The following is a 50,736-nucleotide window of genomic DNA, read 5'->3' as shown; positions in this document are numbered from 1 at the left end:
TGTGACCTTCTTTATAACCAGAGAACAGTTCACTGTAACACTCAGTCTGTCTGATTTAGCTTTGGCATTTTCATCAATCTGCCCAAATTCAATCAGCTCTACTGCTGCTGTGCTTCCTGAACCACTGAAGAGCCAGGTAGTACTGTCACATTTATCCTGATCAGTCATCACATTTTCACAAGACATAGTGACTTCATCTCCATCTCTGACAGTGATGTAGAGGGAAGTTTGTCCAGTTACTGCTGTTGAGAATTTGAAAGAGAAATGTAATAAATGAACTGAAATAAGAATATGACTGTAGTGTTAATGTTAAAAACAAACAGCATAGTTGACTGTCTCAGTAAAATGAAAGCAATTCAATAAAGTATCGTTGGTAATAATCTCTAATAATTGTATCTTACCTGTAAACTGAAGCCCCAGTATCAGAAATAAAGACATTTTAATCCATCTGAGTTCAACCATCGTGCTTCTCTGTCTTTCTCTCTGTCTTCTTCTCTCGCTCTTAGCTCTCAAAATGTCCTTATGCTTATGCGTGCTTCATACAGAGAAATACACTGTCTACTTCCTGTCATGAGTAAAGTGTCTCTTCCTCATTGTAGTTTCAGTCTATTTTTCTCACTTGTAAGTTATCAACCTCTTGTAGGCGGAGCATATTAGCTTCTCTTCTCATTGAATTTTAACATTTTTGCATTTTTCGAGCAATGTCGCTCACATCTGCAGTATCTTATATAATCTTATAAATCTTTATAAGGAGTTAAGGCGGAACTTCTCCACTCACCACCAAGATCACAACAAACTTCCTATATTTCAAAGTTTATAATCATGACCTCATCATGTAATGCTTTTAAAATGTAAAAACATTGTTTTCTCACATCCTGTGCACAGGACCAGTATTTGCATTCAAAGACAAATGATTTCCCTTTAATAATTAGCCAACAGCACCCCAATAGTGGTTAAGAACGTACCACATAACTGCAATGTCGATAAGTAAAAAGTAGTATAAAGTATGTTTTCAAACTGAATTAGGATTCTGTCGTGACAGGATTCATGTTGATGATTGACAGCACACATGAACAGACAGGTGAAGAGTCAAACTTTGACTCTTGATGCTCAACATGGTGCAACATGGTGATACTGCAGCAGCTGGGAAAGAACAGATAAGATGATGTTTTAGTGGTCTGAGACCTGTTAGTTCCTCTTTGTATCTGTGAAGTAAATGTTCCTGAGAACTGAGGGGGAAGTGTTTTGTTGAGAATGTGGGTACAACAGCAGCAGAGCTCTGGAGGTTTTAGCCTCAACACACCACAACCACAAGAGGCTCACAGTAATAGACAGGTCAAACTTTATCAAGGCAGCAGACAAAGAGACTACTTTCATCTCTGAAAATCATCACTGAGACCCCAGCAGTACGTTTCTGATGATAACTGGTGTGCTTACTGGTCTGTGCTTGTCCCAGAAGTGTGTATGTGATTCAGTCATCACTAATAACCTACTTAGTGGTTACTTATTTTGTCTCCAGTCTCCAGAGAGTAGTTCTCAAGGCACTGAGCATGTGCAGGAACGCGGTTTTGTTGACTGAGCTTCACTAGCTTGTCATGCTACATATCACAACCACATTCTCACACATGCTCAGTGGCCTTACACACAAAACAACAGCAACAAGAAGAGTGTGTGATGTATGTGTGTGTATTTGTCTTTATCTTTCACTCTATAATAATACATCAAACACAAATGTTAATTTCTAAAATAGTCTGAAAGAAGCATGAAACATAAATGGAATTTCAACTGTAAAACTGTACAATAGATCTACAACCCTTTTAGATTTATTACATTTTCTACTCATTTGGATGTTTAATATGAGACTCTCAAGGGTGACACCATTTATTCAGTCCAAGTAAGTGATGTCACATGATCACATCTCTGCTCAGTTTGCCTTTTGACACTTTTGTACCACAACAAAGCAAACTGAACAGAGACATACATTATACACTAAAAAATATCAGATACATACTTAAAGAGAAAGAAACAATCAGAAGAAATATAATAGCAGTGAAAATTAAGATTATAACTTTCACTCAACACTAGTACAACCATCACTGAGCTCAATAAAGAGCCTGATGGTGAGTTCATTAAGGATATCTTAATTTACTACATCCCTTTCTGGACAAAAAGTCCAGAACAACAGTCCAAAAGTGAATCATTATTATACTGAAAACACCTAAAATGCTTTTTTTGTCTTTCCCTTCATGTGTCAAGCACAGTCAGTTCTGCTTAAATGTAATGACATGAACACTGTGATCTGTTATTTGTTGGGTTAGTTGATGGTAGCGTAGAGGTTGCTGGGATCAGTGGAAGCTCCAGCAGAAGAAGAGGAAGCTTTCACAGTGCTGTAGGTCACTGCATCACCTTCATCATCACCATCACCACGAACCTGGGAAACAAAAGGGAAACTGCATCACACATAAATTACACATAATGACATGAAAAAGCATAACAACATAACTCAACAGGAGCTGAGAGATCTGAAAGTCATCACTTTGCTTCTATTTAATAACTTAAATAAAATAAATATTCTTTTCTTTTCTCCTTCCTGACAAAACTTTTTCCTTCATTCAGCAACAACACCAGTGTAACCAAACACTCAGCTTACCCGCGCTTTACTGTTGGTCTTCTTGGTGAAGCTGATGGAGACGTAGGAAACGCCATCTTCAGGATCAGCCTACACAGTGATGACAACATGATGGCTGCTCAGTAACATGTGGATTTATAATGACTCTCTCTTCTAATCTTATTTTATTCTCTCTCAAAGGAGGAAATTAGGCCCAAAAGTCACCATGTCATATTTTGGAGAACAAATACATACAAAACTGAGTATATACTATTTTAATGTCAGACGTCTATGTTTAATATAATCAAAGTTTCAAAGCATGAGGTGAACATATGCAGAAATATTCCCTGAAATTCAAAAGTCAGCCTGTAATGAATGCTCCATTTGCAGAGTTACTTCTACTTCCCCATCAAACTGACGTCACATCATTCACATATTCACACAAACAGCCGTCCGTTCCGTAATCTTTCTGATACTTTGGATCAGATTTAAGCTCAAACATGTAGGGATGTATTTGTAAAGTTTGTATTTCAAGTAAAGAACAAGAAAAAGATTTGAAATCTAACCACTACCGTTTGTTTGAATAGTGGAGCCGCATGTAGCTTCCTGAAGGTGGCCTATCAGAACAGAGTGGTCTCATCAGGAGGCGGGTCTTAAAGAGACAGGAGCTAAAACTGCCTGTTTTGGACTGAGGCTGAACTGAGGGGCTACATAAAGGGCCAGTATAAGATAAATAAGGAGTTTTTAACTGTAAATCATGCAAAGATATTCCAGTAGAGCCCCAGAATAAAAATATCGACCTGGAAATGTGCATGATATGTCCTCTTTAAAGCAAAATACCACAACCAATGGTTTTCACTGAAAAGTCATAACTGTGTAAACATTTAATAATTCAGTTTGTGAACTCACAATGTTTTCATCCATCTGTGTTTTCTTCCCTGAAAAGACAAAAGAATCGACTTTAGCTTCCACAGTGAAAATCCAGGTTTATCAAAATGTCTTGTTTATGAAAGTTTCATCTGTCAGTGTTCTCACCTTTAGTTTTCTTCCATCTGATGATCACCAAAACAATTATTAAGAGTGATGCTAAACCCACAGCCACAATGATGAACTTTGCCCAATCTGGAAAATCTGAAAATATTAAAAACATTTTTACTGCATAGTTCAGTTCTGATCAAAATCCTGATCAAAAGAGAGAAAGAGAGAGATACATGTTATTAAGTCTCTACCTTGTTGAGTATCACTGGTTGTAGGTGAAAAAAGACATATGAAAAAAGAACAAGAGACAGACAGAGAGATGAACTGGAACAAAAGAACGTTGTTTGTGTGTTGTATTTTCATGCAGATGCTGTTACGTTTGCTTCAAATTATTTGCTTTTTTCCTTTATTCCTATTGGTGTTGATGTTTTGGGTTTTATTTCTTTTCTTTTCTTGCATCCTCAGCTGGACAAATTAAATCTCAAAAAACCAACAAACTGTGGCGAAAAAATACCACATAATTATCATCTACACACAAAAAAGAGAAACTAAATGAGGCAGATTTCTCACCTGAAGACTGAGGGCTGAAGGCAAACAGCTGCACTTTGTTTTTATCTGTCACGTTACACTTGAATGACTCAGAATACTTCGACATCTCAGCAAGATGGGAAGTTGTAAACATCACAGTGGCAAAGCAAGAAGACTGTGACTCCTTCATGTGATGAGTGTTCACATCCCAATCATTACCCTCATACACCCACTTCACTGTCTGTCTACACTGTTCATATGTCGACACAGAGCAGTTTAACGTCACCTTATCAGTGTCCTTATGTTCAGTCACTGGTGAAGATGGAGATATTGTGAGAGAAAGACAACAAGAGTAAAATTAACTTCATCACTGTAATCATAATAATTGTAATGTTTCAGTATATTGTTCTAACAAGACAGTTTGAGCTGAAAACATTATGATGTAAATACTCACTGGTAACAACAGACAGATCAACCTGAGCGTCTTGACCTTGTTGTTGTCCTGATTTGAACTGTCTGCAGGTGTAACGACCAACATCCTCAACTGTGACCTTCTTTATAACCAGAGAACAGTTCGCTGTAACACTCAGTCTGTCTGATTTAGCTTTGGCATTTTTTATCTGCCCAAGGTTAATCAGCTCTACTGCTGCTGTGTTTCTTAAACCACTGAAGAGCCAGGTAGTACTGTCACATTTATCCTGATCAGTCATCACATTTTCACAAGACAAAGTGACTTCATCTCCATCTCTGACAGTGATGTAGAGGGAAGTTTGTCCAGTTACTGCTGTTGAGAATTTGAGAGAGAAATGTGATAAATGAACTGAAATAAGAATATGACTGTAGTGTGAATGTTAAAAACAAACAGCATATTTGTCTGTCTCAGTAAAATGAAAGTTATTCAATAAAGTAGTATTGGTAATAATGCAGATTTTTGTATCTTACCTGTAAACTGAAGCCCCAGTATCAGAAATAAAGACATTTTAATCCATCTGAGTTCAACCATCATGCTTCTCTGTCTTTCTCTCTGTCTTCTTCTCTTGCTCTTAACTCTCAAAATGTCCTTATTAGTGCTTCATACAGAGAAATACACTGTCTACTTCCTATCATGAGTAAAGTGTCTCCTCCTCATTGTGGTTTCAGTCTATTTTTCTCACTTCTAAGTTATTGAGCTATTGTAGGCGGAGCATATTAGCTTCTCTTCTGTTTCATTTTTAACATTTTTGTATTTTACGAGCAAACTGGCATTCACATCTGCAGTATCTTATATAATCTTATAAATCTTTATAAAATCTTATATTATAATCGGCCAAGAGTAAATACATAAAGGATTAGATATTGTAGGAGTTAAGGCTGAACTTCTCCACCCACCACCAAGACCACAACACACTTCCTGTATTTCAAAGTGTACAATCATGACCTCATCATATAATGCTTTTAAAATTTAAAAACATTGTTTTCTCACATCCTGTGCACAGGACCAGTATTTGCATTCAAAGACGAATCATTTCCCTTTAATAATTAGCCAACAGCACCTCAATATTGTACAATTTTACAATTGTACAATACATTGTACAAAATTAAGATTTTAACTTTCACTCAACACTAGTTCAATATAGTGCCTGATAGTGACTTTGTTAAGGATATCTTAACATACTATATCCCTTTCTGGACAAAAAGTCCAGAACAACAGTCCAACAGTGAATCATTATTATACTGAAAAAACCTAAAATGCTTTTTTTGTCTTTCTCTTCATGTGTCAAGCACATAATTATTATATTATTTATATTTATTTATATATTATATAGTGTGAATGTTAAAAACAAACAGCATATTTGACTGTCTCAGTAAAATGAAAGTAATTCAATAAAGTACCATTGGTAATAATGCAGATTTTTGTGTTTGACCTGTAAACTGAAGCCCCAGTATCAGAAATAAAGACATTTTAATCCATCTGAGTTCAACCATTGTGCTTCCCTGTCTTTCTCTCTGTCTTCTTCTCTCACTCTTAGCTCTCAAATGTCCTTATTAGTGCTTCATACAGAGAAATACACTGTCTACTTCCTGTCATGAGTAAAGTGTCTCCTCCTCATTGTGGCTTCAATCTGTTTTTCTCACTTGTAAGTCATCAACTTCTTGTGGGCGGAGCATATTAGCTTCTCTTCTCTTTAAATTTGAATGATTTTGCTTTTTATGAGCAAATTGGTGCTCACATCTGCTGTATCTTATATAATCTTATAAATCTATAAAATATCATATAGGCACACAGGAGTAAATACATAACTGATTAGATAGTGTAGAAGTTGAGGGTGAATGTCTCCACCACTCACCACCAAAACCACAGTGCACTTCCTTTTCACTGCTGTATTTCAAAGTTCATGTTTGTAATCATGGCCTCACCATATGATGCTTTTAAAATGTGAAAACATTATTTTTTCAAATCCTGTCTGCAGTAGCAGTATTTGTATTTTAATACAAATAATTTGCCTTCAAAAAATGACATTTTCTGTCATTTTTCTCCCCAATATTGGTTAACCACATAACTGAAATGTCCACCTCTCTCCTCTTTTCATGGTCAAATAAATGTTTGCGATAAATAACTCTTAAAAAAATCACATTTTCTGGAGACCAGGTTTAGTCAAGTTTGTAGGAGGAGCAATAATTAAACAAACTTTATCATAGTTAACTTTCTGACTTTCCTTCAAGAACCAGCCCAAAACTGAGGCTCATAGGAACAGACAGGCCACACTTTATCAAGGTACAAGATAAAAAGACGCTCATTTCAGCTGTGTTGAAAATAACTCTATCACTCCAAGATAATGAACAGCTGGATTTAGGTACACAGATTGCACTGCTCTAAGGCACTGCAAACCCAATGACAGTTTCCTTACAGAGTAACTACAGCCAGGATAAAAATCCTGCTTGAGCTGCCATCTAGTGGTTGCTCCTGTCCCTTTGCAGTACAGCACTTGACATGGTACTATTGTGCATTTATATATCATAGTTGGTGGAAAAGAGTCTTTCATACTCTAGTGATTCACTTTCTGGTGCAGCTGGGAGATATGTAATTCAGTTTAGTTTTCAGTTTAGTAAGTTTATCGACACTTATATCAGTAATAGCAATGATCAGCAGTGCAACAGTTTTCCATGAAAGCCTTAAATTAACAAGTTTTAAAATATATGGAATAATCACTACTATTCTTCAGAATAAGATAAAAAATGCTGACAGCTCACTGCTAGCAAACATCTGCCTCTCCTTATAACTCAAACAATCAATGACAAACTGAACATCAGACTACAACAAGAAAACAACTACAAGGCACAAATATATTGTACATGGAGAACACACAAGCTGGATTTATTTGAGGCAGAGCTGATGTTTCATGTTCATCATCAAAATGTGACTTCAGGTGTGACCAGAAATGATAAAACATTTGAACCTTTAAACTCACAAAGGTCAAAGTAGTCATGTTTTTATATTTTACTCCAACCAACAAATTACATCAAGTCTACAAACTTTTGCATCACCACATTTTTTTACTACTGTAGAGTATTTGTATTTATATTCTTGAAAAGTATTGTTGGTAAAATATTTAAATGTTTGTTTGTTTTGAACTAATGGGAACATGTAGAGATCGATCAGAAGAGGCCCGAGAATGGAGCCTTGAGGAAAACCACGTCATTTTTATGTGTGATCAGATTTGTAGTTACCAGCTGACAGAACATGTTCTCTATATTACAAAAGGGATTTATATTTATGTCTGTGCAAGAACATTTATTCAGGAAAAAGTACAAGAAACATAAAATTAATACAGTAACAATGTACAGTATGAAGCGAGGCAATTTAAAGGATAGATTCACATTTTTTCAAGTCTGTCTTTAAACAATAGTCAAGTGCTCATATATACATTGAAACAGGTTTTGCTCATTGTAATCAAAGATCCCTTTCTAACATGCTTCCAGTGTCAGAGATGGGAACAAAATCCTCATTCTGTACAAAAATATATTCTAAAGTTAATCTAAAGTTAATATGAGGCTTCAGCAGTCTCAGTTCATCAAATAAAGTAGGAATCTGCCAAAGTTACAGCCTTTTTATTTCCCTCTTTGTATTATTATACGTCTAGTGCAGCTCAGCAAGGAAACATAGAGAAATACTGGCCAGTAGTATAATATCAGTTATAATAAAGAGAAAACAGTTACTGACTCTATTAGAGCTCCCAGCTCAGTTAAGTCTATTCTACACAATTTAAAACATGTCTCACTCTCAGCAAACATGTTAAAAATAATACAAAATGAAAGTTTCTTAAAAATTAGTTTTTTTGTACAAATAATGATAAAACTGAGACAAAGCTACAACGTAAAAAGCAATCAGTAACAATTAAAAACATGGTTAAAGTGTTTTAAAACGGATAAAAACTTTGACAACAACACAAAATGATCTTTTATTGTCTGAACTACTCATATGAAATCTGATGAAATGTTATTTAACTGCGGTGGACTCTGGTGAGTTGATGTTGGTGTGAAAGTTGTTGATCAGTGGAGTCTGACAGAAGCAAAAGGTTCTCCAGTGTTTTATAGAGCACCGCACCTTCATGTCCATCTTCATCATTATGCACCTGTGAAAAAAAACACAACACACCTGAGATTCTGAGATAAAATAGAACTAATAAACAACCTTTGTTTCAGATTAATACACTCACCACTGTTTATTTTTATTCTCTTTACAGAATCACAGTAAATAGTGAACTACCACAAACATTTGAATATTCAGTTTTAAAACTCACAGCATTGTTATCCATCTGTGTTTTGTTCCCTGAAAACACAAAAACAGAGTCGAGTTTAGCTTCATCAATGGTGGGACGGGCAGTAGTGCGTTTGGTTATTAGCAATAATTCATAATTATCATAGATAATCAATCAGCCACTTTTCACAATATGTTACACACAATAATGACAGAAGAACTTCTCTTTAAAGATATAACAGTGTTTATTAACCTTAGCAAAATTAACAAAGTTAACAAATGCTTCATTCAATAAACAACTATTCTAAAATCTAATTCTACCAAACAAAACATGACAGCTACGTACAGGGTTGGACACATGCAAGGGAATGCATGTGTCTGTGTGTGTGTGTGTGTGTGTGTGCGCGACAAGATGGCAACGGGGCCTGACGTGATGACGTCGTCGGTCTGCAACACGGATGTGACTATGGGAGGAAGCCATGTCACGCGAGAACCGAATGGCGGAAGTACGGCAGTGTCTTGGTTAGACAGAAGCAAGATGGCGCCACCTGGTGGTCGGCGTCTTGCACTCACCCAATTTCATGAAAAACACACGTGCCTGATGGCGGATAAAGAAAGACAGGGCAAAGCTTTGTCCGACGTTATCTGACCATCAGATGTGCAAAACGATGTCAGTGCGTGTATGTGTGTGTGTGTGCGCGTGTATGTGTTAGTCAAAAGAGAGAGAAGAAGGAGAGAAAGCGATCGTGTGAGGGAGAGAAGAGGTTCCTTTGTCCACAGAGAGCGCACGTACGGATGGCAGTCTGTGACGCACGTTGTCTGATTTCTGATCGACAAAGCAACTTACTTACTCGCTCACGGTGGTGCAAACACAGCAGTAGTCCCGAGCGGGACAAACACAAAACAGTCTAGCGTGGTGAACACAACTAAACAGGCAGCAAACTTAAAAGACTCCTCAGAGTAAACAGAGAAAAATGGACTCAGCGGTCCGTCAACAACACAACAAAACAATAGCAATAAAGCTAAAAGCTAAAAGCTAAACAACAGCAACTGATGCTGAAAAGAACACACAACTAACACTGCTTCTGCCCAGACTTATGCCTCTTACTTGGTCGCTTCAGAAAACGAGCAGGGTGTGTATGTAGTCCACCTTTTCTGTCCGGCTTTGTCCTTGGCTCGGATGCAGACGTTGGCCGTTCTCACACAGTCGGCAAAAAGCACGGCAGCTGGCTCTCAGTGGCGTGGCGGAGAGAACAGCAGAGTCGACTTGGTGAAGAAGAGCGGGGCAGAGAAGTTCCACATCTTCCTGAAGAAACTTTGCTTCTTCCTTCTCGACGGAATTTGAGGACACTGGTTGCAGCAACGGTCTCTCTCGGATCCCAGAATGTGTTCGGGTGAACACTGGCAAAGTCTCGTCTCGTCCAGCGAGGGGAGTCTTCGATGAGGGGAAAACATGTGCGTGGGGTACCCCCTTTAGTCAAGCTGACTCACAGAGGAACAAAGGTTACCCTTAGCTCAGTGACATGGGAAAGGCGTGTGCTTCAGGGCACGTTCAGTTTTTAAAGGGGCGGTGATGTCATGGCTGCATCATCAGGACGCTCCGCTGTGCAGGAGCGTCTCCGCCAATGAGAGACTGTATGTTGACTGTTCCCTGCTGAGGTGTGAAAATCACAAAGCATCCTTAGAAATGGAGTTTGCAATGGACTCCCATTGTCTGTAAGCAGCATTTTGGCGCCATTCCTTTGTCTCGGGGGAAACAAAGGAAAAAGCACCTTGTGGTAAAGCCTCACAGGTTACATGTAGACTTCTCTGTGTGACCTCGTGGTTTGAGGCCCAACATCAATAATAATCCAGGATCATCAAAACTTCTTGTTCATAAACGTTCTGTGAATGTTCTCACCTTTAGTTCTGGTCCATATGTTGACTGACACAACAGTTATTGAGAGAGCTGCTAAACCCACAGACATGACGATGAACCTCAACCAAACTGCGAAGAAAATGAAAACATTAAGAACATTTTTCTCTGTTCAAACTCCTGCAGTTAAAAGATGAGAAAAATACAGTATATAAAGCACTTGTGCTTTTTTTAACCGGAAAATGTTGCATTAATCACTGCTTCATTACAATATTAGTTCAATATAGTTCAATATTTGAACTGAACTGTGAACTTTGGTGCTAAGTGTATGTTGCTACAGGAATCACTGAAAATACAAATCTACAAATGACATTTAGAAATATTTCTCTTCTATCTGTTTTCTACTTTAAACATCAAAGGCTGAGAGACAGAAAGAGAGAGAACAGTGAGCAACAACAAAATTTGAGACTCAGACATGTGTGTGAACACACTGACTGAGATTAACTGAATAAGAGAATATCTCCACCCACAGCCAAGACTCAGTCTGACATTCATACTTTACACTCAGAGATACAAGTTGTTAAATCACTACCTTGTTGTCTTGTTGATTTCATTGTTGGTGTTGATTTTGTTGTTGCAGCTCTTTTAGTGACCTCACCTGAACATATGAAAAAAGAACAACAGACAGAGAGATGAACTGGAACAAAAGAACGTTGTATGTGTGTTGTATTTTCATGCAGATGCTGTTGAGTTTGGCTCAACTTATTTGCTTTTATCCTTTATTCCTATTGATGTTGATGTTTTGGGTTTTGTTTATTTTCTTGCATCCTCAGCTGGACAAATTGAATCTCAAAAACTAACAAACTGTGGTGAGAAAATACCACATAATTACATCTACAAACAAAAAATTAGAAGATAAATAAGGCAGATTACTCACCTGAAGACTGAGGGCTGAAGGTAAACAGCTGCACTTTTCCAGTGTGAATATGTGTCGTGCTACACTTGAATAACTCAGAATACTTTGACGTCTCAGCAAGATGGGAAGTTGTAAACGTCACAGTGGCAAAGCAAGAAAACTGTGACTCCTTCATGTGCTGAGTGTTCACATCCCAATAAATACCCTCATACACCCACTTCACTGTCTGTCTACACTGTCCATATGTCGACACAGAGCAGCTTAACATCACCTTATCAGTGTTCTTATGTTCAGTCACTGGTGAAGATGGAGATATTGTGAGAGAAAGACAACAAGAGTAAAATTAACTTCATTACTGTAATCATAATTTTTGTAATGTTTCAGTATATTGTTCTAACAAGACAGTTTGAGCTGAAAACATTATGATGTAAATACTCACTGGTAACAACAGACAGATAAACCCGAGAGTCTTGACCTTGTTGTTGTCCTGATTTGAACTGTCTGCAGGTGTAACGACCAACATCCTCAACTGTGACCTTCTTTATAACCAGAGAACAGTTCACTGTAACACTCAGTCTGTCTGATTTAGCTTTGGCATTTTCACCAATCTGTCCAACTTCAATCAGCTCTACTGCTGCTGTGTTTCTTAAACCACTGAAGATCCAGGAAATACTGTTACATTTATCCTGATCAGTCATCACATTTTCACAAGACAAAGTGACTTCATCTCCAACTCTGACAGTGATGTCGAGGGAAGTTTGTCCAGTTACTGCTGTTGAGAATTTGAAAGAGAAATGTGATAAATGAACTGAAATAAGAATATGACTGTAGTGTGAATGTTGAAAACAAACAGCATATTTGACTGTCTCAGCAAAATGAAAGCAATTCAATAAAGTATCGTTGGTAATAATGCAGATTTTTGTATCTTACCTGTAAAGTGAAGCCCCAGTATCAGAAATAAGGACATTTTAATCCATCTGAGTTCAACCATCGTGCTTCTCTGTCTGTCTCTCTGTCTTCTTCTCTCACTCTTAGCTCTCAAAATGTCCTTATTAGTGCTTCATACAGAGAAATACACTGTCTACTTCCTGTCATGAGTAAAGTGTCTCTTCCTCATTGCGGCTTCAGTCTGTTTTTCTCACTTGTAAGTCACAACTTTTGTAGGTGGAGCATATTAGCTTCTCTTCACATTTGAAAGTTTTTGCATTTTATGAGCAAGTTGGTGCTCATATCAGCAGTATCTTATATAATCTTATAAATCTTTATAAGATCATATATTATAATCAGTCAAGGGTAAATACATAAAGGATTAGATATTGTAGGAGTTAAGGCGAAACTTCTCCACCCACCACCAAGACCACAATGCACTTCCTGTATTTCAAAGTTTATAATCATGACCTCATCATATAATGCTTTTAAAATGTAAAAACATTGTTTTCTCACATCCTGTGCACAGGACCAGTATTTGCATTCAAAGACAAATGATTTCCCTTTAATAATTAGCCAACAGCACCCCAATAGTGTTTAAGAATTAGGATTCTGTCGTGACAGGATTCATGTTGATGATTGACAGCACACATGAACAGACAGGTGAAGAGTCAAACTTTGACTCTTGATGCTCAACATGGTGCAACATGGTGATACTGCAGCAGCTGGGAAAGAACAGATAAGATGATGTTTTAGTGGTCTGAGACCTGTTAGTTCCTCTTTGTATCTTTGAAGTAAATGTTTCTGAGAACTGAACAGGAAGTGTTTTGTTGAGAATGTGGGTACAACAGCAGCAGAGCTCTGGAGGTTTTAGCCTCTGATGACGACCAGATAAACACCTCAACCACATGAGGCTCACAGTAACAGACAGGCCAAACTTTATCAAGGCACCAGACAAAGAGACTACTTTTCGGTTTCATTGACAGAGCTTCACTAGCTTCTCATGCTACATATCACAACCACATTCTCACACATGCTCAGTGGCCTTACACACAAAACAACAGCAACAAGAAGAGAGTGTGATGTATATGTGTGTATTTGTCTTTATCTTTCACTCTATAATAATACATCAAACACAAATGTTAATTTCTAAAATAGTCTGAAAGAAGCATGAAACATAAATGGAATTTCAACTGTAAACCTGTACAATAGATCTACAACCCTTTTAGATTTATTACATTTCTAACAGAGACATACATTATAACACTCATTTAACAACATTAGATACATGCTTAGAGAGAAAAAAAACAATCAAAAGACATATAATAGCGGTGAAAATGAAGATTTTAACTTTCACTCAACACTAGCACAACAATCACTGAGCTCAATAAAGTGCCTGATAGTGAGTTCATTAAGGATATCTTAACTTACTACATCCCTTTCTGGACAAAAAGTCCAGAACAACAGTCCAACAGTGAATCATTATAATACTGAATAAACCATGAATGCTTTTTATGTCTTTCCCTTCATGTGTCAAGCACAGTCTGTTCTGCACACTGTAAATAACTGATTATTAGGATAAAATCTCTATAAAGTGTGGACAGCATAGACAAATTCCCCACAGGGATACAGTCTCTATTATGAAGTAAAGGTTAATTGGCTGATATTCTGGGAATAAAAACTGATTTTCTCATCAGAAAGCTTCAACAAATCAGGTATAAATGAAATGTAATGATATGAACACTGTGATCTGTTATTTGTTGGGTTTGTTGATGGTAGTGTAGAGGCTGCTGGGATCAGTGGAGGCTCCAGCAGAAGAGGAGGAAGCTTTCACAGTGCTGTAGGTCACTGCATCACCTTCATCATCACCATCACCACGAACCTGGGAAGTAAAAAGGAAACAGCATCACACATAAATTACACATGAAACATCATGCTTCTCTGTCTTTCTCTCTAGCTGTGTCTCAAATCACATACTTCTGCTAGTACACTTTCACGTAGTACACTGTGTACAGGTTAGTGTTGTCTCAAATCACAGCCGTTGTGCACTTACAGGAAATGACGATCAGAAATTAGCATTAGCCAGTGTTAGCATTTGCGTTATAGTTCGCGCTACCAAATCATTACAGCTACCTTAACCCAATAAACATACTGATGCCTTACATCCGACAACAGTGTAGTGATGCTTAATGCTAAAACCACATGTATAACTTACATTTGTATAATGTGGCGATGTTCACCGTAGTTACAACGTACCCGCCGCCATTTCCAGTTTGAAAAGTGGTCCCTCCTCTTACACTACGTAGCCAAGATGGCGACCATTGTGTGCGAGAAGTGTCCATAGTTCCACACTCAACTTATTGACCGTTTTGAGTGCACCATCTGGGTACTCACAGTGCACTGCATTTTTCCATACTTCTCAGTGTGAACACACTTATGCACTTTAAATGTTAAGTGTAAGTACAGAAGTATGCGATTTGAGACACAGCCTCTGTCTTCCTCTCTCGCTCTTAGCTCTCAAAATGTCCTTATTAGTGCTTCATACAGAGAAATACACTGTCTACTTCCTGTCATGAGTAACGTGTCTCTTCCTCATTGAGACTTCAGTCTAATTTTCTCACTTTTAAGTTGTTAATTTTTTGGTGGACATTTTGGTGGAGCATATTAGCTTCTCTTCTCTTTAATTAGAACGGTTTTGCATTTTATGAGCAAGTTGGTGCTCACATCTGCAGTATCTTATATAATCCTTTAAATCTATAAAATATCTTATATTATAGGAAGACAAGAGTAAATACTTAAAGGATTAGATATTGGAGGAGTTAAGGGTGAATGTCTCCACCACTCACCAACAAAACCACAGTGCACTTCCTTTCCACTGCTGTATTTCAAAGTTTGTATTTATAATCATCACCTTGTCAAGTAACACTTTTAAAATGTGACAACAACACAAAATGATCTTTTTTGTCTAAACTACTCTGTAAAATCTGATGAAATGTTATTTAACTGCAGTTGACTCTGGTGAGTTGATGTTGGTGTGAAAGTTGTTGATCAGTGGAGTCTGACAGAAGCAGAAGGTTCTCCAACGTTTTCATAGGTCACCGTACCTTCATCTCCATCTTCATCATTATGCACCTGTGAAAAACAACACAACACACCTGAGATTCTGAGATAAAATAGAACAAATAAACAACCTTTGTTTCAGACTAATACTGTCAACACTGTTTATTCTTATTCTCTTTACAGAATCACAGTAAATAGTGAACTACCACAAACATAAACATTTGAATATTCAGTTTTAAAACTCACAGCATTGTCATCCATCTGTGTTTTGTTCCCTGAAAACACAAAAACAGAGTCGAGTTTAGCTTCATTAGTAGAAATCCAGGATCATCAAAACTTCTTATTTATAAAAGTTCTGTGAATGTTCTCACCTTTAGTTCTGGTCCATATGTTGACTGACACAACAGTTATTGAGAGAGCTGCTAAACCCACAGACACGATGAGGAACCTCAACAAAACTGCAAAGTCGAAAATATTAAAAACATTTGTCACTGTTTAAACTCCTGCAGTTAAAAGATGAGAGAAATACAGTATATACAGCACTTGTGCCTTTTACAACATGAAAAATGTTGCATTTATCACTGCTTCATTACAATATTAGTACAATATAGTTCAATATTTGAACTGAACTGAGAACTCTGGTGCTAAGTGTATGTTGCTACAGGAAGCACCAAAAATACAAATCTACTTATGACATTTAGAAATATTACTCTTCTATCTTTTTTGTACTTTAAACGTCAAAGGCTGAGAGACAGAAAGAGAGAGAACAGTGAGCAACAACAAGGTTTGAGACTGAATAAGAGAATATCTCCACCCACAGCCAAGACTCAGTCTGACATTCATACTTTACACTCAGAGAGATACAAGTTGTTAAATCACCACCTTGTTGTCTTGTTGATTTCATTGTTGGTGTTGATTTTGTTGTTGCAGCTCTTTTAGTGACCTCACCTGAACATATGAAAAAAGAACAAGAGACAGACAGAGAGATGAACTGGAACAAAAGAACGTTGTTTGTGTGTTGTATTTTCATGCAGATGCTGTTGAGTTTGGCTCAACTTATTTGCTTTTCTCCTTTATTCCTATTGATGTTGATGTTTTGGGTTTTGTTTCTTTTCTTGCATCCTCAGCTGAACAAATTAAATCTCAAAAACCAACAAACTGTGGTGAAAAAATACCACATAATTACCATCTACACACAAAAAAGAGAAACTAAATGAGGCAGATTTCTCACCTGAAGACTGAGGGCTGAAGGCAAACAGCTGCACTTTTCCAGTGTTTTTATCTGTCACGTTACACTTGAATAACTCAGAATACTTTGACATCTCAGCAAGATGGGAAGTTGTAAACGTCACATTGTCAAAGCAAGAAGACTGTGACTCCTTCATGTGCTGAGTGTTCACATCCCAATAATTACCCTCATACACCCACTTCACTGTCTGTCTACACTTTCCACGTGTCGACACAGAGCAGCTTAACGTCACCTTATCAGTGTCCTTATGTTCAGTCACTGGTGAAGATGGAGATATTGTGAGAGAAAGACAACAAGAGTAAAATTAACTTCATCACTGTGATCATAATTATTGTAATGTTTCAGTATATTGTTCTAACAAGACAGTTTGAGCTGAAAACATTATGATGTAAATACTCACTGGTAACAACAGACAGATAAACCCGAGAGTCTTGACCTTGTTGTTGTCCTGATTTGAACTGTCTGCAGGAGTAACGACCAACATCCTCAACTGTGACCTTCTTTATAACCAGTGAACAGTTCGCTGTAACACTCAGTCTGTCTGATTTAGATTTGGCATTTTCACCAATCTGCCCAAGTTTAATCAGCGCTACTGCTGCTGTGTTTCTTAAACCAGCAAAGAGCCAGGTAGTACTGTTACATTTATCCTGATCAGTCATCACATTTTCACAAGACAAAGTGACTTCATCTCCATCTCTGACAGTGATGTAGAGGGAAGTTTGTCCAGTTACTGCTGTTGAGAATTACAGAGAGAAATGTGATAAATGAACTGAAATAAGAATATGACTGTAGTGTGAATGGTAAAAACAAACAGCATATTTGACTGTCTCAGAAAAATGAAAGTAATTTGATGAAGTATCGTTGGTAATAATGCAGTTTTTGTATCTTACCTGTAAACTGAAGCCCCAGTATCAGAAATAAAGACATTTTAATCCATCTGAGTTCAACCATCGTGCTTCTGTCTTTCTCTCTGTCTTCTTCTCTCACTCTTAGCTCTCAAAATGTCCTTATCACTGCTTCATACAGAGAAATACACTGTCTACTTCCTGTCATGAGTAAAGTGTTTCTTCCTCCTCATTGTGGTTTCAGTCTATTATTCTCACTTGTAAATGACCAACTTATTGTAGGCGGAGCATATTATTATCATTATATAGGGGTTAGATATTGTAGAAGTTAAGTGTGAATGTCTCCACCCACTCACCACTAAGACCACTTCCTTTCCACTGCTGTATTTCAAACTACATCATGTTTATGATCATGATCTCATCATGTAAAGCTTTTAAAATGTGAAAACATGGATGTAAGATGGTACAAATTTCACACTAACCTGCTGGGGAGCAGAGACATCTGCCTGGTTAAAAAGAAGAACAGGAAGAAGTACTTTATTGATCCCCGTGGGAATATTGATCCTCTGCATTTGACCCATCCTGTACACACACACTAGGAGCAGTGGGCAGCCGCAGTGTAGCGCCTGGGGACCAATTCCAGTTCTTTTACCAGTGGCTTGGTCAGGGAAACTGACAGGGGTATTAACACTAACATACATGTTGATGGTGGGAGGAAACTGGAGCACCCAGCAGAAACCCACACAAACACAAGGACAACATGCAAACTCCACACATAAATAACAGTTTTATGCAACCGATAAAGCAAAGTAGCTGATTATGAAGCATTCATTTTGATGTTTGACAGCACACATGAACAGACAGGAGAAGAGTCAAACTTTGACTCTTGATTCTCAACATGGTGCAACATGGTGCTACTGCAGCAGCTGAGAAAGAACAGATAAGATGATGTTTTAGTGGTCTGAGACCTGTTAGTTCCTCTTTGTATTTTTGAGGTCAGTTTTTCTTAGAGCTGAACAGGAAGTGACATGGTGCGAATGTGAGTACAACAGCAGCAGAGGTCTGGAGGTTTTACCCTCAACACACCACAACCACACGAGTTTCACAGTAACAGAATGGTCAAACTTTATCAAGTCACCAGACAAAGAGACTACTTTCATCTCTGAACATCATCACTGAGACCCCAGCGGTATGTTTCTGATGATAACTGGTGTGCTTGCTGGTTTGTGCTTGTCCCAGAAGTGTGTATGTGAATCAGTCATCACTAATAACCTACTTAGTGGTTACTTATTTTGTTTCCAGTAGGAGAGCTCTGTGTAAGGCAGACGCCACTGAGCATGTGCAGGAACATGGTTCTGTTTACAGAGCTTCACTAGCTTGTTATGCTATATATATTTGACTTTATACTAAAGTTATTTACATGTCAAGAGGTTGTGATATTCTAGCAAAGCACTGCAAACAGAATCACATTCCCACACATGCTCAGTGGCCTTACACACATAACAAACAGCAACAAGAAGAGTGTGTGATGTATGTGTATGTGCTTTAATCTTTAACTCTAAAATAATGCACCAAACTAAAAATGTTAATTTTTACTAGATCTACAACCTCTTTGGATTTACAAACAGTTTTCACTCATTCAGCTCTTTAAAATATGAATCTCAAGGGTGACATCATTTATTCAGTCCAAGTAAGGGATGTCACATGATCACATCCCACCTCTACTCAGTTTGTCTTCTGACAATTATGTTGAGGGTCTCAGGCTGTGACAAATGAAGGGAAATACACAAGGTTGTACAGAAAAAATCAATTATATTTATTTTTAAGAAATTGCAACAAAATATATTAATCAAATATATGAAATGTTTAGTCAGTAGATCAGTGATGTTGGTGAGTGGATGTGTGAATGTGTAGTCTTGTATGGTGTGAACTAGAGAAGTGCAACAAAACCAAACAAGCAAAAGAAAACATGAAACGACAGAAGGAAGGAGTGAGGATGGCTGATCCTAAATACATCCTGGATGGACTGGTCAGGTGCACCCAGTTGCACTAATACAGTCTCTGACACACAGCAGCTGCAGGGCAAAACACAAACCTCAGGGCCATGGCAAAGCCAGAGAGCCGTCACAACACTGTTTTACTACAACAAGATAAACTGAACAGAGACATAAATTATAACACTCTAAACAATATCAGATAAATGGTTAAAGAGAAAAGAATAATAAGAAGAAATAAAATAGCAGTGAGAATTAAGATTATAACTTTCACTCAACACTAGTACAACAATCAATGAGCTCAATAAAGAGCCTGATAGTGAGTTCATTAAGGATATCAGAACTTACTACATCCCTTTCTGGACAAAAAACTATTTACAGAAATATAACATAGAAGAGAAAAAATGTTTAAGTCATATCCAACAGTGAATCATTAATATACTGAAAAAAATAACTGATTATTAGGATAAAATCTCTATAAAGTTTGGACAGTATAGATAAATTCCCCACAGAGATACAGTCTCTATTATGAAGTAAAGGGTAATTGACTGATATTCTGGGAATAAAAACTGATTTTCTCATCAGAAAGCTTCAACTAATCAGTTATAAATTAAATGTAATGATATGAACACTGTGATCTGTTATTTGTTGGGTTAGTTGATGGTAGCGTAGAGGTTACTGGGATCAGTGGAGGCTCCAGCAGAAGAGGAGGAAGCTTTCACAGTGCTGTAGGTCACTGCAACACCTTCATCATCACCATCACCACCAACCTGGGAAACAAAAGGGAAACAGCATCACATATAAATTACACATAATGACATGAAAAAGCATAACAACATAACTCAACAGGAGCTGAGAGATCTGAAAGTCATCATTTTGCTTCTATTTAATAACTGAAATAAAATAAATATTCTTTTCTTTTCCTTCATTCAGCAACAACACCAGTGTAACCAAACACTCAGCTTACCCGGGCTTTACTGTTGGTCTTCTTGGTGAAGCTGATGGAGACGTAGGAAACACCATCTTCAGGATCAACCTACACAGTGAAGACAACATGATGGCTGCTCAGTAACATGTGGATTTATACTGACTCACTCTTCTAATCTTAGTTAATTCTCTCTCAAAGAAGGAAATTAGGCCTAAAAGTCATCATGTCATATTTTGCGGAACAAATACGTACAAAATCAAGTATATACTGTTATAATGTCAGATGTCTATGTTTAATATAATCAAAGTTTCAAAGCATGAGGTGAATGTATGCAGAAATATTCCCTGAAAGACAAAAGTCAGCCTGTAATGAATGCTCCATTTGCAGAGTTACTTCTACTTCCCCATTAAACTGACGTCACATCATTCACATATTCACACAAACAGCCATCCGTTCCGTAGTCTTTCTGATACTTTGGATCAGATTTCAGCTCAAACATGTGCAGATGTATTTGAAAAGTTGACATTTCAATTAAAGAACAAGAAAAAGACATGAAATCTGACCACTACTGTTTGTTTACGTAGTCTGTGGAGCCGGACAAAGCTTCCTGAAGCTGACCAATCAGAACAGAGTGGGCTCATCAGGAGGCGGGTCTTAAAGAGACAGGAGCTAAAACGGCCTGTTTCAGACAGAGGCTGAACTGAGGGGCTACATAAAGGACCAGTAGAAGATAAATAAGGAGTTTTTAACTGTAAATCATGAAAAAATATTCCAGTAGCGCCCCAGAATATATAATTATAGACCTGGAAATGTGCTGAATATGTCTCCTTTAAAACAACATACCATAAACGCTGTTTTTCTCTGAAAAGTCATAACTGTATAAACATTTAATAATTCAATTTGTGAACTCACAATGTTTTCATCCATCTGTGTTTTCTTCCCTGAAAAGACAAAAGAATCGACTTTAGCTTCCACAGTGAAAATCCAGGTTTATCAAAATGTCTTGTTTATGAAAGTTTCATCTGTCAGTGTTCTCACCTTTAGTTTTCTTCCATCTGATGATCACCAAAACAATTATTAAGAGTGATGCTAAACCCACAGCCACAATGATGAACTTTGCCCAATCTGGAAAATCTGAAAATATTAAAAACATTTTGACTGCATAGTTCAGTTCTGATCAAAATCCTGATCAAAAGAGAGAAAGAGAGAGATACAAGTTATTAAGTCTCTACCTGGTTGTTTTGTTGGAGTATCAGTGGTTGTAGGTGCTGTTTGGTTCATCGTTGCCTTTGTGCTCTTTTCCATTGTTGTTGTTGATTTCATTGTTGGTGTTGATGTAGTTGTTGTTAATTTTGTTGTTTTTGTTGACTTTGTTGGTGTTGATTTTGTTGTTGCAGCTCTTTTAGTGTCCTCACCTGAACATATGAAAAAAGAACAAGAGACAGAACGATGAACTGGAACAAAAGAACGTTGTTTGTATTTTCATGCAGCAGCTGTTGCGTTTGGTTCAAATTATTTGCTTTTGTCCTTTATTCCTATTGGTGTTGATGTTTTGGGTTTTGTTTCTTTTCTTGCATCCTCAGCTGGACAAATTAAGTCTCAAAAAAACAACAAACTGTGGTGAAAAAATATCCCATAATTATCACCTACACACAAAAAAGAGAAACTAAATGAGGCAGATTTCTCACCTGAAGACTGAGGGCTGAAGGCAAACAGCTGCACTTTTCCAGTGTGAATATCTGTCATGCTACACTTGAATAACTCAGAATACTTTGACGTCTCAGCAAGATGGGAAGTTGTAAAGTTCACAGTGACAAAGCAAGAAGACTGTGACTCCTTCATGTGCTGAGTGCTCACATCCCAATCATTACCCTCATACACCCACTTCACTGTGTGTCTACACTCTCTATATGTCAACACAGAGCAGTTTAACGTCACCTTATCAGTGTCCTCATGTTCAGTCACTGGTGAAGATGGAGATATTGTGAGAGAAAGACAACAAGAGTAAAATTAACTTCATCACTGTGATCATAATTATTGTAATGTTTCAGTATATTGTTCTAACAAGACAGTTTGAGCTGAAAACATGATGTAAATACTCACTGGTAACAACAGACAGATGAACCTGAGAGTGTTGATATTGTTGTTTGTCTGAATTGAACTGTCTGCAGGTGTAATAACCAACATCCTCAACTGTGACCTTCTTTATAACCAGAGAACAATTCGCTATAACACTCAGTCTGTCTGAGTTAGCTTTGGCTTTTTCACCAATCTGCCCAAGTTCAATGAACTTTCCTGAACCACTGAAGGTCCAAGTAGCACTGTCACATTTATCTTGATCAGTCATCACATTTTCACAAGACAAAGTGACTTCATCTCCATCTCTGACAGTGATGAAGAGAGGATTTTGTCCAGTTACTGCTGTTGAGAATTTGAGAGAGAAATGTGATAAATGAACTGAAATAAGAATATGACTGTAGTGTGAATGTTAAAAACAAACAGCATATTTGACTCTCTCAGTAAAATGAAAGTAATTCAATAAAGTATCGTTGGTAATAATGCAGATTTTTATATCTTACCTGTAAACTGAAGCCTCAGTATCAGAAATAAAGACATTTTAATCCATCTGAGTTCAATCATCGTGCTTCTCTGTCTTTCTCTCTGTCTTCTTCGCTCACTCTTAGCTCTCAAAATGTCCTTATTAGTGCTTCATACAGAGAAATACACTTTCTACTTCCTGTCATGAGTGACGTGTCTCTTCCTCATTGTGGCTTCAGTCTGTTGTTCTCACTTGTAAGTTATCAACTTCTTGTAGGCGGAGCATATTAGCTTCTTTTCTCTTTAAATTTGAAAGTTTTTGCATATTTCTAGCAAGCTGGCGTTCACATCTGCAGTATCTTATATAATCTTATAAATCTTTATCAGATCATATATTATAATCAGCCAAGAGTAAATACATAAAGGATTAGATATTGTAGGAGTTAAGGCTGAACTTTTCCACCCACCACCAAGACCACAACGCACTTCCTGTATTTCAAAGTTTATAAACCCGAACTCATCATATAATGCTTTTAAAATGTAAAGACATTGTTTTCTCACATCCTGTGCACAGGACCAGTATTTGCAGTCAAAGACAAATGATTTCCCTTTAATAATTAGCCAACAGCACCCCAATAGTGGTTAAGAACATACCACATAACTGCAATGTCGATAAGTAAAAAGTAGTAAGAAGGATGTTTTCAAACAGCTGGGAAAGAACAGATAAGATGATGTTTTAGTGGTCTGAGACCTGTTAGTTCCTCTTTGTATCTTTGAAGTAAATGTTCCTGAGAACTGAGGGGGAAGTGTTTTGGTGAGAATGTGGCTACAACAGCAGCAGAGCTCTGGAGGTTTTAGCCTCTAATGACAACGTGATAAACACCACAACCACACGAGTTTCACAGTAACAGACAGGCCAAACTTTATCAAGACACCAGACAAAGAGACTACTTTCATCTCTGAAAATCACCACTGAGACCCCGGCAGTACGTTTCTGATAATAACTGGTGTGCTTACTGGTTTGTGCTTGTCCCAGAAGTGTGTATGTGAATCAGTCATCACTAATAACCTACTTAGTGGTTACTTATTTTGTCTCCAGTCTCCAGAGAGTAGTTCTCAAGGCAGACGCCACTGAGCATGTGCAGGAACGCGGTTTTGTTGACTGAGCTTCACTAGCTTGTCATGCTACATATCATAACCACATTCTCACACATGCTCAGTGGCCTTACACACAAAACAACAGCAACAAGAAGAGTGTGTGATGTATGTGTGTGTATTTGTCTTTATCTTTCACTCTATAATAATACATCAAACACAAATGTTAATTTCTAAAATAGTCTGAAAGAAGCATGAAACATAAATGGAATTTCAACTGTAAAACTGTACAATAGATCTACAAACCTTTGAGATTCATTACATTTTCTACTCATTTAGATGTTTAATATTTGACTCTCAAGGGTGACACCATTTATTCAGTCCAAGTAAGAGATGTCACATGATCACATCTCTGCTCAGTTTGCCTTTTGACAATTTTGTACCACAACAAAGCAAACTGAATCGAGACATACATTATAACACACATTAAACAACATTAGATAAATGCTTAAAGAGAAAAATAAACAACCAGAAGAAATATAATAGCAGTGAAAATTAAGATTTTAACTTTCACTCAACACTAGCACAACAATCACTGAGCTCAATAAAGTGCCTGATAGTGAGTTCATTAAGGATATCTTAACTTACTACATCTCTTTCTGGACAAAAAGTCCAGAACAACAGTCCAACAGTGAATCATTATTATACTGAAAAAACTCAAAATGCTTTTTTTTTGTCTTTCCCTTCATGTGTCAAGCACAGTCTGTTCTGCTTAAATGTAATGACATGAACACTGTGGTCTGTTATTTGTTGGGTTAGTTGATGGTAGCGTAGAGGTTACTGGGATCAGTGGAGGCTCCAGCAGAAGAGGAGGAAGCTTTCACAGTGCTGTAGGTCACTGCATCACCTTCATCATCACCATCGCCACCAACCTGGGAAACAAAAGGAAAACAGCATCACACATAAATTACACATAATGACATGAAAAAGCATAACAACATAACTCAACAGGAGCTGAGAGATCTGAAAGTCATCATTTTGCTTCGATTTAATATCTAAAATAAAATAAATATTCTTTTCTTTTTTCCTTCCTGACAAAACTTTTTCCTTCATTCAGCAACAACACCAGTGTAACCAAACACTCAGCTTACCCGGGCTTTACTGTTGGTCTTCTTGGTGAAGCTGATGGAGACGTAGGAAACACCATCTTCAGGATCAGCCTACACAGTGAAGACAACATGATGGCTGCTCAGTAACATGTGGATTTATACTGACTCTCTCTTCTGATCTTATTTTATTCTCTCTCAAAAAAGGAAATCAGGCTAAAAGTCATCATGTCATATATTGCGGAACAAATACGTACAAAATCAAGTATATACTGTTATAATGTCAGACGTCTATGTTTAATATAATCAAAGTTCCAAAACATGAGGTGAACATATGCAGAAATATTCCCTGAAAGTCAAAAGTCAGCCTGTAATGAATGCTCCATTTGCAGAGTTACTTCTACTTCCCCATTAAACTGACGTCACATCATTCACACATTTACAAAAACAGCCGTCCGTTCCGTAGTCTTTCAGATATTTTGGATCAGATTTAAGCTCAAACATGTACAGATGTATTTGAAAAGTTGACATTTTAAGTAAAGAACAAGAAAAGATGTGAAATCTGACCACTACTGTTTGTTTACATAGTCTGTGGAGCCACACAAAGCTTCCTGAAGCTGACCAATCAGAACAGAGTGGGCTCATCAGGAGGCGGGTCTTAAAGAGACAGGAGCTAAAACGGCCTGTTTCAGACAGAGGCTGAACTGAGGGGCTGCATAAAGGACCAGTAGAAGATAAATAAGGAGTTTTTAACTGTAAATCATGCAAAGATATTCCAGTACAACCCCAGAATATAAATATAGACCTGGAAATGTGCTGAATATGTCTCAAACAAAATATTACAAACACTGGTTTCTCTGAAAAGTCATAACTGTGTAAACATTTAATAATTCAGCTTTTGAACTCACAATGTTTTCATCCATCTGTGTTTTCTTCCCTGAAAAGACAAAAGAATCGACTTTAGCTTCCACAGTGAAAATCCAGGTTTATCAAAATGTTTATGAAAGTTTCATCTGTCAGTGTTCTCACCTTTAGTTTTCTTCCATCTGATGATCACCAAAACAATTATTAAGAGTGATGCTAAACCCACAGCCACAATGATGAACTTTGCCAATCTGGAAAATCTGAAAATATTAAAAACATTTTGACTGCATAGTTCAGTTCTGATCAAAATCCTGATCAAAAGAGAGAAAGAGAGAGATACAAGTTATTAAGTCTCTACCTGGTTGTTTTGTTGGAGTATCAGTGGTTGTAGGTGCTGTTTGGTTCATCGTTGCCTTTGTGCTCTTTTCCATTGTTGTAGTTGATTTCATTGTTGGTGTTGATGTAGTTGTTGGTAATTTTGTTGTTTTTGTTGATTTTGTTGGTGTTGATTTTGTTGTTGCAGCTCTTTTAGTGTCCTCACCTGAACATATGAAAAAAGAACAACAGACAGAGAGATGAACTGGAACAAAAGAACGTTGTTTGTGTGTTGTATTTTCATGCAGCTGCTGTTACATTTGGCTCAATTTATTTGCTTTTCTCCTTTATTCCTATTGGTGTTGATGTTTTGGGTTTTGTTTCTTTTCTTGTATCCTCAGCTGGACAAATTAAATCTCAAATACCAACAAACTGTGGTGAAAGGATACCACATAATTATCATCTACACACAAAAAAGAGAAACTAAATGAGGCAGATTTCTCACCTGAAGACTGAGGGCTGAATGCAAACAGCTGCACTTTTCCAGTGTTTTTATCTGTCACGCTACACTTGAATAACTCAGAATACTTTGATGTCTCAGCAAGATGGGAAGTTGTAAACATCACATTGTCAAAGCAAGAAGACTGTGACTCCTTCATGTGCTGAGTGTTCACATTCCAATAATTACCCTCATACACAGTGTCCTTATGGTCAGTCATGTTTTGTCTCCAGTCTCCAGAGAGTAGTTCTCAAGGTAGACGTCACTGAGCATGTGCAGGAACGCGGTTTCGTTGACAGAGCTTCACTTGCTTGTCCAACCACAACCACATTCTCACACATGCTCAGTGGCCTTACACACAAAACAACAGCAACAAGAAGAGTGTGTGATGTATGTGTGTGTATTTGTCTTTATCTTTCACTCTATAATAATACATCAAACACAAATGTTAATTTCTAAAATAGTCTGAAAGAAGCATGAAACATAAATGGAATTTCAACTGTAAAACTGTACAATAGATCTACAACCCTTTTAGATTTATTACATTTTCTACTCATTTGGATGTTTAATATGAGACTCTCAAGGGTGACACCATTTATTCAGTCCAAGTAAGGGATGTCACATGATCACATCTCTGCTCAGTTTGCCTTTTGACACTTTTGTACCACAACAAAGCAAACTGAACAGAGACATGCATTATACACTAAAAAATATCAGATACGTGCTTAAAGAGAAAGAAACAATCAGAAAAAATAAAATAGCAGTGAAAATTAAGATTATAACTTTCACTCAACACTAGTACAACCATCACTGAGCTCAATAAAGAGCCTGATAGTGAGTTCATTAAGGATATCTTAACGTACTACATCCCTTTCTGGACAAAAAGTCCAGAAAGGGATGTGTAGGATGTTTCCAGTAGGAGAGCTCTCTATAAGGCAGATGCCACTGAGCATGTGCAGGAACATGGTTCTGTTTACAGAGCTTCACTAGCTTGTCATGCTACATATCATAACCACATTCTCACACATGCTCAGTGGCCTTACACACAAAACAACAGCAACAAGAAGAGTGTGTGATGTATGTGTATTTGCTTTAATTTTTAACTCTAAAATAATGCACCAAACTAAAAATGTTAATTTTTACTAGATCTACAACCTCTTTAGATTTACAAACAATTTTCAGTCATTCAGCTCTTTAAAATATGAATCTCAAGGATGACATCATTTATTCAATCCAAGTAAGGGATGTCACATGATCACATCCCACCTCTACTCATTTTGCCTTCTGACAGTTATGTTGAGGGTCTCAGGCTGTGACAAATGAAGGGAAATACACAAGGTTGCACTGAAAAAATCAATCAATTATATTTATTTTTAAGAAAGTGACCGTGTGTGTGTGTATATATATATATATATATATATATGTGTGTGTGTGTGTGTGTGTATATGTGTATGTATGTATGTATGTACACACACATACATATGTCACTTGTTAAAAACAAAGAAACAAACAAACAGCAAACATGTTAAAAACAATCCAAAATGACAATTACTGAAAAATAACTTTTTCTGTACAACTAATGACAGAACAAAGAACTCCTGCACACTGTCTTCTGTAGTTGCAATAGAGATTTATTTAGAAAAACGTCTCTGTACACAGACCTTCATCAGGTTATATCACAAGACAAAAGGAGAGACCATCTTAAAAAGGTTGGTTGACCCGTGTGGACCAATCAGGTCACACAACAGAATGACATCACTCATTTAATCAATCATCATACAAAATCACATCATGGCTCTCAATACCGAAGGTATAAATAGACAAAGAAATAGGAAATGCACATTATACATAGTTTAAAATGCACACAGTCACAACAAAGAAAACCTACCATTCAAAAGATAAACATACACAGTATTTTCAATTTCTAATTCAAATCTGGTTGGAGCTTGAAAAAACTGTCACCTAGAATCTGTCCCTGGACAAGAAAGGTGAAGAGACAAAAAAATAATAATATTATATATATATATATAAATAATATAATATAATATAAGTCATGATCTCCCCTCTACACAGTAAGTTGACTTTTTCAATGCCACAAAAACGTTAAGTTGAAATGTCATGTTTTGCATCATTGACATGTACAGCTACAAGATAATCTCTGTCATTCCTACGTTTAGCACTTTTATGTTCACTTATACGTTGTTTCAGCTTTCTGGTTGTTTTGCCTACATACACTAGACCACATGGACAATGTAGCATGTACACAACATGTGTGGAAGCATAATTACTGACACTTTTTATTCGTGTGAGGACGACAAAAACTGTTAGTTTTGTAAGTATTATTGCAGTGTGCACAGCTACCACAACAGTAGTAACCATCTGGTAGGGAGCATAAAAGCTTCGTTGTGTAGGTTGCGTAGACTTGTGATGTGCAAAATCAGCATGGACCAGTAGGTCTCTCAAGTTTTCCCCCCATTTGTACACAAAAAGTGGCAGATCTTTAAAAGATTGGGGATAGTTCAGGGTCCGCTTTTAAAATATGCCTATGTTTTCTAAAAACCGATTTTATGGCATGTGAGTGGGGAGAATAGGAGGTAATACAAGTTACAACAAATCTCTTTTCTATTTTTTTCACTTTTTCTCAACAGTTGCCAGCAGGGTTTTCTCAATGCCGTTTCATAAACCTTATTATCCATTCAGTAGGATACCCACGCTGGACAAATCATCAGCTTGTTTCATAAAATCTTTGGTAGTATTGCATATTCTTCAGAGTCTAAAATATTGACTTTTGGCAAGACCTCTCTTGAGTGAGGTGGGATGATATCTGCTTGCTAACAAAGGAGTACTCTTGTCTGTTTCCTTACGATATAAGGTGGTGGATACAGTGCCCTTGTTTTTTATGACCCACATGTCAAAAAAATGAACTTTTTCCTCATTATAATCCATTGTAAATTTCAACTTGCTATTAAAGATATTCAGTAAGGTGAAAAGATTCATGCAATTCATGATTTCTCTTGAAAAAACCAACAAACAGATTGGCATAATTAGGCAAACAAATAGACCCCATGCTCATCCCAGACACTTCTAAATACAAATCTCCATTAAAGTAAAAATAATTGTTCTTCTTGACAAGAGTAGCTAAATCAATGATGAACTAATTAGGCGGAACGACGTATTGTCCCAGTTCTGAAGATAAAAGTGTAAAGCCTCCAAAATATCGTCATGTGATATATTCGTGTAAAGGCTGGCAATATCCAACGTCACTAAGAGAGTATCGTCAGATAAGACAGTAAGACATGAAATGTTGTTAATAAAGTCAGTGGAATGTCTAATATATGCTGGTAAAGTGACAACATATGGCTTAATAAAGAAATCAACAAAATCTGACAGAGAGGCCAATAATGAATTAGTCTGAGCTACTAAATAATGATAAAACTGAAACAAACAAACATGTAAAAAGCAATAAGTAAGAATTAAACATTTTTTTAAAAGATTAAAACTTTGACAAGTGCTGTAGTTTAAAAAAGAATCACTCACCTAAACCCATCACAACACAAAATGATCTTTTTTGTCTAAACTACTCTGTAAAATCTGATGAAATGTTATTTAACTGTGGTGGACTCTGGTGAGTTGATGTTGGTGTGAAAGTTGTTGATCAGTGGAGTCTGACAGAAGCAGAAGGTTCTCCAACGTTTTCATAGTTCACCGTACCTTCATCTCCATCTTCATCATTATGCACCTGTGAAAAACAACACAACACACCTGAGATTCTGAGATAAAATAGAACAAATAAACAACCTTTGTTTCAGACTAATACAGTCAACACTGTTTATTCTTATTCTCTGTACAGAATCACAGTAAATAGTGAACTACCACAAACATAAACATTTGAATATTCAGTTTTAAAACTCACAGCATTGTCATCCATCTGTGTTTTGTTCCCTGAAAACACAAAAACAGAGTCGAGTTTAGCTTCATCAGTAAAAATCCAGATTCATCAAAACTTCTTGTTTATAAAAGTTCTGTGAATGTTCTCACCTTTAGTTCTGGTCCATATATTGACTGACACAACAGTTATTGAGAGAGCTGCTAAACCCACAGACACGATGAGGAACCTCAACCGAACTGCAAAATCTAAAACATTAAAAATATTTGCCACTGTTTAAACTGCTGCAGTTAAAAGATGAGAGAAATACAGTATATACAGCACTTGTTCTTTTTTTTAACCGGAAATATGTTATATTTATCACTGCTTCATTACAATATTAGTACAATATAGTTCAATATTTGAACTGAACTGTGAACTCTGGTGCTAAGTGTATGTTGCTACAAGAAGCATCAAAAATACAAATCTACTTATGACATTTAGAAATATTTCTCTTCTATCTGTTTTGTACTTTAAACATCAAAGACTGAGAGACAGAAAGAGAGAGAACAGTGAGCAACAACAAGGTTTGAGACTCAGACATGTGTGTGAACACACTGACTGAGATGAACTGAATAAGAGAATATCTCCACCCACAGCCAAGACTCAGTCTGACATTCATACTTTACACTCAGAGGTACAGGTTGTTAAATCACTACCTTGTTGTTTTGTTGATTTCATTGTTGATGTTGATGTTGTTGTTAATAATTTTGTTGTTTTTGTTGATTTTATTGGTGTTGATTTTGTTGTTGCAGCTCTTTTAGTGTCCTCACCTGAACATATGAAAAAAGAACAACAGACAGAGAGATGAACTGGAACAGAAGAACATTGTTTGTGTGTTGTATTTTCATGCAGATGCTGTTGAGTTTGGCTCAATTTATTTGCCTTTCTCCTTTATTCCTATTGGTGTTGATGTTTTGGGTTTTGTTTCTTTTCTTGCATCCTCAGCTGGACAAATTAAATCTCAAAAACTAACAAACTGTGGTGAGAAAATACCACATAATTACATCTACAAACAAAAAATTAGAAGATAAATAAGGCAGATTTCTCACCTGAAGACTGAGAGCTGAAGGCAAACAGCTGCACTTTTCCAGTGTTTTTCTCTGTCACGTTACACTTGAATAACTCAGAATACGTTGACGTCTCAGCAAGATGGGAAGTTGTAAACGTCACAGTGACAAAGCAAGAAGACTGTGACTCCTTCATGTGCTGAGTGTTCACATCCCAATAATTACCCTCATACACCCACTTCACTGTCTGTCTACACTGTTCATATGTCAACACAGAGCAGTTTAACGTCACCTCATCAGTGTCCTTATGTTCAGTCACTGGTGAAGATGGAGATATTGTGAGAGAAAGACAACAAGAGTAAAATTAACTTCATCACTGTAATCATAATTATTGTAATGTTTCAGTATATTGTTCTAACAAGACAGTTTGAGCTGAAAACATTATGATGTAAATACTCACTGGTAACAACAGACAGATCAACCTGAGAGTCTTGATATTGTCGTTGTCCTGATTTGAACTGTCTGCAGGTGTAACGACCAACATCCTCAACTGTGACCTTCTTTATAACCAGAGAACAGTTCGCTGTAACACTCAGTCTGTCTGATTTAGCTTTGGCATTTTTACTAATCTGTCCAAGTTCAATCAGCGCTACTGCTACTGTGCTTCCTGAACCAACAAAGATCCAGGTAGTACTGTCACATTTATCCTGATCAGTCATCACATTTTCACAAGACAAAGTGACTTCATCTCCATCTCTGACAGTGATGTCGAGGGAAGTTTGTCCAGTTACTGCTGTTGAGAATTTGATAGAGAAATGTGATAAATGAACTGAAATAAGAATATGACTGTAGTGTGAATGTTAAAAACAAACAGCATATTTGACTGTCTCAGTAAAATGAAAGTAATTCAATAAAGTACAATAAGGTAATAATGCAGATTTTTGTATCTTACCTGTAAACTGAAGCCCCAGTATCAGAAATAAAGACATTTTAATCCATCTGAGTTCAACCATTGTGCTTCTCTGTCTTTCTCTCTGTCTTCTTCTCTCACTCTTAACTCTCAAAATGTCCTTATTTGTGCTGTCTACTTCCTGTCATGAGTAAAGTGTCTCTTCCTCATTGTGGCTTCAGTCTTTTTTCTCACTTGTAAGTTATCAACTTTTTGTAGGCGGAGCATATTAGCTTCTCTTCTGTTTCAATTTTAACATTTCTGTATTTTACGAGCAGGCTGGCGTTCACATCTGCAGTATCTTATATAATCTTATAAATCTTTATAAATTCTTACATTATTATCAGCCAAGAGTAAATACATAAAGGATTACATATTGTAGGAGACTGAACTTCTCCACCCACCACCAAGACCACAACGCACTTCCTGTAATTCAGTTTATAATCATGACCTCATCATATAATGCTTTTAAAATGTAAAGACATTGTTTTCTCACATCCTGTGCACATGACCAGTATTTGTATTCAAAGACAAATGATTTCCCTTTAATAATTAGCCAACAGCACCCCAATAGTGGTTAAGAACATACCACATAACTGCAATGTCCAATAAGTAAAAAGTAGTATAAAGGATGTTTTCAAACTGAATTAGGATTCTGTCATGAAAGGATTCATGTTGATGATTGACAGCACACATGAACAGACAGGTGAAGAGTCAAACTTTGACTCTTGATGCTCAACATGGTGATACTGCAGCAGCTGGGAAAGAACAGATAAGATGATGTTAAGATAGTGGTCTGAGACCTGTTAGTTCCTCTTTGTATCTTTGAAGTAAATGTTCGTGAGAACTGAGGGGGAAGTGTTTTGGTGAGAATGTGGCTACAACAGCAGCAGAGCTCTGGAGGTTTTAGCCTCAACACACCACAACCACAGGAGGCTCACAGTAACAGACAGACCAAACTTTATCAAGTCACCAGACAAAGAGACTACTTTCATCTCTGAACATCATCACTGAGACCCCAGCAGTACATTTCTGATGATAACTAGTGTGCTTGCTGGTTTGTGCTTGTCCCAGAAGTGTGTATGTAAATCAGTCATCACTAATAACCTACTTAGTGGTTACTTATTTTGTTTCCAGTAGGAGAGCTCTGTGTAAGGCAGATGCCACTGAGCATGTGCAGGAACATTGTTTTGTTTACAGAGCTTCACTAGCTTGTTGTGCAACATATACTTGACTTTATACTAAAGTTATTTACATTTCAAGACGTTGTGATATTCTAGCAAAGCACTGCAAACAGAATCGCATTCCCACACATGCTCAGTGCCCTTAACATATAAACAGCAACAAGAAGAGTGTGTGATGTATGTATGTATAATCTTTAACTCTAAAATAATGCACCAAACTAAAAATGTTAACTTTTACTAGATCTACAACGTATTAGAATTTCTTACAGATTTCACTCATTCAGCTCTATAAAATAAGACTCAAGGGTAACGCTATTTATTCAGTCCAAGTAAGGGATGTCACATGATCACATCCCACTTCTGCTCAGTTTGCCTTTTGACAGTTATGTTGAGGGTCTCAGGCTGTGACAAATGAAGAGAAATACACAAGGTTGTACAGAAAAAATCAATCAGTTACATTTATTTTAAGAAATTGCAACAAAATATATTAATCAAATATATGAAATGTTCAGTCAGTAGATCAGTGATGTTGGTGAGTGGATGTGTGAATGTGTAGTCTTGTATGGTGTGAACTAAAGAGAAGTGCAACAAAACCAAACAAGCAAAAGAAAACATGAAGTGACAGAAGGAAGGAGTGAGGATGGCTGATCCTAAATACATCCTGGATGGACTGGTCAGGTGCACCTAGTTGCACTAATACAGTCTCTGACACACAGCAGCCGCAGGGCAAAACACAAACCTCAGGGCCATGGCAAAGCCAGAGAGCTGTCACAACATTGTCTTACTACAACAAGATAAACTGAACAGAGACATAAATTATAACACTCTAAACAATATCAGATAAATGGTTAAAGAGAAAAAAATAATAATAAGAAAAAAAATAGCAGTGAGAATTAAGATTTTAACTTTCAACACTAGCACAAACATCAATGAGCTCAATAAAGCGGCTGATAGTGAGTTCATTAAGGATATCAGAACTTATTACATCCCTTTCTGGACAAAAGACTATTTACAGAAATACAACATAGAAGAGAAAAAATGTTACAGTCATATCCAACAGTGAATCATTAATATACTGAAAAAAAATAACTGATTATGAGTATAAAATCTCTATAAGGTTTGGACAGTATAGACAAAATCCCCACAGAGATACAGTCTCTATTATGAAGTAAAGGGTAATTGGCTGAGATTCTGGGAATAAAAACTGATTTTCTCATCAGAAAGCTTCAACTTATCAGTTATAAATTAAATATAATGATATGAACACTGTGGTCTGTTATTTGTGGGGTTTGTTGATGGTAGCGTAGAGGTTTCTGGGATCAGTGGAGGCTCCAGCAGAAGAGGAGGAGGCTTTCACAGTGCTGTAGGTCACTGCAACACCTTCATCATCACCATCACCACCAACCTGGGAAACAAAAGAGAAACAGCAACACACATAAATTACACATAATGACATGAAAAAGCATAACAACATAACTCAACAGGAGCTGAGAGATCTGAAAGTCATCATTTTGCTTCTATTGAATAACTGAAATAAAATAAATATTCTTTTCTTTTCTCCTTCCCGACAAAACTTTTTCCTTCATTCAGCAACAACACCAGTGTTACCAAACACTCAGCTTACCCGGGCTTTACTGTTGGTCTTCTTGGTGAAGCTGATGGAGACGTAGGAAACACCATCTTCAGGATCAGCCTACACAGTGAAGGCAACATGATGGCTGCTCAGTAACATGTGGATTTATACTGACTCTCTCTTCTAATCTTATTTTATTCTCTCTCAAAGAAGGAAATTAGGCTCAAAAGTCATCATGTCATGTTTTGCGGAACAAATATGTACAAAACTGAGTATATACTGTTATAATGTCAGACTTCTATGTTTAATATAATTAAAGTTTCAAAGCATGAGGTGAACATATGCAGAAATATTCCCTGAAAGTCAAAAGTAAGCCTGTAATGAATGCTCCATTTGCAGAGTTACTTCTACTTCCCCATTAATGTGATGTCACATCATCACATATTCACACAAACAGCCGTCCGTTCCGTAGTCTTTCAGATATTTTGGATCAGATTTAAGCTCAAACATGTACAGATGTACTTGAAAAGTTGACATTTTAAGTTAAGAACAAGCAGAGACGTGAAATCTGACCACAACTGTTTGTTTACGTAGTCTGTGGAGACGGACAAAGCTTCCTGAAGCTGACCAATCAGAACAGAGTGGGCTCATCAGGAGGCGGGTCTTAAAGAGACAGGAGCTAAAACAGCCTGTTTCAGACAGAGGCTGAACTGAGGGGCTGCATAAAGGACCAGTATAAGATAAATAAGGAGTTTTTAACTGTAAATCATGCAAAGATATTCCAGTAGAGCCCCAGAATACAAATATAGACCTGGAAATGTGCTGAATATGTCTCCTTTAAAACAACATACCATAAATACGGTTTTTCTCTGAAAAGTCATAATTGTATAAACATTCAATCATTCAGTTTGTGAACTCACAATGTTTTCATCCATCTGTGTTTTCGTCCCTGAAAAGACAAAAGAATCGACTTTAGCTTCCACAGTGAAAATCCAGGTTTATCAAAACGTCTTGTTTATGAAAGTTTCATCTGTCAGTGTTCTCACCTTTAGTTTTCTTCCATCTGATGATCACCAAAACAATTATTAAGAGTGATGCTAAACCCACAGCCACAATGATGAACTTTGCCCAATCTGGAAAATCTGAAAATATTAAGAACATTTTGACTGCATAGTTCAGTTCTGATCAAAATCCTGATCAAAAGAGAGAAAGAGAGAGATACAAGTTATTAAGTCTCTACCTGGTTGTTTTGTTGGAGTATCAGTGGTTTTAGGTGCTGTTTGGTTCATCGTTGCCTTTGTGCTCTGTCCCATTGTTGTTGTTGATTTTGTTGTTGCTGTTGATGTAGTTGTTGTTGATTTTGTTGTTGCTGTTGATGTAGTTGTTGTTGATTTTGTTGTTGCTGTTGATGTAGTTGTTGTTGAGTTTGATGGTGTTGATTTTGTTTTTGCAGCTCTTTTAGTGTCCTCACCTGAACATATGTAAAAAGAACAAGAGACAGACAGAGAGATGAACTGGAACAAAAGAACATTGTTTATGTGTTGTATTTTCATGCAGATGCTGTTGCGTTTGGCTCAAATTATTAGATTTTTTCCTTTATTCCTATTGGTGTTGATGTTTTGGGTTTTATTTCTTTTCTTGCATCCTCAGCTGGACAAATTAAATCTCAAAAACCAACAAACTGTGGTGAAAAAAATACCACATAATTATCATCTACAAACAAAAAAGAGAAACTAAATGAGGCAGAGTTCAACCATCGTGCTTCTCTGTCTTTCTCTCTGTCTTCTTCTCTCGCTCTTAGCTCTCAAAATGTCCTTATTAGTGCTTCATACAGAGAAATACACTGTCTACTTCCTGTCATGAGTAAAGTGTCTCTTCCTCATTGTGGCTTCAGTCTATTTTTCTCACTTCTAAGTTATTGAGCTATTGTAGGCGGAGCATATTAGCTTCTCTTCTGTTTCAATTTTAATTTTTGTATTTTACGAGCAAACTGGCATTCACATCTGCAGTATCTTATATAATCTTATAAATCTTTATAAAATCTTATATTATAATCAGCCAAGAGTAAATACATAAAGGATTAGATATTGTAGGAGTTAAGGCTGAACTTCTCCACTCACCACCAAGACGACAACGCACTTCCTGTATTTCAAAGTTTATAATCATGAACTCATCATATAATGCTTTTCAAATGTAAAAACATTGTTTTCTCACATCCTGTGCACAGGACCAGTATTTGCATTCAAAGACAAATGATTTCCCTTTAATAATTAGCCAACAGCACCCCAATAGTGATTAAGAACATACCACATAACTGCAATGTCAATAAGTAAAAAGTAGTATAAAGGATGTTTTCAAACTGAATTAGGATTCTGTCATGACAGGATTCATGTTGATGATTGACAGCACACATGAACAGACAGGTGAAGAGTCAAACTTTGACTCTTGATGCTCAACATGGTGCAACATGGTGATACTGCAGCAGCTGAGAAAGAACACTGATAAGATGATGTTTTAGTGGTCTGAGACCTGTTAGTTTCTCTTTATATCTGTGAAGTAAATGTTCCTGAGAACTGAACAGGAAGTGTTTTGGTGAGAATGTGAGTACAACAGCAGCAGAGCTCTGGAGGTTTTAGCCTCTAATGATGATGTGATAAACACCACAACCACACGAGTTTCACAGTAACAGACAGGCCAAACTTTATCAAGGCAGCAGACAAAGAGACTACTTTCATCTCTGAAAATCATCACTGAGACCCCAGCAGTGCGTTTCTGATGATAACTGGTGTGCTTGCTGGTTTGTGCTTGTCCCAGAAGTGTGTATGTGAATCAGTCATCACTAATAACCTATTTAGTGGTTACTTATTTTGTCTCCAGTCTCCAGAGAGTAGTTTTCAAGGCAGACGCCACTGAGCATGTGCAGGAACGCGGTTTCGTTGACTGAGCTTCACTAGCTTGTCATGCTACATATCATAACCACATTCTCTCACATGCTCAGTGACCTTACACACAAAACAACAGCAACAAGAAGAGTGTGTGATGTATGTGTGTGTATTTGTCTTTATCTTTCACTCTATAATAATACATCAAACACAAATGTTAATTTCTAAAATAGTCTGAAAGAAGCATGAAACATAAATGGAATTTCAACTGTAAAACTGTACAATAGATCTACAACCCTTTTAGATTTATTATATTTTCTACTCATTTAGATGTTTAATATTTGACTCTCAAGGGTGACACCATTTATTCAGGCCAAGTAAGGGATGTCACATGATCACATCCATCACTGCTCAGTTTGCCTTTTGACACTTTTGTACCACAACAAAGCAAACTGAATAGAGACATACATTATAACACTCATTAAACAACATTAGATACATGCTTAAAGAGAAAGAAAAAGACCACCAGCACACTTATGAAAGGGCCTGAATTCAGAGATTGAGACCATAATGACTCACTGAAAAAATGATTGATTCAGTATTTCATGAGAGAAGTTGACGCAAACATCAGTGGTATTGCTGCAGTTTCAAGCCCTGGTTGTTGCCGCTTTGTGTTAACATGTTAACATTCATTAATTAGCATTAAACACAAAGTACAGTTGAAGCTGATTGGAATTTTATTAGTTTAATTATTAGATATTTTTGTCCAAAATCAGAGTACTGGACAGTTTTGAAGGTTCTACTTGTAAGAATCAGAAATTCCTTCTCATTAGTGACACCAGTGGCCGTTAAGTGATGCATTCTGCATCCCAGAATGCAGGCTTACTGGTGGTTCCTACAGTCTCCAAAAGTAGAATGGGAGGCAGAGCCTTCAGCTATCAGGCTCCTCTCCTCTGGAACCATCTTCTAGATCCAGTCTGGGGGGACAGACACCCTCTATACGTTTAAGAGTAGGCTTAAAACTTTTCTTTTTGATAAAGCTTAGTTAGGGCCGACCAAGCTCGCTCTTAGTTATGCTGCTATAGGCCTAGACTGCCAGGGGATTTCCCATAATGCACTGAGCTCCTCTCTTCTCCTCTCCATCTGTATGTATTCATTTACCATTACTGCATGTTACTAACAGAACTGGAGTTCTTCTTCTGCTGTTGCTGCACCCACCCTTCTCTCTCAACCCAACCGGTCAAAGCAGATGGCCGCCCACCTAGAGCCAGGTTCTGCTTGAGGTTTCTTCCCATTAAAGGGGAGTTTTTCCTTACCGCTGTCGCCAAGTGCTTGCTTGTGGGGGAATTGTTGGATCTTTGTAAATTAAAGAGTACAGTCTAGACCTGCTCTATGTGAAAAGTGCCCCGAGATGACTTTTGTTGTGATTTGGCGCTATATAAATAAAATTGAATTGAATTGAATCCTGTTGCTCGTGCTCATATGCTGGCACGCATCCTGGTGATGGTGATTTTTTTTTTTCTCACGTACACTTCTCATAATAACATAAAAGATCTCTGACATTGTGTTTTGCACTGTGTTTCTGCAAAGCATCCCTCACTCCTAGTCAGGCCTTTTTTTTTTTTACCAACCATGTTTACGAAACACCAGTAGGCTAAGTGAGCTGTGGCTGGGGAACAACACGCTGTAGTTTTGTTGTGAAATGTGTGCTTATTACCACCTTTGGACTACCAGCAGAAAAAACAAAAGCGGTAAGTTATGTTCTGCTATCACTCTGGAGCTTGTTTTCTACTCCTTTGTTAAGGAAATAACATTTTAGCTGCGTGTGCCATTGCAGGGGTGTTTAGTTGTGAAATGTGTTTGACAGAGCTGGCCGTCTCATTAGCTGGAGAGCTAATATCTGCAGGGTGTTTCTACTCGGATAGATACATTTTTGTTCTGTTGTGTTGTTATGCTGGTCGTTTGTTCACATTCACATAGAAATCAGTCCACAGGTGGTTACAGACAACCGAGAAAGTTGGGGAAGGTCTCATTTTTTAAGTTACGTTACAACCAGTTCACTCATTGGCAATAAAAAATGAGTTAATACATATAAATTGCTTCACAATTAGTACATATAGAACCTTTCATTTTGACCTGATGGTGGTGCCACTGTATATGAAAAGTAATTGTAATCCACCCAATTGTTGTGACTGACATATTTCAGTCTGGACTAAATGGTGAATCAACCAAGAGACCGATGTTATCATCCCTAGATCTGCGGAGCTAGTGTGGCTAAAAGGACAAAAAGAGGAAATTTTCATTGAAGTTGTCGGATGTGAAATATTCTAAGTTGGTGCATCGTGTTTTTTGTGCACTATTCTATCAGATGAAAAAGAATTCATGAATAAACCGAAGCTGAATGTTTTCCATCTTCATACTTAAGCTCCTGAGTCAGCGATGAAAACATGACGACGGCATGTAAGGAAAATTCTAGATTCGTACTCGGCCAGAACCAGACCACACGGTCCAGTCATCTACACAAATATCTTCGCCTGAGATCCACAAGGCGATGCCACCCACTGTATGTTTTCTTTGGCTGCTGAGCGTGCCGAGGGCGCAATAAATTGCACTTTCCATCCGGCACTATTTAATTTAGTGACTCCAAAGCACACAAATGCAGTAACCAAGTGGAATGTTCTGGACCCGAAACTGGATGGCCGAACAGACCCGTATATCTTCTGTGTGCAGACGCTGACCTCAACTGACCTGTGGAGGTTTGGATTCCAGCACACATCACTGTTTCTGTCCAGCTCTCTGGTGGTATGTTAAACCGAGATGATCAGACTGAACAACTCAGATGTGACAGATGAAGATATGGAAACCATGAAGAGAACCAATGAGTCAATACAATACTGTCTAATTCTTTATCATGCAGCCATGAGAGTGGAGCCTTTTTTAGGGGGTTTATTGCATCTTTTAGTGAAAAAAATAGCATATGTTATTGTGCATGTTTTGAATTTTTGAACTTTGAACTTTTGAACTTCCTTATTTGTACTTTTATGGTATTTATTTATTTTGAGGTTGAAATCAAAAGGGGTTTAAGGACTGTATGAAAATCATTAGGGGGGGAGAGGGGGTCAGAAAAGAGGGAGGGTATTATAATTTTTGTTTTTAAGGGAGGGCAGACTGACTTTTATAGGTCTTTTTTTGTCATCCTATATTTACATTTCATTTCAGCCTTTCCTTGCAGTACAGTAAACAAATACATCAAAAAGCCAATTTTGCACTCACACCATGGTTTATAAAGGTGTCACAGGTCTCTCTCTCTCTATCAGGGTTTTATTAATGTGTACGTTGGTGGAGCACATCAGAAGTTCCATTAATATATTAAGTTTTGTATTAATTTAACACTGTTACTGTGTATTATTTTGACATGTTGTGGAGAGGTTGTTGTAGTTTTTTCTACATCAAGAGAAGGGTTAAAGGAAAACATTGCTTGTAATTTGCTTTTTACAGAGTGAAACATAAGGTCTTTCGTTCCCCTACACCGCCCCAATAATTTTCATACAGTCCTTTATCTTATGGGTTTATTAGGAGGTCTGGATACTGTACTGAATGGCTGACTTCCTGCTGATCCTCCACACACATGAATGGCACAGAGTAATTTACTGATACAACTCTTCAAGACATTAATGTGTTTTTGGGACAAAATGGCTAAAATTTTGACTGTTTGTGACAAAGGCCACTATGCTACTGTAAATCATCTTACAGTCCCAAGTAGTGCTCAGTTTATTATCTTTATGGTGGCCATTTTAGGACATCTCAGACTCAGCGCTTCATTTTCATTGTTCACAAAGTCCAGCTGAGTCTTTCATGAGTCTAACAACGGACTTTGTCAATTTCAGAGACCAAAAGAAAAATGACACAACAGGTTGTAATGTCAGTCACCCCAAAAACGACATATAATAACATTTGAGTGACAGATGCCAGTCAGCAGCTGTAGTAATTGTGACCTGGAGCAATGGTGCAATTCAGGTGACGTACATATATGTGGACACATTTCCTCATTCAGAGGAAGAGGGTTGGATGGAGGCATTAACCCAAGAGTGGACTTTGCAACACGTCACGACAGTTATTTAAAAACCGTAACTACAATTGTCCCCTGACCATAACCCCCATTGGTTATTACTGTGGCCATGACAGTAATAACTTTAAGGAAGTAGTAACTTTAACCCACACCACATGTTCCTCTAACCTTAACAAAGTCATCATTTTAACCCAAACAACGATCTTTCCCTAAACCTAACCAGACCTTAACCACAGCGTTGTCACACCAGAAAACATCATCAGTTTTTTAACAGTGATGTGTAAAGCACAGAAAAATTATGTTGTCTTTGTTGATTACTGCCGAGAGAGGTGCCAGATTAGAAAACACCCTTGTGTGTCAATCTGGAGCACATGGTCAAATGTCATTCAGTTTGGAGGACATGTGGCAACTTCAGCTTTCCTGGAACACAACTTTCCTCTGTGAAATTGTTATAAAAAAAAAAAAAGTGGAAACCAGAATGCTAACATTAGGATGTATCTTGCCAATATTAGCATTCATCTATCACACAGTTTGGATGAGATTTTTCATTAGGGATTCACTCGTGATATATGACATAATTGCCAATTTTTCAGGTCAAGTTCAACTTTGGTAAACTTTGACACGCAAAGTCCCACCTTTGACCAATAACAAGCCGTTTTGACAGAGCTGACTTCTGCGGGAACGAGGAGCCACAGAGTTCAAAAAGCTATCGTAGCTTCTTAGCTGTATTACATCATCCACTTTTATTTAACCTCCTCGGTCGGAGTTTGACTGTCTGCAGATAGTTATGATGAGACCGACATCAATGGTGCAGATACATCTTATGAACCATCTGTGTAAACTTTTTGTCCCGTTAGCGACCAAGCTTTAGGTCAAACAGGTTGAGGTTCTGTAAAGTTCTGATAGTGTCATAAAATTCTCTACTCTATCCTTCATTCATTTGAATTATTTCATGTTTCTATTTTCACTGTTTTCATGTTTTTTGTTGGATGTTTGTCGCTGTTAGAAGCAGCTTGAACCTTTGTTGTGGACTTTTTTTTTCCAGCCCAAAGAGCCTAAACAAAGTTTTACAGGTGACTCAGGTGAACGCTGTGCCGCTGATGTCACCCTCCATTATATTTAGTTTTGTGGTATTGCACATATGGTCATGGCGGCTTAGCGTGGCGAGCAGAGCGGAGGCTGACGGCTTTACAGAAGCTTTACTCTCTCTGGCAGAAGATGACTCTTAGGCTTTTGAACATTAAGACTCGATTTGGAAGTCTGACACAGCAGCTGGTTGTCATAAAGAGCTGTTTCACCCGCGATCACTTCTCAGGGTTACCGACTTAACGGGATTTTTCTCCCAGATTCCCATTTGGAAGGCAGACAGCGGCGTCACGCTGCTGAATGCAGAATGAGACGAGAGGAGATCTTAGACTGAGGGTGTGAAGTGATTCTTCATCTCCTTCCCTAATCCCTACCTCCTCTTTTCCTTTGTCATTACCTTTCCTAAGCACCAACACTTTACCAGCCATTTTAAAACTGTAGGAAAAGAATTAAACCACTTTAAGATGTCCTTTAAGGAGGCTTTGTTTAAGAGGAAACATGCAGGTATCGTATCAGGAGATAGTTCTACTTCTACTGCTTATTAAATGAAACATGTGGAGCTTTCCAGTACAAGTTTACATTGAGGGTTTTGTGTGTGTGTGTGTGTTTGTGTGTGTGTGTGTGTGTGTGTGTGTGTGTGTGTCCTTCAGGCATAAAAAATCAATTCATTTTCTCAGTTGTTATGACCCGGCTGAAGTGGCCACAACAAAAGAGAGACAAACCATGTCAAAGTTTAACAAAAGATGTTTATTTATTTAAATTAACCCAAATTAAGCTGAATTAAAGAAGGAACTTCTTTAATATAATTAAAGCGTGGGCTGTGTCAGTGGTCTATGATGTGCATGGGTGTAAGATGTGTGTGTGTGTGAGTGTTTTAAGGTGCAACAAAGTAGAACATAACAAAATTGAAGCAACATAACTAAACTAAACCAAACCAGCTAACTGGAGGGGAGAACAGAGAGCTGCTAGCTGCAGTCAGGCTTTATCTCCTGGGAAGACCAGCACCAGGTCCTCCCAGCTGAGATAACAAGTCACCTGTAGAGCAGAGCAGACATGTGAATAAGCTGACAGGGGTCATCACACATTAAAGAGCAACGTAACACACTCTGAAAATCTTGTTTTCGCTGACCTCTGGTGGTTTAACTTCTCACCTTGCTGCAGTGATGTACAGGTGTACACCAGGACCTTGTGACATCACTGCTGGGTTACAGGCAGTGGTGGGAAAAGTGCTGAGAACTTTTACTTTAATAAAAGTAGTAATACAGCAGTATTCAAAATACTCTTTCATAAATAAATTTCTTTCATTCTAAATCTTACTAGAGTAAAAGTACAAAAGTATTATATGCAAAATTTACTTAAAATATCAAAAGTAAAAGTAGAAAAATTGTAACTAAAAAGTACTCACCCCTCTGGGATTTTTTTCATGCTTTTTTTGTTTGACAACAAGGAATCAAAGTAGATTTAATGTGGCTTTTTTGACACTGATCAACAGAAACATACCCTTATTTGTCAAAGCGAAAACAGATCTCTAAAAATTGATCTAAACTGAAAATACAGAATCTGTTTACTCATCAAATCTGGATCTGAAAGGTAGCTATAGCTCTTAAATGAATGAACTGGGGTGAAAAGTACAATATTTCTCTGTATTGTAGTGGAAATACAAAGTAGCATAATATGGAAATACTCAAGTACATGTACCCCAACATTGTACTTAAGTACAGGACTTGAGTAAATGTACTTAGTTACTTTCCACCACAGATGCAACAGAGCACACCTGCACGTGAGACAGGCTAGAATCTTTCAACCAGAGAGGGCAGTAAAATAAATATTCACAGCATATCACTGCTTTCCTGCATTTTGTTAAGGTTCTTGACACATTATCACCAATTGTTGATCAGTGAAACAACAGTGTAAACCCGAGGTACGTTATATAGTTATTTGATATACATATTAGTGTCTTTGCTTTGACTGCTGCATCGCCTTCTCTAGTTCCAGTTCTTATCCTTGTTTTGCAAGCATTACACTTCCTCTCCATTGCACTACTAATGGTGAAAAACTCCAGAGTCCAATATACAGTATATCAGTATAAAGAATGAAGTTTCAGGGCCTTATTTGGTACTGTGATAAAATGAGTGTGTCTGACAAATTTTTAAATGTCCTGAATTTTCCAGTTCAGTCAATAGAAACAGAAAAAAAATAATAAAAATCTGTGGAGGCTTTTCAGATCTACTCGTAGGCCCATGTTTTGTCATCATGAGACTTTTTAAGACATTTAATGCCAATCAGGATGGAAAACAAGAACAAATTCCACTCCGGCTAATCAGAAGATAATCTGAACAAAATACAGAGACGTCAAAATATGTCCAAGATCTTTAAGATCTGTGTAATTAGGAATCATATGACATGATCCTTCACACATATGAATATCAGACATTTTGAGAATATTCCAGGATTTGCAAACATCCTGTAAATATGCTGTAAAAAATAAAAGAAGAAAAGAGAATGTGTGATTGGCTGTTTCTCATAAAGACTTTTCATCTGTAAATTAACAGATTCTCCCTTTTTTTTCTCTCCTTCAATTTCCTCCTCTTCCTCCTTTTCTTACAAAAACCTTTTAATCAAAAGGTTTTAAAAGAAAAAATCAGATAACAATTTAACCGCGTCAATTTTCTATTAATCTCCAAATTTGGAGAAATCTACAGAAGAATAAAAAACACAGCATCAGTCTCCTGTAATACAGAAGTGAAATAACAAAACTTATATTTGAATAGTAGCTTATAATACTGTATATTGTGTTGTCATTGCAGTGAAGCTGTGATTGTGAAGCCTGACCTGCAGATGTCACCAACAGTCTTCTCCTCACCAACTGCATGTTGTAGAAGAGCCTGTATGCTCACTGAATCTCTCATGTGGACACACATCCTTATCAGAAAATGTGTTTCTATCTCACAAAACCCTCCTGATTAAAGAATGTCTAATAAAAATTCATTTATTTTTGGCACAGAATGACGTGTGTTGATGTAGAACGAAGCATCACATGAGTTTATATGTTTAAATATTCAGTATCCAGAAAGACTGTAGAGGAGGAACATACATGATTATAGCAGGAAGCAATCTGATCCCTGAAATATAAATGAATCTAATTTCATCAGCAGCTGAAAGCAACATGAGGACAAACAATTTAAAAAGAAATCTAAATTTAAAGTAAACCAGAAATCTTAATTTTTGAGCTGTAAACTTTTTTCAAAAATTATTTATTTTATTGGATGTAGTTCTCCTGTCTTCATGAACTTTATGTGATATTAATTATCTTGTTGTTCACTAAAGATTACAGAGCAAAGACAGTATTTGTTGTCTTTATATGTTGATTCTTTGCCAGAAAGAACAGAAGGAAAAGAAATAAAAGGTAATAATGCATATTGAGATTTATTAGTGTTATTATTATACAAACATAAACAAATTCTCTCCCAGACTGGCCTTTTAATACAGAGATTTAACATTCGACAACAACTAAATCTAAAAAAATGTTCATATTTTACAATGTTTGTTTACATCATTGGTTTGTGATATTTTCAATTGTGATCAGATGAGAAGAAAAATTATTTTTTTCATCTATAATTCAAACTTCAATGTCTGAATACACCAGGAATAAAGGGTCAAAAAATTGCTGATTAGGACTTTAATGTTCTGTGTGTGTGTGTGTGTGTGTGAGTGTGTGTGTGTGTGTGTGTGTGTGTGTGTGTGTGTGTGTGTGTGTGTGTGTGTGTGTGTGTTCTGAATGTTTTCCAGCAGCAGCAGATAAACAGACTGTTTGTTGTGGCTCAGTGAGCCGCCGCTCATCTGCAAATCCACTTTTCTTCTTCTCTCACATTTTGTGTCTCTTGAGCAAACAGCAGGAAGGCTTCAGTCCAAACTGCTGCAGCTAACAGCTAACAGCTAACTAATGCTAACTAACACTCCACTGAGGCTTCACTGTCACATCTGACTACGACTCTCGTTTACTGATATGAAATATTTCCTCTCGTATTTCATCGTTTTAGCTTCTGTGAAGGAGGTTTGTTGTCACTTCTCTCTTGCTGATAATCATTATCACAGTCTGGGATTTCCATTATCAGACAGTTATTGTCTTTAAGCCTCCATTAAGACTGAAGACGTGCAGAAAGTGACTCACAAAACAAACTCATCATAGACTGTGTCAACTTATCTAATTGCGTCATCTGGAGTCTTACTGACACGTCACCTGCTAGAATTATAAACATCTTTTGGGACGTTCTGCATAAAGCAGCTGGTTTCCTGTCGTTTACAGACACAGCTGGATAGATTTTTCCTCCAGCTGATCCTTTTAAAGATGCAAAGATTATTGAAGGTGAAGCCCGAGAAGATGCTTACATGATATATTTTCTCAGTGAACTCCTGAGATCAGCCGCTCTGATCTGTCTCTGACCACCAGCCTCCAGTCAGACTTTGCTCATTTTTTTGTTTGCATAGGGTGAGTTTGTCTATAACCATTTCTTTAGACTCTGTTGGCTCTAAAACTTTGGAAATCAAATTCATTTTTAAGCTTTACTCACCGCAGTGGACACCTGGTAGACAAAACCGTTTCCAACTCTTCAGGAAACATCTTTATTGACCCCCCCAAAATACAGATTATGTTAATGTTTACTGACTGACGTTCAGCATTGAGGGAACTCTGCCATCATTTGTTTTTGTGGTAAACGTCATGTCATTCAACATTCGTTTACTCTTGAATAATATTGTTTTAAGTACCAGGAGACAAACCTACAACCATTCAAAAATGATTATTTTTTGTTTCCATATGTGAAGAGTGTGTTAAACGTGTTCGTTTATTGGTAACAAAGCAAAAAAAAATTTGCCATCTAGAAAATGATGCAATTAACTCGTACATTTTGTAATTTGGTGCAAAGAAAACTGTTTTCCTGCTCTTTAACGAGACAAGCTGCTGGATTTCTTTAATATTTAACCCCCGAGGATGCAGGTCTATCCTCTCAGCTCTCACATTCTTTGTTCGGAAGTTTTGATAGCTCGCTCAGTGTTTGCGGCCACAAAGAGCTGCTAATCTGCTGATAACATACAGCACAGATGTGTTTATCACTCCACTGTTTGCTTTACATTGAATGACCCTGCTTGTGGATGTTAAGTGGAGGTCAGAGACATGGCAGCAGGGATTTTAGCATGAGTGAGAAGGTCTTTGTATGCAGAATGAGCTCTTTATCATGTTGGCTGTTGCACGTTCGCTATCCTTGTTCAACAGAGGGAGGACTGACAGGTGAGCTTGTGTTTTTTACTCGGACTGAAGGATTTCTTGATGCTGAGTGCACTGAGAACATTTTTACATGGTTTTATAAATAACATTTGAAGTGTAAATGTCTAAATTCTCTATTTGCCTGTTTGGGAAATTAGAGATTCTTTAACCTTGATGACGTGAAAAAAAGTATTTAAATTTAACAATATGCTGAATAAACAGTCATTCATATATTTTATAAATACTACATATGTATATCATATTCTGCTGTTCTGCTTAATATTTAAAGGACTACTACCTCTGTAGTTACAGCAATGCAAATATGCAGTGCGGCACATAAAAAGTGACGACTTAGACCATGTCTACACTAAGCCAGCTACATTTTTAAACACATCTTCTTCTCTCCTGAAAACGGAGCTTTACTAAAACGTCATCTAGAGGGTGTAAATGTGAAAACTCAGGCTTGGCGTTTCAAAACAGAGCTTTCAAAACAGTAGTACAGCGTTTCATTGGAAGAAGAAGAAGAAGAAGAAGAAGAAGAAGAAGAAGAAACACAACAACAATAACAAAATGGTGGATGGCTTCATGCAAGTGTTGTTCTCTTTATTGTTTACTTTGACAGCTTTTTTTTAGAGTTAAACGTAGCTATCTACCATCTTTCTCTGCTCAAACTGTTGTAATCTCCTCGCAATAAACTAAATGTTAGGAAGCCGCCGCAGAAACAGAAACAGTTTACTGTTCCATCTTCACGAGTTTTCTGTGGATGACTTGCTCGTCTCTCCTCCACACATTCCCAGTAGGGGGAAAATTTCCTGCTTTGGCCTTGTAAAGTGGATGGAGGTATTGGCAGAAACGAGCTGAAACTACTACTCTGGTTGGTCATTTTTGCTCAAAAACAGCATTTTAGAATTTAGCTGACTTAATGTAGTCTACCATGCCATTTTGACTGCTCCTTTTTTGTGGCATTTCTGTCATCTGACTGAACCAGTGGAGCTGGTGATATAATATTAGACCTAATTTAATACTTAACTTCTTGAAAGAGTGGAACAGAGTGGCTAAAAAGTGTTTGCGTCTCTTACAGTAAGCTAGGCGGGATCAGGAGGAAGCTGAATTAGTTTGAGACCATTAATAAAGAGGATACAAATACTTTCATACTGTATAACTTCACTTTTACTTGAAGTAAAATCAAAATGTAGTAAAGAAGTAAAGACTAATTTATTTGCTCATTACATATATTAAGAAATTATGTATTAAGCTTGCTGAATTAAGCTATGTCCCCAGTGGGGCGCCACATGTGCACCATCTATTGGTGGCTGCCAGTGATGCAACCATTGGCGAGGTGTTACAAGACAACATTTCTTTGTTTTAAGGGGTCACAAGCAGAAAAATTTGAGAAACAGTGCTAGATGCTCTGATCATCAAAGGTTTTATGGTTAAATTATTGAAAAGCAGCACACGTTATTGTAAAACTATCTTCAAAGCAGTTTCTTAGTCCAACACTGAATTCATTTTATAATTCTTTCAGTTTTAGATTAATTGTGAGTCTCCAACGATCAAAAGTTGTCCAATTGTTTTGATTAAGGGTTAGTTAATAACCCTATAATTGTCCTATAATAATGAGCAAGTCTTGTCAAACCCACAGATCAATATACTAAATATATCAGGTAAATATTTGGGGAAATGTGTATAAAATGATGCAGAAGATATCTAGAATATTTCCATTTGATAAAATGGTGCAGCCATAAAAAACTG

General features: G+C 37.2%; 2 protein-coding genes and 2 long non-coding RNA genes across 4 annotated transcripts; all 4 read right to left on the bottom strand.

Moving 5' to 3' along the window:
* Positions 1–2,314: 2,314 nt before the first annotated feature.
* LOC121882772 lies at positions 2,315–12,726 on the bottom strand. The gene is made up of 6 exons (XM_042391214.1): positions 12,554–12,726; positions 12,063–12,395; positions 4,157–4,426; positions 3,838–3,851; positions 2,651–2,719; positions 2,315–2,431 (listed from the first exon to the last, which is right to left on the bottom strand). The coding sequence occupies exons 1-6, from the start codon at positions 12,612–12,614 to the stop codon at positions 2,315–2,317; spliced, it is 864 nt and encodes a 287-aa protein (XP_042247148.1). The 5' UTR covers positions 12,615–12,726.
* A 1,577-nt stretch (positions 12,727–14,303) lies between these two features.
* LOC121882771 lies at positions 14,304–17,812 on the bottom strand. Its single transcript, XM_042391212.1, has 8 exons — positions 17,750–17,812; positions 17,260–17,592; positions 16,842–17,117; positions 16,493–16,558; positions 15,982–16,068; positions 15,857–15,885; positions 15,614–15,682; positions 14,304–14,432 (listed from the first exon to the last, which is right to left on the bottom strand). The coding sequence occupies exons 1-8, from the start codon at positions 17,808–17,810 to the stop codon at positions 14,304–14,306; spliced, it is 1,050 nt and encodes a 349-aa protein (XP_042247146.1). The 5' UTR covers positions 17,811–17,812.
* A 7,239-nt stretch (positions 17,813–25,051) lies between these two features.
* Positions 25,052–26,479, bottom strand: LOC121882176. Its single transcript, XR_006092030.1, has 4 exons — positions 26,395–26,479; positions 26,274–26,302; positions 25,411–25,479; positions 25,052–25,191 (listed from the first exon to the last, which is right to left on the bottom strand). It is a non-coding gene; the product is annotated as an uncharacterized LOC121882176 (long non-coding RNA).
* Positions 26,480–34,881: 8,402 nt separating this feature from the next.
* Positions 34,882–36,628, bottom strand: LOC121882181. The gene is made up of 3 exons (XR_006092034.1): positions 36,605–36,628; positions 35,736–35,804; positions 34,882–35,516 (listed from the first exon to the last, which is right to left on the bottom strand). It is a non-coding gene; the product is annotated as an uncharacterized LOC121882181 (long non-coding RNA).
* Between the last annotated feature and the right edge of the window lie 14,108 nt (positions 36,629–50,736).

The sequence above is a fragment of the Thunnus maccoyii genome, chromosome 17 (assembly GCF_910596095.1).
Source record: "Thunnus maccoyii chromosome 17, fThuMac1.1, whole genome shotgun sequence".
Taxonomy (NCBI): domain Eukaryota; kingdom Metazoa; phylum Chordata; class Actinopteri; order Scombriformes; family Scombridae; genus Thunnus; species Thunnus maccoyii.
The sequence above is the reverse complement of the archived record's forward strand: the minus strand, read 5'-3'. Positions and strand labels throughout refer to the sequence as shown.

What these genes read in the sequence shown, in the direction of transcription:
- LOC121882772 (XM_042391214.1), bottom strand. Translation starts at nt 12,614, where the DNA reads ATGGTTGAACTCAGATGGATTAAAATGTCCTTATTTCTGATACTGGGG. An exon ending in TTATCTGTCTGTTGTTACCA is followed by an intron (nt 4,427 to 12,062) that starts GTGAGTATTTAC and finishes CATCTTCACCAG; the next exon opens with TGACTGAACATAAGGACACT. An exon ending in AGACCAACAGTAAAGCGCGG is followed by an intron (nt 2,432 to 2,650) that starts GTAAGCTGAGTG and finishes TTTGTTTCCCAG; the next exon opens with GTTCGTGGTGATGGTGATGA.
- LOC121882771 (XM_042391212.1), bottom strand. Translation starts at nt 17,810, where the DNA reads ATGGTTGAACTCAGATGGATTAAAATGTCTTTATTTCTGATACTGGGG. An exon ending in CATATGGACCAGAACTAAAG is followed by an intron (nt 15,886 to 15,981) that starts GTGAGAACATTC and finishes TTGTGTTTTCAG; the next exon opens with GGAACAAAACACAGATGGAT. An exon ending in TTGGAGAACCTTCTGCTTCT is followed by an intron (nt 14,433 to 15,613) that starts GTCAGACTCCAC and finishes TTTACTTCCCAG; the next exon opens with GTTCGTGGTGATGGTGATGA.